This window comes from Lacerta agilis, chromosome 1, assembly GCF_009819535.1.
Source record: "Lacerta agilis isolate rLacAgi1 chromosome 1, rLacAgi1.pri, whole genome shotgun sequence".
In the NCBI taxonomy this organism is placed as follows: domain Eukaryota; kingdom Metazoa; phylum Chordata; class Lepidosauria; order Squamata; family Lacertidae; genus Lacerta; species Lacerta agilis.
This window is the reverse complement of record NC_046312.1, coordinates 77,860,755-77,932,843: the sequence shown is the minus strand read 5'-3', so window position 1 is coordinate 77,932,843 and position 72,089 is coordinate 77,860,755. Positions and strand designations below refer to the sequence as shown.

General features: G+C 43.5%; 1 protein-coding gene across 1 annotated transcript; it reads right to left on the bottom strand.

Annotated features, from left to right (window-relative positions):
- Window positions 1–36,352: 36,352 nt before the first annotated feature.
- Window positions 36,353–59,301, bottom strand: LOC117050953 (acyl-CoA (8-3)-desaturase-like). The gene is made up of 12 exons (XM_033156927.1): window positions 59,007–59,301; window positions 51,569–51,679; window positions 50,499–50,696; window positions 49,300–49,401; window positions 47,137–47,265; window positions 46,396–46,453; window positions 45,696–45,772; window positions 44,409–44,506; window positions 43,655–43,751; window positions 39,162–39,241; window positions 38,365–38,490; window positions 36,353–37,783 (listed from the first exon to the last, which is right to left on the bottom strand). Exons 1-12 carry the CDS (start codon window positions 59,226–59,228, stop codon window positions 37,732–37,734), a joined length of 1,350 nt encoding a protein of 449 aa, XP_033012818.1. The 5' UTR covers window positions 59,229–59,301; the 3' UTR covers window positions 36,353–37,731.
- Between the last annotated feature and the right edge of the window lie 12,788 nt (window positions 59,302–72,089).

Genomic DNA, 72,089 nt, shown 5'->3' with positions numbered 1-72,089 from the left:
AAACATACTTAAAGAAAGCAAACATGGATAGAAAGGATTATGGAGTCCATGGGCGGCATCCAACTCGGCAGTCCTGCCAGTGCAAGGATGCTGCACAACTTTCCTGCCCTCTCCTCTCCCACTGTGATCCCCGGACCAGATCTCTTCTGGGTTTTCTCCCAAGCTGCTGGGGAGATTAGCGAGGTGTGCCCTGGGTGTGCATTGGGTGTGCAGGGAGAGGAAAGGATGGGAAAGTTTTATTGTGCTGCTAAATATCCTTGCAGGAGTGGGAATGTTTAGTTGGACACCACACCTTATTTTTAGAGCTACAGACAATGCAGGATATTCTACGCTACATCAATTGGTAAATGAAATAAAATTTGACCAAACAAGGATGTGGAGCCCTCAGATCTTCCATAGAACCTCCACACAATGTATTCCTGTCCTGGTAATATGTGTAGTTTTCAACGTGAAGTTCCAGGTTCAATGCAGCAATTCAAAAGAAATATTTTATTAACAAGCAAACCTTCTCTAACTGAACAAGCTGTCAGGCCTCAGAGGCGGAGCTAGCTGTGCACCCGGGAGCTAGCCACCCGTGGGGGCGGGGCTAGCCACCTGTGGAGGTGCCCCTCCAGTGAGCGGCCCAAGGGGGCAGGGCAGCGATGTCAAACCCCCCCCCCCCCAGGGATGACATCTGGGGCAGACTGCCCCCACCACTGGGCAGGAGCTGGGACTGAGCAACGGGAGCTCACACCGTCGCAGGGATTTGAACCACCGACCTTCTGATCAGCAAGCCCTAGGCTCTGTGGTTTAACCCACAGCATACCTACACTGGTTTTCAAACCCGGATAGATGTTCATAAGATTATTCGTGAAATTAAATTCAAAGAATTTTTTGCAGGTAAAATTTACCAGCCTACTTCATTGAGAATTAAGTCCCGATTTAATCCTGCAACCCATAATCATTACATTCTAACATATCAGTATTTGGTGTTAAGAGATATAGAGGAAATTGAACGGAAGAAACAATACAAATCCTTCAATTTGTCTAGGAAAGAAAAGAATATTCTTAGTGAGAATATTCTTAGTGAGAGAAAAAATTGTTATTAAACAAGTGGACAAGGGAGGTGCTGATATAGTTTTAGATATACTTGTGTGTCAACAGGAGGCCCTACAACAGTTGAGCAATCATAATTATTATTGACTTGTGAATTATGATCCATCTCATGAGGTCAGACGTAAGCTTTCATTGATAATCCAAGAACACTGTCATGTTCTAATTTTTTATACTCTTCCCAAAATTCATAAAGGGATTCCCCCCCTCGCCCTATCATTTCTGGGTCTGGGTCTCTTCTTGAGCCTGCAGCGAAATTTTTGGACTTTATATTGAATCCTTTGGCAAAAAATACTCCATCTTATATTAAGGATACTCAACATTTCATCTCTGTTATAGAGGGTCTTACTGTTCCCCAAGGTGCTATATTAGCTACCTGGGATGTTGAAGCATTGTATACTAATATTCCATTAGATAGGCTACGCGTTCTGGTTGAACAGATGCTATATGATAATAATCAAAGAGACCCACCAGTACATATATTACAGTGGATGCTCGGGTTGCAGACGTGATCCATGTGGGAGGTGCGTTCACAACCCGCAGCGCTGTGTCTGCACATGCGCGGGCTGCGATTTGGTGCTCCTGCGCAAAGTGCGATTTAGCGCTTCTGCGTATGTGCAAGCGCTGAAACCCAGAAGTAGCCCGTTCTAGTACTTCTGGGTTTGGTGCGTCTGTAACCCGAAAACGTGCAACTTGCAGCAACCGCAACCCGAGGTATGACTGGACTTGATCTGCTGGACCTGATCCTTGAAAATAACTTTTTTCCGATTTAAAGAACAGTTTTATTTTCAGTGCAGAGACATCGCCATGAGCGCCCGCTGTGCACCTTCCCTTGCCTGCATTTATATGCATCACTTTGATTTGGAATACATCTTGAGTGACTCGAATCCATTTAGGAAGCATATAATGGCTTATTATCAATTCATTGATGATTTAATTTTTGTTTTGAACCAATATATATTTTTAGATTTTGATATCTGGTGTGATACAGATTTAAGATTTACTAGTAAAAGGAGCGAGACAAGTATTCCCTTTCTAGATGTTGAATTATTTTTTGGTATTCAACACAATGAACATGTCATACATTTACGTCCATTTCGTAAACCCACTGATAGAAATTCTGCAGAACGATTTGCTTGTTTCTACTGTGCTATGGCACTATCATTATATTTATTTACTTTCTGCAAAATGGCGACAACTTTGCTTTTGGGGGGGAACCTTTGGCCTTTATTCCTATTTCTCTTCTTTACTGCTTTATTTTGCAACTGATTTTTTAAATTATCTTTACTGCTCCCGGAACCTACCATAGCTTCAATGCGGGCATTTCATATGTCTTTGTTTTGTTGTTGCGTAATTGCTTTTATTATATGATTTCTTGTATTGTATCTCTCCTCTACCCTGCTGTCACTTGCCAAGTTGCCAGTCATCTTGAATTGCCAGGAAAGGGCCATGCATTTATCTGTCAGTTATTCTTGGGAAAGGCAGTTGGCCACATATGACTATTGTTATCACCCTAAGATTGGTGGGAATTGAGAAGAGAAACAAAAGTTGTATGCAGAGGAAAACATTGTCTTACTTTGACTTGAACCCAGTGAGGTTGTTTAATTACCAAAGAGCACCAAAGAAATTTCTCAAAACACTTTATCACACACACACACACACACACACACACACAAACTATGTTGTAAATCCTCCTTTTCATGCTGAATTTGGTAATGCTTAATCTGCTGGTTCTTGTTTCCACAGCCTCCTGTCTTAAACAGGGATGCTTCTTTATGCTGTGCTTTGTCCAATATATATTTTAGCATAGGAAAATAGGAAGCTGCCTTAGTCCATCCAGCTCAGTATGGTCCATTAATCTAAACTGGCCCATTGGTCCATCTAACTCAGTATTGCCTACACTGACTGACAGCGTCTCTCCAGGTTGCCAAGCAGGGGACATTCCTACCCTTACTCTGAATCTGAACTCAAGTCATTATTCATGCAAAGTGTGTGCTTCACCCCTGAGCTATAGTTCTTCCTTCTGATTTTGTATCCCTTTTGTCCTATCCCTTTTAAACCAGGCATAGGCAAACTCGGCCCTCCAGATGTTTTGGGACTACAACTCCCATCATCCCTAGCTAACAGGACCAGTGGTCAGGGATGATGGGAATTGTAGTCTCAAATAATCTGGAGGGACGAATTTGCCTATGCCTGTTTTAAACCAATCAAGTGAAACTCTTGAATCATTGTTCTTACGAGAAGCATTCCATTCCTTCCTTGGATCATTTACTTACTCCCTTCTGTATCTGCTTCAGCTTGTTTGAGACCTTGCCTAATGTACCTAATTGAATTTTCTCTCTTCCCAGTGATGCTACCTACCCTATCATGTAGGGTAAACTGTTTTTAATGTTGTATTTTAATATGTTGTGACCTGCCCTGGGAGCTTAGGGTGAAGGATGTGTAATTAATCAAATTAATAGTAATAATAATTTCCAGCTGGTAACAAACATACTTATTTCGTATTGGTTTAAGAAGTACTTGCTAAGTTCCTATCAGATTCAGTAGCTAAACAAATGAATGACAAATCTCAAGATTACTATTTGAACTCAGAGACCTGTTTCTACACCAGTATGAATGCTCAGGAGATGGACTTGGAGGCACTGTTTTCCATTCTTGACCTGCAGATCCAAGGATATTGATAGTGGATGAGTATGCTGATAACACACTTGCTACCTTCAAAGAAAATGATCTCAGAGAAAGGGAATTGCAGACTGGAAAAGGCAATTTGAGGAGAAGGAATAGGAAGGAACAGGAAGTTCTCAAGACTCCTGCCTTTGTAACCAGTCCTAATAATATCCCAATATGCTCCAATAGACAAGAAGGGTAGATTCACTATATTGGCCCAAATGAAGGGATTGGAAGAAATATCCCCAGGTTAGAGGCCCCAAACTTCTACCCTGCTAGCAATCTATTTACTGATTCTGGACCAGAGGAGCAAGTACAGCGGGGCATCTGGGTATTGATAAGGTTCTGGATAAAGCCCCCCATGATATTCTTGCAGAGAAACTGATAAAATGTGGGCTGGATGAGGTAACTGTTAGGTGTATTTGCAGCTGGTTGACTGACCCAACCCAAAGAGTGTTCATTAATGGTTACTTGTCACCCTGGGAAAAAGTGACAAGTGGGGTGCCACATGGTTCATTTGTGGGCTCGTTGTTCAATGTATTTATAAATGACTTGGGTGAAGGTATTCAGGGGATGGTCATCAATTTTTCAGATGACACCCAACTGGGAGGGGTAGCTAATACCACAAAAGACAGAACCAGGATTCAAGATGACCTTAACAAATTGGAGAACTGAGCCCAAACTAACAAAATGGATTTCAGTAGGTACAAATGTAAGGTTCTACACTTAAGCAGGAATAACCAGCTGCACCAGTATAAGATGGGGGGTGCATGATTTGCCAGTAATACACATGAAAAGGATTTAGGGGTCTTAGTAGACCACAAGCTCAACATGAGACAACAATGTGATGCAGCAGCAAAAAGAGCTAATGCTATTCTAGGCTGCATAGGGTCCAGGACAAGGGAAGTAAAGTCCCTCTCTATTGTGCCTTGGTCAGACCACACCTGGAATACTTTGTCCAGTTCTGGGCACCACAATTTAAGAAGGATATTGATAAACTGGAAAGGGTGCAGAGGAGGGCAACCAAGATGATCAAGGGTCTAGAAACCAAGACTTATGAGAAAGGTTGAAGGAGCTGGGTATGTTTACCATGGAAAAGAGGAGACTGAGGGGAGATATGATAGCCACCTTCAAATATCTGAAGGGAAAAAGGAGCAAGCTTGTTCTCTCCTGCTCCGGAGGGTAGGACCCAGCCAATGGCTTCAACTTACAAGAACATCAGGAATAACTTTTTGGTAGTAAGAGCTGTTCAACAGTGGAACTAACTCCCATGGGAGGTTGTGGACTCTCATTCCTTGGAGGTTTTTAAGCAGAGGTTGGATGGCCATTTGTCACAGATGCTTTAGTTGAGACTCGTGCATTGCAGGGGGTTGGACTAGATGACCCTCATGGTCCCTTCCAACTCTACAATTCTATGATTCTATTATTCATTCCTAAATGTGTGCATCTGGTGTGTGTCTGAAATATAGATTTCCAGGGGTTAAACTGCTATGCTTTCTCTGTAGGAAATCTTGGGAACTGTATTTCAGTGACAAGGGCTAAGAATTCCAAAGACAGAATTCTCCGCACCCACAATTAACTAATTCCCAGCATTTGAGGTGAGGAAGTAATTAAGACTGGTTATGTCTGTAGTACCCTTTGCTATCATGTAATTTAATTGTTGCTGTTTCTGTCCTTCAGCTCCTCACCAGGGCCAGCTCTACCATTAAGCAGAGTAAGGCACTTCCAGGCACTTAAAAGGATCTAAGCCAGGCATGTACAAAGTCCGGCCCGGGGGCCATTTGTGGCCCGAGGCCCAGTTTAAAATGGCCCCACAGGCAATTTTGAAAAATCAATCTGTTGTGGCCACTGAGAGCCTGCCTGCTGCTCTGCTTGCTGTCCCCTGGAGCCAATGCTCCGCCAAGGAAGGTTAGAGGAGGGCGGGCCAGGCTGCGATTGGTGCGTCTCCGGCGGCGGCACTGCGTGATTGGTCGCCAGAACCGCTGGCTGCAGCTGCCGGCTGAGGGGAGAGGCTCGGCCAAAAGACGCAGGAGATGCCAGAGGAGAGGCGGGCCGAGAGAGAGTTACGCGGGAATCCGCAGGAAGAGAGCTGGAGCAGCCTCTGCCCAGAAGCACCTCTCTCGCTCTCTCCATCTTGGCCTGGCCAGCGGTCTTGGCCTATTTCGGAGCGCGCGCAATGGCGCCTTGGAGCAAGAACTGCACGGGGCCTCACAAGGCGGCCTTGGCCCACTTGAACCCTGTTCCTCCCACTCTCCTTCTCTCTGTATCTGCCATTCTCTCCCAGCTGTCTCCACCCTGCGCTCCCCGTCCCATCGCAGCTGTCATTGTCACTGCCAAAAAGTTGCAAATCTAAAGGAGATTGGGGAAAAGGTTTTTTGTTTCGTTTTTTGTCACTGTAATCTTGTGGAGTGCAATGTTTTCTTGTCTCTCTTCCACCACCACCCCTTCTCATTTAATCTCATCACTTACTCTTCTCCACCCCGCGTCTACTCTCCTCCCCTATCTGTTTTCACACTGTGGGTGTGGGTGTCTTTGTCCATGGAGTTTTCTTGGCACGGATACTGGAGTGGCTTGCCAGTTCCTTCTCCAGGTGGATCGCATTTAGTCTAAACTCTCCGCTATGATCTGTCCATCTTGGGTGGCCCTGCATGGCATAGCTCATAGCTTCCCAGAGTTATTCAAGCCCCTTCGCCACGACAAGGCAGTGATCCATGAAGGACTGCAAAAAGATCAAACTTATCCATCCTTAAAGAAATCAGCCCTGGGTGCTCACTGGAAGGACAGATCCTGAAGTTGAGGCTCCAGTACTTTGGCCACCTCATGAGAAGAGAAGAATCCCTAGAAAAGACCCTGATGTTGGGAAAGATGGAGGGCACAAGGAGAAGGGGACGACAGAGGATGAGATGGTTGGACAGTGTTCTCGAAGCTACTAACATGAGTTTGGCCAAACTGTGAGAGGCAGTGAAGGATAGGCGTGCCTGGCGTGCTGTGGTCCATGGGGTCACGAAGAGTCGGACACGACTGAACGACTGAACAAGAAGTGTGTGTGTGTGTGTGTGTGTGTGTGTGTGACGCACATACAGACACATACATACTGTCTTTTCCCTAGCAATGGAGAGGAGAGTGGTTTTAAGGAGAGAGGGAAGAAAAATGGGGGAGACAAAGACACACACACAAACACTTCCTTTAACATTTTTTGCTGGTTTGTTTACTACTCTCATCAAGAGGTTTGTGCCAACTTGGTGTTATGTTCCTGTTCATATTTTTTGAACTTAAAAGTTGACAGACAACCTTTATTACCAAAAATATGTAATGTACTTTACAATGTTCTTGACATATATTTCAGCTTCCTGGATTCTTTTTCATCTGGCCTTCAGATATGAAAGGCAGAGTGATTTAAAACCTATTTAGATTTGTCATCCATGTGATGAAATGAAAATTATGCCGTTTGCAATAAACTTTGCATAGTTAATTTGCATTTCATTTAATTTTCATTTAATTTTAATGGTTCTGTTGTAAGAATATTAAGGTCTTATATATATAATAATTGTTCATAAGTCTTCATTGACTATGCAAAAGCATTTGACTGTATCGACCATAGCAAACTATGGCAAGTGCTTAAAGAAATGGGAGTGCCTGATCACCTCATCCGTCTCCTGAGAAATCTCTATGTGGGACAAGAAGCTACAGTTAGAACTGGATATGGAATAACTGATTGGTTCAAAATTGGGAAAGGAGTACGACAAGGCTGTATATTGTCTCCCTGCTTATTTAACTTATATGCAGAATTCATCATGTGAAAGGCTGGGCTGGATGAATCCCAAACCGGAATTAAGATTGCCGGAAAAAATATCAACAACCTCAGATACGCTGATGATACAACCTTGATGGCAGAAAGTGAGGAGGAATTAAAGAACCTTTTAATGAGGGTGAAAGAGGAGAGTGCAAAATATGGTCTGAAGCTCAACATTAAAAAAAAACTAAGATCATGGCCACTGGTCCCATCACCTCCTGGCAAATAGAAGGGGAAGAAATGGAGGCAGTGAGAGATTTCACTTTCTTGGGTTCCATGATCACTACAGATGGTGACAGCAGTCACGAAATTAGAAGACACCTGCTTCTTGGGAGAAAAGCAATGACAAACCTAGACAGAATCTTAAAAAGCAAAGACATCACCCTGCCGACAAAGGTCCGTATAGTTAAAGCTATGGTTTTCCCAGTAGTAATGTACGGAAGTGAGAGCTGGACCATGAAGAAGGCTGATCGCCGAAGAATTGATGCTTTTGAATTATGGTGCTGGAGGAGACTCTTGAGAGTCCCATGGACTGCAAGAAGATCAAACCTATCCATTCTTAAAGAAATCAGCCCTGAGTGCTCACTAGAAGGACAGATCCTGAAGTTGAGGCTCCAGTACTTTGGCCACCTCATGAGAAGAGAAGACTCCCTGGAAAAGACCCTGATGTTGGGAAAGATGGAGGGCACAAGGAGAAGGGGATGACAGAGGATGAGATGGTTGGACAGTGTTCTCGAAGCTACTAACATGAGTTTGGCCAAACTGCGAGAGGCAGTGAAGGATAGGCGTGCCTGGCGTGCTCTGGTCCATGGGGTCACGAAGAGTCGGACACGACTGAACGACTGAACAACAACAACAACGTACCAAGCAAACATGTACATGAATGTATGGGCCACATTTCTGAAGCAGTAACATTTTGACTCCCAGCTGATGAAGTATTTCTCTGCAAGGAGATAAGACAATAAGAAAAGCTTCCCAATTCTCTTTGGGACTTACACCTCCCTGTAAATACAGTCTGGCAAGTATCTGTTAAGGTGAGCACACTATCAATATGCATAAGAGATTCAAGGACTAAGTATTTACAATCTCAAAGGAATGGGGCTGCACAGAAAAGGCAATCAGATAAGGCATTATATAAACTGGCAGGCAGGAGAAAAACAACCTGTTGGAGACCACTTTTTTTCTGTGATGTAGGTATGATGTATCTGGGGTGGTGGTCTTCTGTGATGTTTCTGGGGGTGGTCTTGAACGGCAGCATGGGCAATTTCAAATTTCTATATAAGGGGAGTTGCTCCTTTGTTCTAGGTCTTTCCCCTACTCTCCTGTGTGTGGGGGCAAACACCCTGTTGCAACAGCCTTAATAAAGATCAAGCCTACTAGCTGCTTTGCTTCTAAATATTGTCTGGTTGGCCTCTGTTATTTACTCCTACCGATGGAGAACCTGCAAAGGACTCTATGAGGGCTCTTGTGTACCCCATAAGGGAATAAGGGCAGATTTCTGTTTATTACAGTTCAAATAAAAAAATGGCAAAATGGCTGGTCCTCACACATGTTCACTTCATCAAATCTGGCCCTCTTTGAAAAACGTTTGGACACCCCAGAGGCCCCTGGGGCTAATTCACATACAACTTGCATAGACTTTGTTGTTGTTATTTGTATACTGCCCTTCTCTACCCACAGGTCTCAGGATGGTTCACAGCATAAAAGCACAATATAAAAGCACAATATAAATAACAAAAAGAAAAACAAGAAACACACAATAATCGCCCCTCCCCATGTACAGATGCCTCTGGGGCGGGGGGTGGGAATATTGTGGATATGTGGGTAAGCAGGGCCTCACCAGCACTGTGGTGCTCTCAGTCACCATGTAAGTAAAGATAAAACATTTTCCAAAGTTTTTAAAAAGAGGAGGGAATAAGGCAGGAGATCTGGGGCCTAGTGCAAAAGATCCAGCGCTTGGTCCCTGTGGGTAAACTGTAACCATGTCCATGGTGTCTTGACTGCCTCAGATGGCCAATGCTAGAGACCAATAGTGGTAGCCTCTCCACCCCAGCTGTTCCTCCTGGGTCCTCTGGCCATGGCCTCCTTTTGACCCCCATATCTAGCCCGTTTCCCTCAGGTGTGGAGGAGGACACAGTACTATTGCCAGTATTGAAATACTGGAGCCGTCAGTCCAGTAGGCTTCCAAAATTGGGTATGTGTGGGCTGAGGATCTTGTCCTTTTTGCCTTAGGCAGCAAAACATCTTCAGCCATCTCTGCTTTCTGATTGAATAGTGAAGAAATGATGCTGAATTTCCTAAGTTGTGTGCCCCAAAGCAAGGTCAGTTTTATTGCTGGATTTATTCTAGGGCTGTGTACACAGCACATAGTTAAAGCACATCTAAAGCACAAGAGAGCCCCCCCCCCCCCAATAATCCTCGGAATTGTCATTTGCCAAGTCAGCTGGGAATTGTAGCTCTGCGAGGAGGAAACTACAATTCCCAGGATTCTTTGGGGGAAGTCATGTTCTTTAAATGTACCGGTATGATGTGTACAGAGCCTATGTTTAAAATCAAGGTTGCCTTCAGTGAATCTTGCTCCGGAATCCCTTAACTGTATGAAAGAACCTAGGGCTTATCCTCCAACCTTGCTGTGGTTTGATCAAGTGGGCGAAAGGAACAATATTGACCCTTTGTGCACCTTGGGTCTTGTCAAAGATAATCTCAGACATTTTAATGAGCTCTATTTAAGGAAGAACAAGTAAGGCAACCCAAGCAAAGGATGTGTGAACAGTGTATTATAGAGGTGCAGTCTGAGCACCCAAAAGGATCCTTCCCCTCTATCATTATATTTAATAGCAGGCAGGAACTCTTGAGGAGAAGCACCAATTATACAAAGTGACTTGGGGCTTGCTGCTACAAGCCTGGATCAAATGTTTCCGAGGCAGTTTTATTGTAACTCGGTGCACTGATGAGTTTGCTTTTGGCAAATTCATAATTTGTTTAATGACTGGGAACTGTTTAATCCACCTTCTATTGAGAAAGGGCTACAAGTTTAATATTCAAAGTCCCTGCCTTAACTGATGCAGGTCTTGGTATATGATAGACATGAAGAACCACGTTGTTGTTGTTGTTGTTTATTTGATTTATATGCTACCCTTTATCCTAAGATCCCAGAGTGATGTACAACCTTTTTTTTAATAAATAATTTTTATTAGTTTTCAATTAAAAAATCCAATATATGCCACATTGTATCAATACCAGATTACCCCACACATTTATCATTAACATTAAAAAATAATCAAAAAGAACACATTTTTACCCCCAATCCCCAGACTTCCTTCCACCCCCTATTCTGGTTCTTTAAATAAACCAAATCATCTTACATTCCAGATCCCTTTACCCAATTTCCCAACTACTAAACAATTAAACTTGTGGTATACAGCACAGTTATTTTAAACATTCAGACCACTTTATACATTACACATCTATGTTTTAATAAATAATTTTAATTTAATAGATAATTTTAAAATTATCCTAACTGTTGCTTTTTGCAAGTATTTAATCCATGTCTGCTGATGTCCCAATATATTTACAACCGCTGGCCCCTAAATAAAAACCATTTCCCAGACTATTACCCATTCTTTTTTTCTTACTTTAGCATATTTAAATCTCCTCTGAAAGAGGGGCTTCCCATTAGGACAACCCCCCATTTCAGCCCTCCTTCCTTCCAAATTTCTCTGTCTCCACAGTTGTGATTTCACCCAAATTTCTCTATTTCCTGTCTGTACACATATTTAAAGCTCCTCAAGAAGCTGCCACCAATTAATGCCATTTCCAGTTTCAGCTTCTCTTGTCTTAATATTGGTGATTTTACCAATACTTCCTCAAATATTTTTTTTTGTGTGTGTATGCTGCCCTTCAGATTCCCCTGCTCTTTGCTTTTGGATTTTCTTCATAACAGTTAGCCTTTACCCCCTTGCAAACTGTCCCTCCTGTCTTTGCCCGAGAGTCTCCCTTGCGTCTGTTCTTCTTGTTTTCGGTTCTTCCGCCATGTCGTTATATTGATCCAATCTGGTACTGATGGTCTCTGATATCTTAGCCATACTTTCCATAAATTCTCTTTTCTATTGGTACAAAAATTCCATCATTTCCGCATCTGAGCTCATCTCTGGCTGCCCTGCCCCCTGTCCTTTCATTGTTTTCAGCGCAGCCAGTTTTCTTTATCAGTCCTGATTAAGTCCAAGGCCATTCAATACAGTTTCCCAGTAAACAACAGGGGGTTCCAGTACTTTTCCAGGGGGAATGTATTCAAACCGCTTGTCCGCTTTTCTGAAATGTCTCTGAATGGGGTACAAAGTCACTTGCAAACTGTTCCTTAAAGTCTCAGTTGTGTTTATTGAGCCAAGCTTCTTCCTTCTTTTATTCTTCCCAACAGGAAATCTTATAATCCTCAACAAAGCTCTTCATATATCTTAATCCAAGTCTCTTCTGCTGAGTATCTCAACACTAGATAAATTGGAGTTCTTGTTATTAATATACCAAAACACACACACACCAAGAACTCTGGCCAGAAATTTCAATACTAGGAATAAATCCTACTCATGAGTTGCAGTCAAATAAAGGTACATATTCTGGTAAGAGTTACAGGCTTGTAAATTCTAACAGAAAAACAGCTTTTTAAAGTCACACACGTATAATTCGTTACAATGTAGAACATAAGAGGTTTGACTCAACAACAAATGATGTATAAGTCCGTATCCAAAAGTATTCAAAAGGTCGTTTTGTATGTGGAGCCGGAGTCGAGAGTCGATTCAAAGAAAGAACCCAGGACAGAGACCTGTTTTGGTATGAACGCCTTCGTCAGCTAATGTGTGAGTTCGTGTTAGTTAGTAAAGTACCAAGTGGTTCTATGTTTCTCAAGTGTAGCATCTGCGTATGAAGCGATCAACGTGTCTTTATGCGTTAGAGACATGTTGATCGCTTCATACGTAGATGAATAATAATAATAATAATAATAATAATAATAATAGAAGTTGTCCTGCTTGCATCTTTTCTCCATGTAACGTAATTTATCCAGAAATCGAAGGGTGGACCTCCTGTTTTAACCCTCCATGTATTGCCGAATTCAGTCTAATTAAATTCAATCTGATTCTTCAATCAAAATTGTAGAAGATGCAAAATTCTTTTTGCCCTTCTTTTTAGCTTGAATATTTTTAGTTGAGAATCTCCTGCTGACAGTAGGCAGCTCAAAGCTTTGTCCCACAGAGTTGCGTTGTAGCCGAGAGCGCTCTCAACCACTCTCCTCCCCCCTGCTTGCCCGTCAGCAGCGGGTTTTTCGGGGATGGTGGGAGATTTGGCGCTTTTCCAGACCTCTCGACACTCCGCTTGGGCGGGGGGCTGCCTTGCCTTGGCACACTCTCCTTTAATCTCTGTGGGCTCGGGTCTGCCCGGAGCTCAAACCCACACTCCCTGTTCTATCGGCAGGAAACCTGAAGTCTCTTGAGTGATGTACAACCTTAATAATATAATTAACGCAGCATAATTTTAAAAAAGCCATAATACACAGCATAATGATACACAGCACAATAAAAAAATAATCATAATAAAAGTCCATAGATTATTTAATGGCCAAAGGCCTAGGTAAAAAGGAATGTTTTCATGTGGAGCCTAAATATGTAATGATGGTGCCAGGTGAGCCTCCCTGGGGAGAGTATCCCATAGATGGGGAGCCACCACAGAAAAGGTCTATTCTTGTGTTGTCACCCTCTGAACCTCCCGGGGATGGGGGACATAGAAAAGGGCCTTGGATGACAAGCTCAAGGTCCAGGCTGGTTCTTATGGGGAAAGGCGGTCTTTAAGGTATTGAGGTCCTGAGCTGTTCAAGGCTTTATAGGTCAAAACCAGCACTTTGAATTGGGCCTGGAAACTAATTGGCAGACGGTGTAGTCTGGCCAGGATCAGAGTTATAAGCTCAAATCGTCTTCTTCTAGTGAGCAACCTGGTAGCTGAATTTTGCACCAGCTGAAGTTTCTGAATGGTAGGCAGCCCAACATATAACTCATTGCAGTAATCCAGCCTAGAGGTTACCATAGTGCCAGCCACAGATGTTAGGCTATCCCTGTCGAGAAAGGGGCGTAGCTGAGCCACCAGACGAAGCTGAGAGAAGATAGTCAGCACCACCAAGGCCACCAGGACCTCGAGCAACAGTAATGGATCCAGGAGCACCCTCAAGCTACGGAATGTAACCCCCTCAAGAGCAGGCAGTCGCCCATTCATCTAGTCTGGGGAGCCACCCACTAACAGTGGACACAGTTACATATGGTGTTTTTTTTTAATGTGTTATAACACTGTGACACCAGATGGTGTTGTAGAGTACAATCCTTCAACAACGTGATTTCCCATTATGAGCTTTACAGCACGTTTTCCTGAAACTTTGTTGTTGTTTTTAATGTGTATGGATCCAGCCTGTGCCTCAGTCTTATCTGGACTGAGCATCTGCTTATTGGCCCTCATCCAGCACATCCACCACCACACCTGTAGATGTAAAGGAGAAACAAAGCTGTGTGTCATCAGCATATTGCTGACAACACATTCTGGAACTCCGGATCTTTGTCAATGACAGATTCCCCACTTCCTCACCCTCACGCTTTGCATCCCTGAACTGAATTTATATGGCTCGTGGTTAGGAAGGAAAGTGGTTGAGGTGGGTCTTCTGTATTTGGAAGCTATTGAGGGTCACTCTTTGGTCTGATTAGAACTTGTTGTAGATTAGTTTTTGTTAAACATTTGCTGCTGCCGACAAACACTGAAAACTCAGATTTCCTTAAGTATGCCTCACCTCGGTCTGTCCTCAGTGCAGTCGGGTCCCTTTATCCAAAATGCATAGTGATGAAGCTAAGGCGGCCTCCAGGCTAACTGCATGTCACTGGGAACCAGAGCCTCTTTGTAACTTGTTCATCATACCTCCAATTAGTCTGAGTGTTCCTTGTGAAAAATGAGCTTGCACAAGGGATCCTGTGCAGTCTATGTAATTACATACTTGCAAACAAGAAGGGACAGATTTCTAAGAAGCGACAAGACAATGCCTTTTTATGGCAAATTTTTCTTGTGGGTTTAGCTCCTTGTAACTTTTAGGGAAAGATATTTACAGTGGTACCTGGGGTTACGAATTTAATTTTTTCCGGAGGTCCATTCTTAACCCGAAACCGTTCTTAACCTGAAGCGCGCTTTCCCTAATGGGGCCTCTTACTGCTGCCGTGCCGCTGCCGCACTATTTCCATTCTCATCCTGGGGCAAAGTTCTCAACTCAAGGTGCTACTTCTGGGTTAGCGGAGTTTGTAACCCTAAGTGTTTGTAACCCGAAGCATTTGTAACCCGAGGTACCACTGTATACATACAGAGAGGTATGCAGAGATGTGCTAGAAAACTCTCTGCTTGGCTTTTAGTAAAATTTAAACAAACAAATAAAACAAGCCTTGATGATCCTGCAAGATCATGGCTTCTTACTGCTCTATCTACATAGCACGGGGGGGGGGGGGGGTATAAGTCACAGTTAACCCAAAGTTCAGCACTTCACAGAGCAACCCTATGCATATCTACTCAGAAGTAAGCCCTGCTGAGTTTAGTGGGACTTACAGATGCTAAGGATCGCAGTCCTAAATTCTTGTTCACGTATGCACGTTTAACTCTCGCACCTTTAAAGCAGGGGTCAGCAAACTAAGGTTCGGGGGCTGGATGCGGCCCACAGGGCTCGTTAATCCAGCCTGTGAACCTTGTGGACCCTGCCGCCCACTCGGTCAGTCCCTGCGCTAAACTGGCGCGGTGCAGAGGCCTTCCACGCAGGGACTGACTTCCGTGATGCCGGCACGGCTTCAGATTGGTCGCAGGAAGCTCCTGCAGCCAATCCAAAACCACGGATGCCTCTGGGCAGGTGATGACGCTGGCGTGGCTTCAGATTGGCCGCAGGAATCTCCTGCAGCCAATCCAAAGCCACGGACACCTCTGGGCAACACCCCTACCTTCCCACTGAGAGAGAGCCAAGCGGGAAGAAGCAGCGGTGGTGGGGAGGCTGCCTCGGCCGCCCAGGCCAGTGGCATGGGCTCAGTGCCCTGTGGACCCCTGGCCGAGGCAGAGGACAACGATGACACTGCCAAAGACGAGGTGGTGTTGGCTGCTGCAGCGTGAGTTGTGGCAGGGGGGTGCTTTCAGGAGAGAGTGGGTCTGGCCCCCCACAAGGTCTGAGGGACAGTGGACTTTTTCCCCCTCCTGAAAAAGTTCGCTGACCCCTGCTATAAGTAAACAAACAAACAAACCCATGTGTTGCAAATGTGAGTCAGCAATATCAAAAGCAACACGATGACCAGAAACAAATACAATATGGAAAACTTTATGGACTGATTCAAAACGTCAAAACTAACAAACTGAAGTCTCTGAAAGTCCTTAAATGAATCCCGATGCCTTTGTATAATCTGCAAATGTCCAATTCTGATGTCCAACTCTGAACAGTGTTTCCGGATAACAACTACTGTTTCGTTGAATTCTTCATCAGCGAATTAATTCAACACTTGTTAGTAGAAAGATATGCAATTTCTTCTTAACTGAAAATAAAATTTTCAAACGATGACCTGCACATGCATAACAACAATTTCAAATAGTGTAGAAATTATCAACTGTAATATAAAGAAGTTACATACCCAATCTTTTTTTCAAATAGATATATATGAAAATGAAAAATACTCTGGAACAGTGCTCATGCAATTATGTAGTCACTGCTACTAACAACGTTTTTTTGAAAAATATATATCGCCAACCCCAGCTGATACTAATAACAAGGAGATCGAGTTTAAAGACACAGTATGAAGTAACAGCCAAGATACAGATAATAAAATAAAACAATTGAGGTCTAATTCAGAGTTAAGTCTCCCTCAATGAATAGTTTTAAACATGAAAATAAACCGGGTTTCTTGCTGCCGTAACTGTCACTCATAATCTTTTCTGATACTAATTGTCTTCTGATTCACCCATAAAACTGTAAATAATAAATCCGTGTCTGAATGATTGTGAGAAACAAAATGTTCTACCAGAGGTGCATCCATATTGGCATTACGTATGCCTGAGTGATATTCCCCAATCCTAACCCCAACTGCTCAAGTGGTAGAGCCTATATACAATAGATTACAAGGGCATTGAATAAGGTAGACTATGTCTCTGCTCTGGCAAGTGCTAAATTGACAAATAATAAATCTGAAATTGGGTTTCTCATATAAATTTCTTTAGTCTGTAAAGAAAATGGGCAAGATGAGCATCTGCCACATTTATGGTGACCAATGGGCCCGGAAGTGCTAATGGTACGAGTTACAATTCTTTCGGAATTCATATCCGTGTGTACTAACATATCTTTAATTGATTTGGTCCGTCTCAGGCCAATCAAAGGAAATTCATTACAACCTGGTATATTCCAGAGTACATGCCAATGTTTGTGTATTATTCTAATAATTCTATCTGCATGAGAGATGTATTCTAATGAGCCCGTAATGCGATTTTGAGACCGTGAGGTGGTTGTGGGACCGAGAAGCAACGTCCTGTCCTTCGTAAGAGATTTATATTTGGACCTGTTGACAATGGTGGGAGGATATCCCCTGGAACGAAGAGAGTGAGCTAGAATATCTGCACTGTTATGAAAATCATGGTCAAAAGAGGAATTTCTTTTAAGAATTTTTAAGGCGTAAAAATTGTCCATAAGGTAAGTTGTCCCTCAGTTGTTTGGGGTGAAAAGAAGAATAGTGATAATAGAGAATTACAATCAGTGGGTTTTTCATGAGGTTTAATGGCAAGGAAGCCATTATGTTTTATAACCTCCGAGCAACAGGAGCTCACCCTGTTGCGGGGATTCGAACCGCTGACCTTAGTCATGCTGGCCACATGACCTGGAAGCTGTACACCGGCTCCCTCGGCCAGTAACGCGAGATGAGCGCCGCAACCCCAGAGTCGGACATGACTGGACCTAATGGTCAGGGGTCCTTTACCTTTTTATATGATCTGTACTAATTAAGACCCCTGGTGGGCTGTACAAAATATTGCTGAAACATAGAAAATCAAATGTGGTGAAGAAGAGTTCCAGTCTATCCTTCCTGGCATGCCTGTTCTCTGTGCGCATGCTGTGTACGTGCAGTAGAATAATAGAGCTGGAAGGGACCGCATGGCTCATCTAGTCCAACCCTCTGCAGTGCAGGAACATGTACCCATAGGAGGATGAAACGTATGACCTTGATATTATCAGCACCACGCTCAAACAAAAAGAACTAAAGCATTTGTTCCAAGAACCCAACCCACTCCATCAGTTGCATTATGAAATCCACAAAAGCTTGGGGCGTAATAAATGGGCTAATCTTAAAAGTGATACAAGAGAGGCTCGCCTTGCTGCAAGATAGCTACCCCTTTGTAAATTGTTACAATTCGGGACATACCGTAAGTTTCTGTTTACAATTTATTCAAAGCAGTTTCATTGGCTTTAAGAGGTACGCGGATAATTGTTTACCATTTAAATTCTATACGGGAATTACAAACATTCCTGGAAATGCAATCTAATTTTTTTCCCATGAAGAAAAACAACAAGAAGTAAAAAAACAGGAACTTCTGGCTTTAAGCAAGCAAGTAGGGCATGGAGAGGCTTGTCTAGAGCTCAGGTTCTGAAATAATGTGTAGCTTGCTCCCCTTAAGCAACACTGACTGTTCAACGCAGCATTAAATAATGAAGAGCTGTGGTTATCAGTGACAACTTGATATGCAGAATGCACAGTGCACCAAAGCATTGCTTTAAAAGATGTGGGTGGGTTGAGCCTTACCTGATAGAATCATAGAATCATAGAATCCTAGAGTTGGAAGAGACCACAAGGGCCATCCAGTCCAACCCCCTGCCAAGCAGGATACACCATCAAAGCATTCCTGACAGATGGCTGTCAAGCCTCCCCTTAAAGACCTCCAAAGAAGGAGACTCCACCACACTCCTTGGCAGCAAATTCCACTGTCAGACAGCTCTTACTGTCAGGAAGTCCTTCCTAATGTTTAGGTGGAATCTTCTTTCTTGTAGTTTGAATCCATTGCCCCGTGTCCGCTTCTCTGGAACAGCAGAAAACAACCTTTCTCCTTCCTCTATATGACATCCTTTTATATATTTGAACATGGCTATCATATCACCCCTTAACCTTCTCTTCTCCAGGCTAAACATACCCAGCTCCCTAAGCCGTTCCTCATAATGCATCGTCTCCAGGCCTTTGACCATTTTGGTTGCCCTCTTCTGGACACGTTCCAGCTTGTCAGTATCCTTCTTGAACTGTGGTACCCAGAACTGGACACAGTATTCCAGGTGAGGTCTGACCAGAGCGGAATACAGTGGTACTATTACTTCCCTTGATCTAGATGCTATAGTCCTATTGATGCAGCCCAGAATTGCATTGGCTTTTTTAGCTGCTGAATCACACTGTTGACTCATGAGCTGTAAATTGGACCATGGTATTGGTGCTTGTGGAGTTATTTGATGGAGGAGCAGGAATGAAGGCAGGCCAGGCTGACTGACACGTTGCAAAGCTGACAAGTGGGTAGCAGCTTCTTGTTTGCAGTGTTCCATTTCTTTGTTCCCTGAAGGTTCTTCCAAACAGGTGTTTATTGTGAGATTGTGATTCTCCCCCCCCCCCGCACACATGATTTTGACAGTCTTCACACATGACACCATTGCCATCAAAATGGCTGTCCATATTTTTTCCTCATTTAATCTGGATTTACTCTTCCTGGGGAAACTGTGGTCACTATAATGATAGCAAAAGCACACACCCTGTTGCCAGCAATTCATTTGCACGATCTCAACCACCCCTTTATAATAATTGGGCCCAGAATCTTGCCTGTTTAACTCCTGCCTCTAGAGGCAGAAGATGAAAGGATAGGGCAGGGGACAGCAAACTTTTTCAGCAGGGGGCCGGTCCACTGTCCCTCAAACCTTGTGGGGGGCTGGACTATATTTTGAAAAAAATATATGAACAAATTCCTATGCCCCACAAATAACCCAGAGATGCATTTTAAATAAAAGGACACATTCTACTCATGTAAAAACACGCTGATTCCTGGACCGTCCGCGGGCTGGATTTAGAAGGTGATTGGGCTGCATCCGGCCCCCGGGCCTTAGTTTAGGGACCCCTGGGATAGGGCTTTGCTGAAGATGACAGAAGTGATCTAAGAGAGAGAAATGGGGGTTTTCCTTTCTTTTGGGAAAAAGGAAAAGATGCTTTAATTACCAGCGTTGATGATGATGATGATGATGATGATGACATATTACTCACTTTATCTTGCCCAGGGTAACCAATAGAGACTTAAGAACCATACGAAGAACAAGAGGATAAAGAAATAAATCAAAAACATCCCTTCCACTTCTAAAAGGTCACAAATGGCTGAAGGTTGAAGGAAGGACCCTTGGGCATCTGGGCTGAGAAAGACATCTTGTCTGGGAACGGAGGGAGCTGGAGAGCCGCTGTCTGTCATACACCCAAAGTGCCAGAATGGAGAAGGTTCAAGGGCTACTTTCCATCATTGGCAGCCTTCTGGGGAAAGGACATGTGCAGCCGTTAGGTGGGAACAGGGCAAAAGTGGGTGGGACAACAGCAGTGTCTACTGGTGCGTACCAATTGTGGCTACACTCCTCACTGGGGTCCTCTTCCCCTTCCTCGGTGTCCTGCCAGTTCATAACACCACCTCACACTCCAATACCTTGCCTAGAAAAGGGATATTGTAAACTGGCCGGTGATTATTCAGTATGGTGTGATTCAGCGAGGGGCTTTTTCAATAAACATATTATAACTGCCTCCTTAAGGGATGCTGGAACCCTGCTGTTTGTACTCAGCTTGGACCCTAGAACAGGTGGGTGGGACAACAGCAGTGTCTACTGGTGCGTACCAATAGAAGCAGGTAGGATCCTAGAATGCAACAACCTGATTAGCCCACAGGAGCAGCCCAATCAGACCCCAGGAGGAAGTTAATCGACCTATTAGGCTGGTAGGATCCTAGAATGCAACAATGGATTGGACTGCAGGAGCAGCCCAATCAGGCTCCAGGAGAGAAGCAGAATCAGCCAATCAGACGGAATTCATTGTGTAAATAATGTATATAAAGCCTGATGTTTGGGGGGAGACACCAGGCTACTCCCCCACTGGCCTTTTTAATGAGCCAGGAGGGGCAAGGATCCAGCACACATGGGGTACATTTCCAAGGATCCTGTCCACATCCCCAGGCTGTAGAAATTTTAAAGTGTCCATTATCACTGGTCAAGCAGGGTCCGAAGATGATAATGTTGATGGTGATGAACAACAACAACATTTATAATTTAAATAATTTTATTATTTATACCCTGCAAATCTGGCTGGATTTCCCCAGCTACTCTGGGAAGCTTCCAGCTCATCTGAAAACATAATAAAATGTCAAACATTAAAATGTCAAACATTATGTTCCATCATCCCTGACCATTGATTGTTTTGGCTGGAGTCGATGGGAATTGCTGTGTGATAACATATGGAGGAGACCAGGTTGGTGAAGGCTGCCTTAGTCAATCCAAGCCCATGACTTGGATTTGATATTCAGGATTGTGGAGAAATAGTGCAATCCAACACTTTCATCGAGTAGGGCTTTGCAACCCTTTCTTAATACAATTGTGCCCTCTCGTGACTGTTCGTGGAATCAAACCTTTGCACTGTATTCACTTCCATCCTCTTGGGACTGCGGATGGAACTGAGTCATTTCATGGCCCTCAGCTGTACCTTGGCCAGCCTGATTAGGGGTGCTGCTGGGAAACAGGGCGTTTGATAGACTGGCAGCATCTCCAGTCTGTCTTTCTGGCTCAACACCATGGGCGTAGCCAGGGGAGTGCAGGGGGGGGCAACTGCCCCCCTCACTCAAACAAACAAATAAATAAATATACTTAACTAACCGACTGTTTACATTGCAGAAAAATTGGTTCTGCCCTCCCTCAACATAACGCCTGCCTGCCCCTTAAAATAAATCCTGGCTATGCCCATGGTGCAGACCCTCTAAGCCTCTCCCAAGATCAAGAGGATTTCTGGTGAAGGAGATGCTGCTTTTATGGGCAATAGCAATATCCCCTCGTTTAAGACCACCCCCAAGTTTCACCTAGTTCTGTACTAACTACCAGTTGGGTATGGTTAGCCCCACCCCACCCCAGCTCACTCACTAATGCGAGCCAGACCAGTCGCTTCATCCATGATCAAGTCATGGATGAGCATGTTCTTATCATGGAATAATTTGGCATTCCAGGGGGACCGCCACCTGGAACCACCGAACCAGGAGGTTCAGCAGATAAGCTACCAGCACTTTCCAGAGGTGTGAGAGGGCTGGAACAAGGAACAGTGCTCAGACTTCTAGGCCTCCGCCCTAGATTTGTCAGTCCCTCCACTCTGGCCATACCTTCCCCTGTCCACCACCGCTGAAAGTGTGACAGCGTCTTTGCAACCTTCTACTACCGTACCTGCTGCCATGATCACTGCAGATGGTGACAGCAGTCACGGAATTAAAAGACGCCTGCTTCTTGGGAGAAAAGCGATGACAAACCTAGACAGCATCTTAAAAATCAGAGACATCACCTTGCCGACAAAGGTCCATATAGTTAAAGCTATGGTTTTCCCAGTAGTGATGTATGAAAGTGAGAGCTGGACCATAAAGAAGGCTGATCGCCGAAGAATTGATGCTTTTGAATTATGGTGCTGGAGGGGACTCTTGAGAGTCCCATGGACTGCAAGAAGATCAAACCTATCCATTCTTAAGGAAATCAGCCCTGAGTGCTCACTGGAAGGGCAGATCCTGAAGTTGAGGCTCCAATACTTTGGCCACCTCATGAGAAGAGAAGACTCCCTAGAAAAGACCCTGATATTGGGAAAGATGGAGGGCACAAGGAGAAGGAGATGACAGAGGACGAGATGGTTGGACAGTGTTCTCGAAGCTACCAACACAAGTTTGACCAAACTGCGGGACACAGTGGAAGACAGGAGTGCCTGGCGTGCTCTGGTCCATGGGGTCACGAAGAGTCGGACATGACTAAACAACAACTAACTGCCCACCCATCATCCAAAGTCACCCTATACAACTGGGTGATGAGGGGCACAGATAACAAATTAAGGCTCAGTGGGAGATAAATGTTAGACCAGGCACCCCCAAACTTGCCCTCCGTATGTTTTGAGACTACAACTCCCATCATCCCTAGCTAACAGAACCAGTGGTCAGGGATGATGGGAAATGTAGTCCCAAAACAGCTGGAGGGCCGAGTTTGGGGATGCCTGATTTAGACCAACTACATTTCCTGTGCCAGGCTCTGAGAGTTCACCACCTAGTGCAGTGGTTCCTCCGGTTACGAACTTAATTCTTTCCATAGGTGTGTTCTTAAGCCGAAACCGCTTGTAACATGAGGCGCGCTTTCGCTAATGGTGCCTCCCACTGCTGCCGCGCCACCGGTGCACAACTTCCGCTCACATCCTGGGGCAAAGTTTGTAACAAGAAGCATCTACTTCCAGGTTAGTGGAGCTCGTAACCCGAAGCATTCGTAAGGAGGGCGGTACGTAACACGAGGTTCTACTGTATGTCCCTTCCATTAGGAACTTGCATGTCCACAAGACTAACGTTCCTGGGGCTCCCTCTAGTGGAAAAAAGAAAAATTGACATTGACAATCTCTTATTTTAATAATACTGTAAAGCTAATCCAACAAACTGGAAGAAAAGAACAGATGCTGTGCTGTCTCTTTTTCAGATCCTAGCTGAGAAGGGATTGGAGATCATATTAGTGTGAGGTGAAAGGATGGGTGGATCTGCCAGTTTCTGTTTCTCTCCATTTAGCTGTTTGTTTGGTCGTTCGTTCAGCAGTTTTGGCAAATTGCTTTTCAAGGAAATAATTCTTTACAAAGTGGCCAACAAAGTAGGCACCCAACATTAAGAAAATATTATTTTTTTAAAAAAAGGCAAACCTCAGTTTCAAAATCTCACAATACTACTGCAACGCTGGCACAGAAGAACCAGCAACACCCCAGGGTAATCTCAGATCACTGCATCTCTGTGGGAAGCTATTTCCCACCATGTCTGAGGGTTTACCTCTGTGTCACAGGTGGCAGTACAGACTTTGGGGTGGGGCAACTCACCACACTGGCTGGATTAACACAGAGCACCCACCTGAATGTCATGACACAACACAAGATTGCTCCACAGGGGGGGGGGGGAGCTGGTTCCGTGTTCCCCTGTGGAGCAATCTTATGCTGGGCCCCCACTTCCTTGGAAAGCTCTTCCAGATTCATCATCATCCCACATTCAGCCTTGCGTCATACTTCAGGGACCATTGTCTTCTTTATTGCCTTCTTAACTCCTTTAACCCTAGATTTCCTCTCTACTCGTTGCTTTAAGGCTACTTTGCATTATCTCATTTCCACCTTAGACCTTAGATGACTTAACTCTTTTCTTTTTTTAAACTGCTTGGAAACCGGAGAACTTTACATCTAGGTTGTGTGTGTGCATTTTGTAGAATTTTGAACTGCCTCTTCTCCTTGGGCTGGCCCACTTCACTGCTTATAACTCCTGCCCTCAAAAAACGCAACTGAGGATAACTTTTACTGCATCTATTGTCCATGAAACTGATGACATAATTAAAGTGTTCGTCCCTAAGGTGCCATTAGACACTTTGCTGATTTTGCTGAAACTGATTAACATGGCTATGCCTCTGGAAATAAGAATCTAAGCCAGACAGGTATCCAATTAAGTCATAAGGGTAAGTGGAAGTCGACATTTAGTGTTCACTATCAAAGAAAAAACAACTACCACAGTTTACTAGCTCAACCTGTATTCTATAGTAGTAGTAGTAGTAGTAGTAGTAGTAGTAGTATGTTAGGGCGCCAACAAGTTGGCGTGCTGAAGTGCAGCAGTCAGTCAGATAAGCCAAGGTCAAACAGTCCTGGTCAGAAGCCAGCTGAAGTCAGGTATCAGTACGGGGTCAGGAGAAGCCGAAGTCGGAAACAGTCCAAGTCAGGAACAAGCCAGGAGCCAGGAACAAGCCAAGGGTCAGGAACAAGCCAAGGGTCAGGAACAGAACGAGCAAGAGCAACCACGCACTCAGCATAGCAGTTACAGGTGCTAGCGAAGGGAGCAGCCAGCCTTTCTTAAGTAGCTGGCCTGTAACCACGTCTCTTACGAGTTGCAGCTGCCTCTAATTGTTCCCTGCGTCTCTCAGCTCTATGCTCTACAGCTGAGAAGGGAGGAGGGGAAGGGCCCTGCCTGTTTCTCTCCTAACAAGGGCCTGATTCTGGCTCGACTTCCTCCTCCTCCTGTTCTGGTCTTTCCCCCTCTCCATCTGACTCTTCCTCTTCTGAGGAGTGCCGCCACCAGTCTTCTCCAGGTACGAACTCCTCCATTTCCCCAGGTTCTTCTGTGGGTGCAGCCTCGCCAGGGGGGGCTTGCCACCACTCCGCCTCATCTGGCTCAACCCTGACATAGTAGTAGTTTTATTATTTATACCCTTCCCATCTGGCTGGGTTTCCCCAACCACTCTGGGCGTCTAACATATCTGCATACAGATCATAGAACTGTAGGGTTGGAAGGGGACCCATGGGTCATCTAGTCAACCCCCCTGCAATGCGGGAATGTCAACACACAGTCTCCCATCTAGTTTTGCAAATGTGCTAGCAGTTTATTTTCTTCAGACACACCAAAGTTTGTAAAGACTTTTTGGATGCAGAATTGTGGGGGGTGGGGGACAAAGCTTAGGTGAGAATATGTCATTTTTAACTTTGTGGCTGCAGAGTAGAGGATTGTGCTTGGTCCAACAGAAAAAGCTGCTGATATCGGAGCCCCTTAGCACGTAGGCAGAAGGGTAGTTGTCATGGACTGACGGGATGCAGAGGAACGGTGGGAGGCACCAGCTGGGGAACCCCCAGGGGAAGAAGGCTCAGAGACAGGAGTTCGGTGGTGGCATGATGATGAGTGGTCAGAGGGAACAGACTGGGAGGAGGAGGTGTCGGAAGCTGAAGAGGTAACAGGGTTCAGTGAGCAGGAAGATCTATGGCAGAGAGCAGTCCAGAAACACACAGAAGCAGAGGCTGAAGAGGAGGGAGGCCAAGAGGCCGAGATGAGACATGCTGCTGAAGAATCCAGGGAGTCTCCCCCTCCTGCTGTGATCAGCTCCCTTCCCCACTGGTCTCCTAGAACACGCAAAGCAGTGAAAAGGGCGGAGCAGAGATTTGTTGTGCACAGATACAGTTTGTCACTGCTTGGCACTGCTTGGAAAAAACCCTGGATAGGAGGGGAGGGACCTTCAGTCCTTGCATCTGCCTCATTGAGGCAAGACCTACTGGAAAGGGTTGCCTGCACTGTTTTAGTTTCTTTGAATAGTGCTTTGAAAAAGCACTCACACTGTGGTTTTTTATTGCTGACCTACGCTTAACTCTGGCTCCTGATAGTAGTCTTCTCACTTTTGGGGGAATCATGAGACTGGGCTTGGAAAGTGCTAATTAAAAAGGAAATTATTCAGCCAACTCTGGTAGACTTAACATAGGCAAAAAAGGTAAAAGACCCCTGGACGGTTAAGTCCAGTCAAAGGTGACTATGGGGTTGCGGTGTGTTCATCTCGCTTTCAGGCCAAGGGAGTCGGCGTTTGTCCTCAGACAGCTTTCTGGGTCACGTGGCTAGCATGACTAAACTGCTTCTGGTGCAACAGAACACCGCGACGGAAACCAGAGCACATGGAAACACTGTTTACCTTCCTGCCACAGTGGTACCTATTTGCACTTGCACTGGCGTGCTTTTGAACTGCTATGTTGGCAGGAGTTGGGACATCCCCGCCACGGGGATTCAAACCACTGTCCTTCTGATCGGCAAGCCCAAGAGGCTCAGTGGTTTAGACCACAGCGCCACTTAACATACCACAAGGGATCACTGAATGAGTATCAGAAAGTGTTGAGGAGGTGTGATCTGGGAGTTGTCATGTTGTGGTTCATTATGTGGCTTCTACTATTCTCGTTTACCACAGCCAACTATATGGGATTCTTAATGCAACAGACTTCTTATGTACCAGTTCATGTGACAGTGACTTTTATTAAAACTCTTCTCTTTCATACATAGACTATTTGTCACTGAGCAGAGGCTGTTGGGGTCTGAGTGTTTGGGCCTTGTTGAGTGTGTGTGAGGTAGTGGGTGATTTCACAAGTAAGACCCATATGATCAGCACCACCTACTGTTGCTGCTTCCAGAGGGAAAGCTGTGTTGTCTGTTATAGCAAAAACAGAATTGTGTGGCATCGTAAAGACTAACAAATTTTATTATGGCGTCAGCTTTCATGATCCAGAACTGTCCCACTGCATCCCACCCAAGGCCACACTCCACCAGAACAGAGGAGGAAACTCACTGATGACAGCAGTGATAAGGATGAGTTCCCTGCTCTCAGGTCCAGCCTTTTTCTGACTGCCCCTGCCCCTGCCACACACCCTCACTGTAGGGCCTACAGAAGTCAACATATAGCTGAGGAGGTGCTGGGTGTCATCCATCTCTTTGTGGTCAAAGGCCACACTGGCTGGGAGCAGCAGTGGTGGACCTACATTTCAGGGGCCCTTTAGCTTGAACTCTCATGGGGGCCCCTTCGTAACCAGCAACAAGGTCTGGGTAACCCCTGTTATCTTCTTCAATGGGGTTGTTCCACAACAGATCACCACACCTTTGCAACATCTGTGCTACCGACTCTCAAATTTTAGGATTGTTGAAATACATACATACAACAAAAATCAATCCATTTGAGCCATGCAATTCAAATTTGGTCTTGTAGACCCCAAAATTTGAAGCAATCTGGACTAAAGTCACTTCTGGGGCCCCTGCAGGATTGGGGCCCTGAAGCTTAAGCTTTGTTAGTTTCATAATAGAACCGCCCTTGCCTGCTACACCTAGTGAGTTGGCAACCAACTGCTGGAGGGGACGTGGGGAGTAGGGGTGGAATGGGAGTTGAAAGGGAGGCAGAATAAATGAAGGATTTGTTATAACATCTTCTGAGTGATTCATATACGTTGCAATTTGTAGGCATGTGTATGGGCATGTAGGATTATTTTTTTTAAGGGAAGATAAAGTTTTGTGATGTGGTGTGGATTGACACTCCTGTTCCACTTCTGCAACAAATACCTGCTTGTGCAACGGAACCTCTCCTTCCCTTGCAGCCTCCCTCACACCTCTTAACTCTGCTCCACAGGGTTTGGGGACCCTTTAGAGTAGATTTCAGGGGTGCATTGGGATAGGAGAGGAGGAAAATTCCTGTTGTGCAAGTGGATCTGGTTTGAATGGTGTTGGATGCAACTCTGGGTGCATGTGTTGTGGGTGAGTTACAACTTCCAGGAGCTGCAAATAATGAAATGAACTCAAATGACATTTTATGGGGTCAACCACCATCCCCTTTGATCTAAATGATCCCCACCCCCCACCCCAACTACCTTTTATAACATAGCGTTTAAAATGAAGCAACCCTCAAAACCTCAAAGGAAAATTGGATGCACAAAAATTCTGCTTAAATTCAACTGACTAAAATGATTTACAGAACTAAACATTGGCTCCTAGCTGAGATTGGCCAAGTGAGAAAAGCAAAACGAAACATTGCGCGCTCGCTCCATCTCCATCATGAGGATATGGCCTTTTACAAAGGCAAACTGCAAGTCTGGGTATTTGGAAAACAAAACCCTTGTGGGTTCCACCATTTGGAGGAAAAACCAGGACCGCAGACCCGCTGTGGTTCAAGGTACGTATGGTGGTTCACAGTGTCATGAGAAAGACAGCAGAATGCATAGCTGTCAAGTTTCGGATTTGAAAATAAGGGATCAGCAGCCTCACCTATCCCGGGGACAGTCACATGGCAGTGGTGGGCGGAGCCAAAAGCAAAAGTGGGCGGCACTGGTGTAAACACGCAAAGTAGGCTTAATGTATTTTGGAAACGCTGCCTGTGGGCTACGATGCCTCAGCTGCTCAGCGAGCTCCGGATAAAAAGTTACAAAGCACGCGCCGCTCTGTCGTATTGTAACGTTTCAAAGCAACAGCCGCCCGTTTTCAAAGGCAGCCAGGCTCCCCCCCCCAGCTAACCCTATTGTCTAGCTGAGGGGCTTGGTGGCAGCTGATTTGGGCTGATGCAGGGGGCCAAATACACCCCCCTGTAAGTGTGGGAAATGGCTCCTGCTTGCTTTGAGGTTGCAAGGAGGCGAGGTATTCCCAGTCCCTGGCCAGCAGGGGGAGGGAGAGGAGCTGCTTCCTTTGAAAAAACGGGAAATTAAAGGGATATAAAAAAATAAGGGATGGCAGCGGGAAACTGCTTGAAATAAGGGAGATTCCCGGGGAAAACGGGATACTTGACAGCACTGGCAGAATGTCCCACAGCTGCCTAGGCAATCTGCTCCCTTCCCTGCCCCAAATCTACAATTCCCAAGTAGCAATGCAAGAATTCTAAAAAGGTGCCATTGAGAATTTAATATATATTCATTTATTTAAGTGAGGAAGGGATGTTTTTAAGTCTCTTGGATTACAATTGCAACTGAAAAGCCGGTTGCAGTTTGAAATGAGGGAAACTCACAAGCATTTTGTTTTCCATTACTGGGTCAGTCCATGATGAGAAACGGCGCAGTGAGGCAATGAAGCAATTCTTATGGGAACGCTGCCTTTTGCAATACACCTCCAACTATGTTGATAAAACCAGAGAAAGCTGAGGGAGGCACAGGTTGATGCATTATAGAATGCAGTGGTGTAATTACCTAACTCTATGATAAATACAATTTGCCTGGCATGGGTGGGTAGTTAACACATTGTTGCAAGTTAAAGCCTGCTTTAAAAAACCCGGGATTTTGCAACAATGCCAGTTTCTGGGGGAGGCAGTTACCATGAGATAGCTATGACCTGTGACGATTGAAAGGAACATTAAGTATTTAGGTGAATGGTTAACAGCAACTAATATAAAACTGTATAAAGATAATTATTTATAAACCTGGGAAGATATTAAAGGAAATTTCAAATTTGGAACAGAATGAATCTTTCACTGTTAGGTAGAGTGTCGACTACAAAAATTAATGTATTACCTAGAATGTTATTTTTGTTTCAATCAATTCTGGTGATCAGCAAGACAGATTCTTTCAATGCATGGCAAAAAGATATTTCTAAATATATTTGGCAAGGGGGGAAATGAGAATAAAATATTAAATATTGATAGATGTAAAAGAGAGAGAAGGTTTCTCCCTGCTGGATATGAGATTACTGGTATATTATGAAGCACTTTGTCTTTGTTGGTTGAAGGAATGGATGACATTGGAGAATTCACATATTTTTTATTTAGAAGGTCATTATAATATTTTCGGTTGGCACACTTATTTATGGCATGAAAAGGCGAAAATACATAAAGAATTTACAAATCATATAATTTGGATAACTCTGTGTAGAGTATGGGATAAATACAAAAATCTATTAGAGGCCAAAAAAACACTTTGACTCTCACCATTGGAAGCCATAGTGGTAAAGAAGAAGAATATGATAGAAAGTTGGGCAACTTATAGAAATTTATTAAAACAAGAGTGGGAGTGTATCAATTAAAAGAAATTAAGGATTTATCAGGAAAATTAACAACATGGATACAATATCATCATTTGAATGAAATATTTAAGAAAGACAGGATATGAGAGTTTGGGAAACAAACATCACAATTGGAGAGAAATCTGTTGGAATGTAATGTAATTAGTGCTATCTAAAATGTATAAGATGCTATTAGAATGGGAGACAAAGAATGAGCAAGTAAAATCTTCAGTGATACATTGGGCAATAGATATTTGCTATACTATAGATATGGAAGCATGGGAATGATTGTGGAATATGGATATAAAATTCACAGCATGCTATTGTATGAAAATGTTATATCGGTGGTACCTAACACTGAATAAATTGGCAAAAATGTATAAATCCAAATCAAATAACTGTTGGAAATGTAAAGAGAAAGAAGGTTCTTTTTATCATATGTGGTGATCTTGTAGTAAGGTTAAAGCTTATTGGGAAATTATATATAATGTATTGAAAAAGATATTTTAAATAACATTGTTAAAAACCCAGAAACTTTCCTTTTGGGAATTATATTGGCAGAACTACCCAAACTGTATAAAAATTTATTCATGTATGTGACTACAGTGGCAAGAACGTTACTTGTCCAAAAATGGAAAGAAGACATACCAACAAAAGAAGATTGGATACAAAAACTTATGGACTACACATAAATTGTGAAACCTACCAGGGTGAGGGGGGAAGAAATCAGGATGACAAACTTTTTATAAAAAGAATGGGAATGGTTTATTGAATATTTACAAACTAAACAGATAAGAACATTGGCAGGATTTGTTGGGATTTTTATCTATCCTATGCTGCTACAGCAGGATTGTTGTGATGTTATGTTTGGTGTAAATCACATGAGTCTGAGTTAGACTGTGAGCTAATATTAGGTCACAGTTAAGCAATTAGTTAATTTAAGATAGGATATAAGAAGTAGATAGTAGTATATTATGATTATTTTTGTAAGGATTAAGATTAGAAGAGTATGATGATTATATAATGATTATAAGGATTAAGATTAAATGATAAGGAGGATTTTATAATGTTATAAAATTACTAAAGAAGATTAGAAATGAACTCAGAAAGAGAGGATGCAAGGAATATTATAAGGATAGTGAAATAATTGTTTGTTAGGATTTTTGTATTTTGTATTGTGTTTATTCTTGTTATTTTTTGTAGTTTTTGTGGTGCTATGTAACGTTTTGTTGTATTTTGTGTTTGTTGTTTTATCAAAAATTTAATAAATTCTTATAAAAAAATAGACTGTGAGAAAGGAAGTTGGTCTTATCTCTTCCATCTGAGTATGTTTGCGTGGACAGACGGAGTCCCCCAAACCCCAGGTGACCCCTGAGCGGAATAATGACACAAGACAACGTGCTATGGGATTAAAATTGGCCACAACTTTATTAACATTCAGATGTAGGGAGACCTTGGCTCAGGCATTGGGCGTTTATCCTTCCCAGCCCCCAGCCGGGGATCTGGGAAAATTCAGGGTTATCCAGAATGTGCGGGGATTGGGCTAGCTCTGGAGAACATATGTTCAAGCAGAGAGCCCGCCCCCATTTGCCGCCACTGGTGGGGGAGAGCAATGACAACCTCTCGGCGTATGGACAATGCCTCCCCCCAAGACCCCTTTAACGGGGAACCCTGGTATCGCCGCCACACTGGGGGCGTGTGGGGTCACCGCCCTACGCACCCCCCCATATTCCACCCAAGGCCTGAAACCGCCAAAGTTGTGGCGTTTTGCTACAGGAAAGGCAAAACCTGCCAATGCAGGGAAATTCCTTTCCAGCTCTTCAACAGTGGCCTTGACATAGCAGCCCCTGCGTACCTGTGAAGAAGAGGTTAACCTGCAAAAATAAGCGTTGAGGGCGTGGAGGGTGGGAGAAGCTCTGGAGCCCGACTGCCGCTTCCCAAGTAGGCTACACTTTCTATTGTGTGGTCTGGGTGGTCCCTCCCCTTTACCTGGCCAATCCCCTGGCAACGCCTCCCCAGGTGGGATTGGGTGGTTAACTGAGGTAGGCGGAGACCCCAGGTATCCTGCCTGGGGGAAGGCGACGCCAGCCTGAACTACCAGGAGTCGCACTGGAATTTGATGTGGGGAACGGTCATTATTGTGTTTTAGTTTCACTTTTTGCAGTGTTGCAGTTTGGTGCTGGTGTTCATAGAACACATATGTGCTAATGGAGTTTCTGTATATAAGACTAAATAAAGTAGCTTAGACCTACAAATGAGTCTTTCTTCTTGCTGGATATGCCAGAAGATACTGTGTGCTCTTTTCATGAGAGAAGAGTCACAAACTGCCGGCGCTCTGGACTGAGGGAGGATGCCAGCCAGAAAGGGCCAGGGAGATGCTCCAGAGTCTTGGGGGCTTGCTGTCCGGACCCAGTAAGCATTTTTCCCGATGGGATTACGGTAATAATCTGCAGTTTTATTAGAGTATACATTTAGAGTAGATGAATAAATGATTAAATTAAGTTAATTTGGAATATGCAAAAATGATATAAAATAAATAAATTTAAGGAACTGCAGAAAGAGGGGGAAGGAAGTTGAGTTTCAAAATGTTAAAATGATTGTAAAATTACTGAAATGTATAAAATTGAAAATCATAAATAAACACTAAAAAAGAGAGTTCTGGGCACCTCAATTTAAGAAGGATATTGATAAGCAGCCTCACCTATCCCGGGGACAGTCACATGGCAGTGGTGGGCGGAGCCAGAAGCAAGAGTGGGCGGCACTGGTGTGAATGCGCGCAGTAGGCTTACTGTATTTTGGAAACACTGCCCGTGGGCTACGACGCCTGTAGGCACGGGAAATGGCTCCCGCTTGCTTTGAGGCTGCAAGGAGGCAAGGTCTTCCCAGTCCCTGGCCAGCAGGGGGAGGGAGAGGAGCTGCTTCCTTTGAAGAAACAGGAAATTAAAGGGATATAAAAAATAAGGGATAGCAGTGGGAAACTGCTTGAAATAAGGGAGATTCCCGGGGATAACGGGATACTTGACAGCATTGACCCAAGGTGTGCTTTCGCCAATGGGGCCTCACAAAAGGGGGGTGGGGAAGGGTTGTAATCCAAAAATAATGGGTTGTAATCCAAAAAAAAGGGACATGCACTTCTGGGTTTGACATGGTTGTAATCCAAAATGGTTGCAAACCAAGGTACCACTGTACACTGTAAGGGGGACCTCTCAGGAAAAGGAATCTACTCTCGACTGCATAGGAGATGGTGCTTGCAAGGTAGAAGGTGGAGGAGAGCTGTGCCTACAGGCCAAGCAAACAACTGTTCATCCCTCCTCCCTTCTCTTAAAGCACCACTTTAAGCCACTATTTCTATTAACTGGAGCTCACTCACACCCCTGACCCCATCATTCGGAAGAACTAAGATGGGGAAGGACGAGAGTGAGAAAAGAGCAAGATGCACACACACCAACGTTTCTCTGATGAAAATAGAGACGTCCCAATTAAAAGCGAGGCATTCTGCGATCACATAAGAAATTGGGACAGCTTCTGTAAATCCGGGAATACCCCTGGAAAATAGGGACACTTGGAGGGTCTGCAAGATGGTGCAGCTGAAAAAGAAAACGCCACCCTCCTTTTATATGTCTGCGTGTGTACACACACACACACACACACACACAGCCGGATTAAACTCTGGGCCTGGGGAGGCCCCTGGGCAGTTGAAATCTTGGGGCCCTCCACTCTAGTGGGATAACATTGAACTAATAAAGCTTGGTGGTAATTTTCTTTCAAGATCAGGTGTTGCAGGGCACTTAAAAAGTGTGGGGCCCATAGGCCAGTGCCTTCTCTGGCTATTTGGTAACCCAGCACTGCACACATTTAACGCAGTGGCAGAATGTGCACAGGATCTGACTGTAAATGCAGCTGTGACTTCTGTTGGTTCCAGCTGCCTTTCTCTCCCCCTGTAGTGAGTCGCTGGACCAAGGGTCATCCAAGCCAAAGTAGCCATAAGGGCAAAACAGGCAGATCACGTACGCAGAGAAAAAATACATTTTGTACAACTCGGCACTCCTCAGCACCCCTCCTCAGCACCTGTTTCTGCTTGCAAAGAGCAAACTGTCAGAGGAAGTTGTTAGCTAACCACAAGGATGTTATGTCCTGCTCAGAGCTAATGGTTACCGAGATATGGCCCGCCGCAAGGTACAACCACACCGGCTAAGGAAGTGGTAGCCATAGCAACTGCACCTGCATCACAGCCAGCTATTTAGGTCACAAAGACTGCCATATAGAACCATAGCTATGCAGCACCACCTAGCGGAAGCAAATAAAGCTTGAAACAAATAAGGCAACCGGACGGGCCTTGCCCATCCTGATAGGCTAAGAGAAGATGCAAGAGGCTGGGCTTTGCGGTTTGTAAAAGGTATAAAACACCCCAGACTGCACTCTGAGGGTGTGCAGATAGGGAAGCTTTATTCTGCTCCGCACCTGTTGCTTTGTCTGACAAACCAATATTAAAAGAAACCTTTTTATTTTGAAAAATTGCCTGGAGTTTCCTTCTGGTCTTTTCTGGGAGCCTGTTCATCTGTGCTACAGTAGCTGCTGACATGAGTTCCTAGCCAGAGTCATCTAGATCAGTGGTCCTCAACCCCCGGGCCGGGGCCACGGACCGGTACCAGTCCGTGGATCAAATGGTACCGGGCCGCCCAAGGAACATTAAATTATTCCCATTTTATTTACTGTGGTGTATTTCTCTCAGGTTTGTGTGACTTTCCACGGACGAGAGGTTAACCGGAAGCTGAGAGACGTCACCTAAAGCCACACCAATACCGCGCATGCGCAAAATCTCGTGACATCGGGGCGGTTTTAGGTGACATCTGGAGCTGGGCAGCTGCAAGCGGCAGTGGCGTTGTAGCTTTGGTAAAGAGAAGGTGTGTATCGCTCTTCTCTCTGTTCACCGGTACTTTCTCATGTTTAAGAGTGCTTGGTGTACGTGTATATTGTGTTTGCTCAAATTTAACCCACAAATTAGCAAAAATGAGTATGAAACAGACGTCGTTAGAAAGTTTCCTTGGGAAAAAGAAAAGGCCCAGTGAAGAGACAGAAGAAGAGCCTTCAACATCAAAGAAACATGTAACTTTTAACAGACAATACCACGAGTCCTACTTGAAATATGGATTTATTGGGACAGGTGATTCCCACACACCAAAACCGCTCTGCATAGTTTGCGGCGACCAGCTCTCTAATGAGGCAATCGCTAATCAGAGTATTTGAATTACGAGAGCCATTGCAAAGATTTCTCTCAGAAAACAAGTCACCGCTGGCAGTACATTTCAGTGACAAGGTATGTATGGGTCGCAAAACTGGCTTACCTGTGTGACATATTCAGCCTGCTCAAAGAACTCAATCTGTGCCTTCAGGGGGAAATGACAACTGTTTTCAAGTTGGCAGACAAAGTAGCTGCATTTAAAGCCAAACTGGAGTTGTGGGGATGGTGTGTGAACAAAGGTATTTTGGACATGTTTCAGACATTAGTGGGGATTTTAGGCGACTGAGCCTGAACATTCATTCTCCCAGTTGGTGCACGATCACCTGTCTTTGCTTTTCAAAGAGTTCGGGTGCTACTGCCCAACCACAAAAGACCCACGAACTGGTAAGGAATGGATCCGCGACCCATTTGTCAACAAATGGTTTGTTAGGTGAATGGATGCACAGCGATTCAATGATCTCCATTAGTTTTGGATATCTGAATCTGTGGTGTGCAAATTTTTTATAGCAAATGTTTGATAGTGGGACTTGCATGTATATGGAATTGCATATGGAAATTATTTTATTTCATTTCTTTTTCATTTTCAAAGAAACGGCTTGGATTATGGGAGTGTATCTTCTTTTTTAACCCTGCGATACCATTGTTTTTCCTAACTGCTGCCTGTTTTGGCTTCTTTTCCATCTTTCCTGGCTTATCTGATGTATGATTCAGCCAGGCAGGGATCAGAACTTGACTGGAATGATGTCACATAGCAGAGTCAATCAAATTTGGGCTACATGATGTTGCAAAGGAGGGCAATGTGACTGAGAACATTTTTGGCAGGAGTTCCCAATAAAATTACCGGGAAGAGATGCATTGTTTAACACTATTGATTCAACATGAATGGTGCTTCATAATTTAATAGGAATATTAACTTGATGAAGCATAACTCCATCACGCATGCCCTCAAATCAGTTTTAAATAGTGTGAAGAACAAAAACCACATGCAACTGCTCATGAATATTCTGTTTCATTGAAATAGGAAAATTTTTCATGATTACAAATTATCAAAGCACTCTTATGCATTTAAATAACAGCCACAGGTCCTGATTTATTACTGGATGTGATGAATATGGAATCCACTTTTACACGTGGTTGTGGCAGTCATATTTACATCATGTGACTTCATTTACTGATAACCATGGAAATCTTACATACAACAATCAAGAGCAGAGGTTCTTGGTGGCTTTGGGCAAGGCCCAAACACATGGCCTTAGTTTGTGCCCTCATTGTCCAGGTTGATGCCCTGGAGAAGCAGCATGCGGCCTCCGGGGGACCAAGATCCATCACCAGGACATCTCACATGCCAGTATAGCAGGTCTCCAAAACTAATGTTGTCCACGAGCTTCTCCACAGGCCTTTCTTCATGCTTAAGAAGTGATGCACCTCTTATCAAGAAAACGGCAAAGGCTGTCGTTTTTAATAATCCCTGGCATCCCCAGATAGATAGGGATTTATTTTTTTAAAGCAGAGTTCCCAGATTTCCCAACTGTGCAAATTCTTCATCAGATACCCCACACTTAAAAAAGGCAAATGAACACAAAGTGTCCTCTGCTCCTGGCTTACACTGCATATCAGGGGCAGCTTCTCTATAAGCGTCAGTAGGTCTTATCTACTATACAGCAACAAGTCAGTTATGAATCTGCCTTAGTTCAGTAATGTTACCTGCCTGGAGAGGAGGTTGTACCCCAAAAGAAGAATGTGTTTTAATTTGGTTTGGGCAGTATGTTTCAGGTATGGAAACTGGGTGCATTCTACATGGTATCCTTGACATTACCTGTCATTTAAGTGCTAGTCTACACAAGCCAAAATGTCCTTGGGCAAACTGATTTGCAAGGCACTGTGGTGCCCCTGAGGTCACTGCAAATTGGTGGATCAGTGCTGGGAGAGTGCATCTGGCTAGAACATGTCATTCTGAAATGATTATCCATGCAAAGTCTTCCCAAGGATTGGCTGCAGAAGGAAAACTTCAGGATGGATGCACCCAGAGTGGCTTGAGGCTGATCAGCTGCTGTGTCAGTGGTGTATCTGTTGCCATGCAGGCTGACTAAAACGCTAAAAGCAAAGTACCCTCTGCATTGATTTGCCTTTCCCAATCTCTTTGGAGTTTCTCAAAGTTTCTAGAGCTAAATGTCCCAGGTTCAGCTCATCCCTGCCTGTGCAAAAGAAAGAGAAAAACACCCATTCACAGTTTCGTTAGGATCTAGCTAATCCCCACTCAGTTATGCTTTCCAAAGGCTGTTTCTTTCCATTTTCCCAGCAGCGTCAGATGGTGGCAAGAGAAAATTCGCTCCTGAGGACCTTACTCTTCTTATGCATGGAGATAGGCGTCTTGCCAGTGCTCCCCTGACTCCTTCAGAGAGCTGCAGAGGGAAAGGGGGAAATGGCCTCATGAATCATAGACAGCAGCATTTCACAAGAGTTATCTCTTCCATACCCTACGAGTTCTGCTGTCTGTCATGTCCTCTAAATCTGGGTCACAGCACTGCCCTGACTGAGGGGGATTCAGACTTGGACAAATCACCGGTTGCCTGACTTGGGGAGGGGAAACTTCAGAAACCCCTTCTGTACCCTCCTGGCCTAAGGATGTGGCTCTCCCATCATCCTCAGACCCCAAGGATAACTTTCCTGGAGATTCTGCTGCTTCACAGCCATGTAGGAACATGTGATCACAGAGCCAACTTTGCGACCTTTAAGGATTACTTAAAGTTCCAGGGGGGTTCCCTGACAGTCATTTTTAACCTTGCTGAGACAACATCTTTCACAGCATTGCCAGTGGGACCCACCAAAAGCTGTTCAGCCACTTGCCCTGACTGAAATAAGCTCTTTATTGCTTCCACTTTACCTGTGGGCTCCAAGCCCAGTAGGATTTCCCCCACTCTTGATATTCTCATCCCCAATTGATCCTACTTCACTGATCCTCCTTCAGTTAATTGACACTTACTGCAATATATCTGCAAAAGCCGTGAGCAAGGGCTTGCATTGGTACTCAATGCCATGCTTGGCACAGAGGGATTTCACCAGAGGAGCGACCTTCCAATAATTGTGGCGAGGCATCGTTGGGAAAAGGCTGTGATGAAAAGAGGGAGAAATGGGGTCAAGCAGCTAGCAGATAACCTTAAGTGAGCCAAAAGCATCCCAGTCCTGCCCAGTTCAGCCTTCCATGAACTGGTGCTCTAGGATTACGCCTTCCATCAGCCCCAGATAATGTGGCTGTGTACCATGCAAGTGTCCCAGAAAAACAGGGACATCTCATTTTTTATCACGAGAGAATGGTGGCCATTTTGGCTGCTGTGCTCTTGCATAATTTTGCGGCATGATGAAAAAAAAGCACTTTTCCCAGGGCCGTGATCTTACACTGTGCTCCAGAATACACATTTTTGGGTATTGTGCCCGGGGAAAGTGGGGTGTTTTTTTTTGGGGGGGGGGGTAACCGTGAAGCAAAATCACATAAGATCCTGGCAACTGAAATGGACCACTGTGCTCTTGTGATAAAAGACAGGAAGATGGCCTCCTGGAAGATGGCACCCTGGATTTTGGCTTCGAAATGTTGGAGGGTATTTGGCTGCACAAGGCTGGTTTAGCCTATTAAATTTTTAGTTTATTAAGCAGTGCAAAAGGCACTCCTAGCCACCACCTGTCTTTCCAGGTGTGAAGTAACATTCAGGATTTGGGGGTGCTCCATCAGTTTCATTAGGGGCTCTCCCAAATACATTCATAAAAGGGTATGTTTTTACTCACTGATGCTCAATCTGGAAGTTTAGGTGCCCTGTGTACCAGTCATTGAACAGGGATTGATCCACATTACACGTTGCTGCAAGCTAAGTGAGAAAGAGGAATGTGCTGAATCCCACTTCTTTCATTTTCAACACACCACATTCCTTCATTTAACTTTTGTTGTTCTGCAGACTACTGTTTTTCATTGTTATTTGTGGGTTTCCTTTCCTTGTTCCTGGTGCAACTGGACTTCTCCGTGACCCTTCCCCTCTGCAGGGAGGTGGGACCAATTTGGATGGTCCACCCCCACCACTTAATGGATCCAAATGGTTTCCAGAGAGTGGTAGGGGATGCTTTATCCCGTGTTGATGGCCTTTCAGTTGATTCCCTGGTGGCCCGCTGGAATGCGGAGTTAACCAGGGCTATTGACTGTTTGGCTCTGAAGTGCCCTCTCCGATTGCATGGAGCCCGGACAGCCCCGTGGTTCTCCCCAGAGCTGAGGGCGATGAAACAATCGTTGAGACGTCTAGAGTGCTGGTGGCAGAAAACTCATCCTGAATCGGACTGGACACAGGTTAGAGCTCAACATCGAGCCTACTGAGTGGCGATAGCGACGGCGAAGAAGACTTTCTTCACCGCCTCTATTGCATCTGCAGAAAATAGCAGCAGAAGACTCTTTCAGGTGGTTCGCAATTTATCGGAACCATCTTCGTCACCAAGGCCTGGTAGGGACCCCAAGATCTCTTGCAATGCTTTTGCAATTTTTTTTGCAGATAAAGTCGCTCAGATTCGGAAGGAGGTAAACACCACAGTGGGAGCTTTTGCAATTTTTTTTGCAGATAAAGTCGCTCAGATTCGGAAGGAGGTAAACACCACAGTGGGAGCAGGGCTGGGGCGAGAGAGTGCTAGAGCCCTGTCTGGTCAAGTTGAATGGAATCAATTTCGAGCCGTTACCCCTGAGGATGTGGGAAGGCTGCTTGGACGCATGAAACCAACCACCTGTCTCCTTGATCCTTGCCCATCCTGGCTAATAAAAGCAAACCAGGAAGGGCTGGGTGATGGGCTCTGCGGAGTGGTGAATGCTTCCCTCTGTGAGGGAGCATTCCCAGACCCGCTGAAAGAGGCGGTCATTAAACCACTTCTTTAAAAAAAATCTTTAGACCCGGCCAGTATGGCCAACTATCGTCAAGTCTCAAATCTTCCATTCTTGGGCAAGGTGATTGAGCAGGTGGTTGCTGAACAACTCCAGGCACGCCTGGAGGATGCGGACAATTTGGATCCCTTCCAATCAGGATTTAGGCCTCATTATGGGACTGAAACTGCCTTGGTCGCACTAGTCGATGATCTCCAGCGGGCTAGGGACAAAGGTGAGAGCTGTTTCCTAGTTCTGCTGGATCTCTCAGCGGCCTTTGATACAATCGACCATAACATCCTTCTGGACCGTCTAGAGGAGCTGGGAGCTGGGGGCACTGTTATACAGTGGTTCCGCTCCTTCCTCCTGGGCTGTGTCCAGAAAGTGGTGGTGGGGGATGAGTGTTCAGACCCCTGGGCCCTCACTTGTGGGGTGCCTCAGGGTTCCATCCTCCTTTTTAACATCTACATGAAGCCACTGGGAGAGATCATCATTGGGTTTGGGCTGGGTGTCCATCAATATGCAGATGATACCCAGCTCTACCTCTCTTTTAAATCTGAACCTGTGAAGGCAGTGAAGGTTCTGTGTGAGTGCCTGGAGACGGTTGGAGGATGGATGGCGGCTAACGGATTGAGGTTGAATCCTGATAAGAGGGAGGTGCTGTTCTTGGGAGACAGGGGGCAGGCTGGTGTAGAGGACTCCCTGGTCCTGAATGGGGTAACTGTGCCCCTGAAGGACCAGGTGCGCAGCCTGGGAGTCATTTTGGACTCACAGCTGTCCATGGAGGCACAGATCAATTCTGTATCCAGGGCAGCTGTCTACCACCTCCATCTGGTATGCAGGCTGTGACCCTACCTGCGCGCAGACTGTCTTGCCAGAGTGGTGCATAATCTAGTTATCTCCCGCTTGGACTACTGCAATGCGCTCTATGTGGGGCTACCTTTGAAGGTGACCCGGAAACTACAACTAATCCAAAATGTGGCAGCTAGACTGGTGACTGGGGGCGGCCGCTGAGACTATATAACACCGGTCCTGAAAGACCTACACTGGCTCCCAGTACGTTTCCAAGCACAATTCAAAGTGTTGGTGTTGACCTTTAAAGCCCTAAAAGGCCTTGGCCCAGTATACCTGAAGGAACATCTCTACCCCCATCGTTCTGCCCGGACACTGAGGTCCAGCGCCGAGGGCTTTCTGGTGGTTCCCTCAATGCGAGAAGCAAAGCTACAGGGAACCAGGCAGAGGGCCTTCTCGGTAGTGGCGCTTGCCCTGTGGAACGCCCTCCCATCAGATGTCAAAGAGATAAACAACTACCTGACATTTAGAAAACACCTGAAGGCAGCCCTGTTTAGGGAAGTTTTTAATCTGTGATATGTTAATGTATTTTAATGTTTGTTGGAAGCTGCCCAGAGTGGCTGGGGAAACCCAGCCAGATGGGCGGGGTACAAGTAATAAATTGTTGTTGTTGCTGTTGTTGTTGGTACCACATGTCAGGCCACTAAAAAGACTTCTGAATCAGAACTCAACAACTGCATCTGTGTTGTGTGACCATGATGAAAATAGGCTATAATCATGAGTGGAGAACTATGTACACTCTGGAATTTTGGTGCTTGCACTGCTGAAGAGGCAAGTTGTTTTTCAACTGGAAAGTGTGTTTTCTCTGTAGCAGGTTGAAGAAACTTCAGAGAAACTTTGGACTCTTTCCCATGTTCCTCTGTTATTTCCACTATATTATTGGTGACCTGAGAGTGCACCAAATAGGTCTATTTAAGCACTATAAAAGCAGCATTAAGAGCCACTGATCAACACATTTGCAATTTGTTACACACACACACACACACACACACACCCCTTATCCTTCCCTCCTGTCCATACTTTCTCCTTCTCTGCTTGTGTCAAGTCAGAAAACAAAGTTAATCTGGCATTAGTGTCTCTGTGATTTTATAATCCCTGTCTTTATAGGCTAAATTATGGGCCTTAGTAGACAATGGAAAGGAAGGATTTGCAATGCAGCCTGTAGGGCTTGGTGTTGTCAGCTTTTCAACATCGTGATGTATCACCAGCCAAACATCACAATACAGTGGTATCTCGGTTGTCAAACGTAATCCGTTATGGAAGACCGTTCGGCTTCCGAAACGTTTGACAACCAAGGGGCAATGGGCGGTCAGCAAAACCCATTGAAAAAATGGAGAAACGTGCCTCAGAAGCCATTCAACGGAAACATTCACTTCCAGATTGTCGGCGTTCAAAAGCCGAAATGTTCAACTTTCGAAGCGATTGACAACCGAGGTACCACTGTATAGTGATACATCACAATGTTGAAAAGCAGAGAAACAAGCTGCATTGGCCCCAGCCCCACAAGGCACCAGGGTGAAACTGCCTCAGTGGGAGTGGCGGCAATTTCACCCGGGTGCCTCACAGGGCCGAGACCAATGCAGGTTGTTTCTTCCACCAGGTGCTGCTAGAAGACAGAGTCAGGTGCAGGCAAGCCCCACCCATGATATACTGCCAGGTGAAGGCGCCATTGCATTCTGGCTCCCAAACCAGTCCTAGGTGATGTATCGATACATTGCCCAGGCCCAGCAGCCTGTCCCATAATATAGTAGTGGTGGCGGTGGTGGTGGTGGTGGTAGTAATTTATCATTTATACCCCGCCCATCTGACTGGGTTTCCCATTCCATTCTGGGCAGCTGCAGAATGATGGGGGTGGAGACGCTCCTTTAGTTATACTGGGCCAAGGCCATTTAGGTAACTTGCAACTTACAGGTAATTTGTAACTTACATGCATTTAACTTGTGCACATTCAGCTTTATGTTCTTCCATATATATATATATATATATATATATATATATATATATATATACACACACACACACCTGTATCTCAAAAGGGGGTAGAAAGAAGGTGGACATCCGGAGGGGGGGGGGACTTTGGCTATTTCACCAGTCATTGCACCCAATGTATTTTGACTATACATGATTTTGGCTTTATGCACAATCCCTGGACGAAACATTGAGAGTTGCCCGTATTATTATTATTATTATTAACAACCCACCCTTCACCCTAAGGTTCCAGGGCAGGTTGCAACAATATACGATACTAAGAGTGGACTTCAGCATGATGCTCTTCCAAACATTCTGTTTGCACAAGCATTGCAGCTTGCCAAATGGAATAATCTCCCCTCTTCTCCCAGCCCCCTTGAGCCAATTTCAGGTGATGTGGGGTGGGGTGGGGGGAATGGGAAGCCCCCTTGCACAAGCCAAAATCCTTGTGCAGGGCATTAGCTGATGTGGTTCGTTAGGTGTCTCCTTCCCTGTGCCCAAATATATTCAGGAATGAGCTTGTTATATGAAAGAAAGATGAAGATAAAAGCATTAGTTATCTTACCTGGGCAGACACCCAGTCTAAATTCTGGTCATAGTTAATGTTCATTGGAATGTGGTTCATCTGCGAGATCCAGAGAAACCAAGAGCTTTCTAGGAACCTAGGCAGAAAAGCAACAACACTAACAATCACCATCCAGATAAGCTAAATGTAAACACATAGAGGCCACAAGCCTTTTTATTTTGCTTTGAAATCACTAGATGGGAAATCACTAGGGATGGGAAACCTGTAGCCCACCACATGCTGTTGGACTCCAACTCCCATGAGCCTCAACCAGCATGGAATTATGGGACTTGGAGTCCAGTAACATCCAGAGGCCCACTGGTTTCTCAACCCTACATCAGACCAAAAGCCATTTAGAGCTGGGGTTTTCAAACAGTGGTCCATAAGCTTCAATCAGGTGGTTTGTACTGATTGACTGTAAAAATGAAATTAAAAACCATTTGGCATCTCACACAATGTATTACAATTATTACAACAGGCAGAATATTCATTAAGTGGTACTCAACAATATTCAAGTGGTCCATGGGTGGCTGCGGGGGCATCTAGAAACCACCGGTTTAGAGTAACCATTAGAGGAGGCACAGTCTCTCCTGCAAGGCACCTTCCTAGGCTGCTTTTGTGTCATTGTGGTATGAAGTTTTGACATATGTAGGAGCCAGTTTCTGCATGAAGAGAGTATGTATTCTGAGCACACAGCTCATAAATTAAGGAAAGCCTGTAGAGCAGAAAAAGCAGAAGCCAGAAGAACTATTACCTGGCCAACCAGTAGTATGCCATGAAGCTCTTAAATCCCATTAAAGGAACATACATGAGACAGACACGGACATAGTAAAGCATCATGAAAGCAAACTCCTGCCAAAGAAAACAGTGTTAAGGCAAAAAAAAGGGTTAGGAAACAGTTGCCAGGTCCTTCATTTCAGATCTACTAACTGTATGCAACAACTATGGAGAACACAAAGGCCATAATGAAATACGGATGAAGAGCACTGTTTGCATGCATGAGAACATCCAGGGATGCTGTCATGATAAAAGGAAAGGGCATGAAGGGGGTCAGTAATAGTCAAGATGGGACAAGACAGAGTCTGATGGGCCAGGTAGATTTTCTGCAGGAAGCTACATTTCTCTTCAAAGTGAAAAGAATTCCCAGAATAATTCATTGAAGGGATTTTATCCCTCTCATCTGCTGATGTCACCCAAGCTTTTTGTTAGGAGGGTGTTCAAATCAGAGATCCCAGTGAAGCTCACTAATCTCAGGCTCAGATACAAGATTCAGAGCTTTGTCAAAGGATCTTCAGGCACCACAAGTTCTTCTCAAGCTCAGATAAAACTCAAAGCCAGAGAAGAATCCCCATATTCTCACCCTCCCTCCCCACCAGCCTCCAAATCTTCCCACTTCCCCCTAAAGCAGGCACGTCCAACTCCCAAGAGACTGGGCTCTACTCCCAGTATAAAAAAAACTGGCATTGATCTACCCATTGTCAATGGAGAGAGGAGGGGCATGCGTGGGGTGGGTGGATTGCCCAGAGTTGTTGAGCTTTTTTTGGGGTAGGATTGCCCAGAGTTCTTCAGCTTTCATTTGTTAACTTTTGGTAAACTTTATTTAATCCCACAATTGATAAGGGTCCCGTGATCTACCAGGATCAGCTGGGGATCTACCAGTGGATCATGATCTACTGGTTGGACATGCCTGCCCTAAAGCATTACCAGCCCATGACAGCAGGAGCAACATGGAATGCAGGGGAGTGAGATCTGCCTCTTCCCCTGTTTCTCTGGTGTCCTGATGCATTACATGGTCAACAGGCCCAAAGCTGGCTCATAGGAAATGTAGATCTTCCAAGGTATACAGAGAACGACGTCTTCCCAGTTGCCTTAGCTCACTGCATGGCAGCATACAATAGCACCAGAGAGCAGAAGGAAGTGTCAGGACCCTACCTTTCTCCCCGCTCCCTGCATACCGCCACTGTTCCTGCTCTGTCTTAATACTCGTCCCCAAATAGACTTATCCAGAGGAGAAACCACTGTAAATCTGCAGATGACTTACCAGCCATTTTTTCCTTTGAAATGCGAAACGCAATACAGCAAACTGGACGTACATAACGAAGGTCAACGGGGCTAAGACTAGTGAAATCAGAAAACAAGAACATTACAAAGATGTAAATCACCCAAACTCAATAGAGTCTATCTATCCATCTCTGGTCATACTGGCCAAATAGTAGTAGTAGTGTATAATAATAATAATAATAATAATAATAATAATAATAATAATACAATAATAACTTAATATAGAATTCCACATTTTCATCAAATCATCCATCTAAAACTCTTGTAAAAAAAATTATGCCACCCAATAATAATAACATTGTTCTCATCCACCACAAGGCATGGGTTTACTAAGGGTTGCAATTTCCAGATCCATACTCGTGAGGTCCAGCTCCAGGGCCTTCTGGCAGTTCCCTCACTATGATTACAGGGAACCAGGCAGAGGGCCTTCTCGGTAGTGGCACCCTCCCTGTGGAACGTCCTCCCATCAGATACCAAGGAAATAAACACCTGACTTTTAGAAGACATCTGAAGGCAACCCTGTTTAAGGAAGTTTTTAATGTTTGATGTTTTATCGTGTTTTTAATGTTCTGTTGGGAGCTGCCCAGAGTGGCTGGAGAAACCCAGCCAGATGTGGGGGTATAAATAATAATAATTGATGATGATGATGATGATGGTGATAAAATGGCAGGGACACTCACGGGCGAAGTATATGTGCTGATGCTGGTAAGGCATGTATTTCTTTTTCTTCTTGCCAAGCTGCAGATGGAGAGGAGAAGCAACATGGTTAAGCTGACAACCATATATAAACTTTCTGAGTGCCAACTTCCATTCTTTACAATAGGGATCCTTGTGTTAGCTCTAATGAGTACAATTGGGGAGGAGACATTATACATAGTAGGGTCTTCTCAGTGGTGGCACCCTATTTTGGGAGCCCACAGGCCAGAGGTTCTCCACCATTGAGCCCACCAGGCCTCAGAGTTTGGCCTGTTAAGCAGTTCTGGGCAAACCACAAAGCATGTGACGTGTCATCCTTACGACTTCGCAGCTGTGGCTTGAATCCAGGGAAACAAAGGAAGAATCTTTCTTCCTTCAGCCACAGCTGAAACTTTACATTACCTGCTGTCACCTGCCATCAGGTGACCAACAGTTTGGCCTGTCAAAGGGACATGTGGAGGGATGACCAGAAGGCCATATCCATTTCTGCACTCCCGCTCCAGCCTGTCATGAGCAGAACAGATGCCATCTAGGAATAAGAAAAGAAACTAATCTAATGATATAACCAGCCCATCAAAAACATGAGCTGCAGGAAGGAACACTACAGCTGTGTCCTGGAGATGGCATGCTTCCTTTCTTCCCAGGTTGCTCACTAAGAGTATGAATTCTGTTAACTTGGTGTTCCCTTTTCTATGATTCGAGTCACTCCCAGGTCTTCTGCTCACCTCCACAGAGAGTGCCTTTCCCAGGCTGAACAAAAACGGGTGCATATTGAGATCTGGGTCCTTGCGGAAGCAGTTGGGTTTGGCATGATGCTGGTTATGCATATGGTTCCATTGGCTTGGTGGTCCACCCTTCATACATAATGAAAATAAACACACTTATTCATGGGTAGAGCTACATACTGTACTCATTCCTGCTGTATAAATATTGCAGAATATAAGAGATTAATAAATCTAGGTGTATATATTTGCTCAACTACAGCTGATTTTTTTTTTTTAAGATGGGGGGACATGATACAACTTTACCATCCTGTACCCTCCCCTTTCCTACCATCACATGTGAGTTTATCTCCTGCCATGTTGAGTTACTATTAAGTACCGAGATTTAAATCTAAAGGCAAGCGTTCAACAATTCACTCTCTGATCCTAAATAATAATGTGTGTGAGGGAGGAAAAAACCCTCCCCCGTTGTTGTTGTTGTTGTTGTTGTTGTTGTTGTTGTTGTTGTTGTTGTTTATTCGATTATATATATACCTCCCTTTATCAGAAGATCCCAGAGTGGCGTAGAACATTAAAAACACATTGCATTACATTGTTTCACTTTGGAAGTAAGGAGGATGTGTCATCTATCTCACTCAGCTGAATGTATGTCCTTACAGAAGACTCCAGATCTGTAATGACCCTCTCCACGTCAGAAGAGCATCTCCCTGGCCTGGCCAACTAACTCACTGCTGGGCCTAGATGGCTGTGTGCTCCCTGGATCTGGCAAATTTTTAAATATAAGCCAGACCAGCTTCCTGTGTTGAGGTGATTGCCTGGCTGACGGGCCTTTAAGGGAAACAAAGGAAAGGGCCTCTGTGTGTGACAGCAAACTCATGGTTAGTTAGAAGGACAAGGCCTGAGTTTAGAGTGGAGTTTGCAGTGATAGGACCTAGAAGCAAAGCAGCAAGCAGAGAGAGAGAGCCATGCTGAATCCAAGACTGTGGCTATGGGAGAAACAAGACCCTCTTGTGATGCTAATGCTGTGAACCCCTCCATCGTAGACTCAGGTTATATATATATATATATATGTGTGTGTGTGTGTGTGTGTGTGTGTGTGTGTGTAAATAAACCATATATCCTAAAGACAACACAATCTTTGTTGTGCCTCATTTCCAAAAGGAAACATGAAACCTTAGTAAGTGCCTGAAATCACTGGAATCTTGTACAGCTCAGAGATTAGGGTAGCATGAAACAGTGTATTCTATTGGCCAAAGACTCTTGTAAAGTTTTAAGACCATATTTATGTTACAGAGATAGGTAAAGGGACCCCTGACCATTAGGTCCAGTCACGGATGACTCTAGGGTTGCGGCGCTCATCTCACTTTACTGGCCGAGGGGGCTGGTGTACAGCTTCCGGATCATGTGGCCAGCATGACTAAGCCGCTTTTGGCAAACCAGAGCAGTGCACGGAAACGCCGTTTACCTTCCCGCAGGAGCGGTACCTATTTATCTACTTGCACTTTGACGTGCTTTCGAACTGCTAGGTTGGCAGGAGCTGGGACCGAACAACGGGAGCTCACCCCATTGCGGGGATTCGAACCGCCAACCTTCTGATCAGCAAGCCCTAGGCTCTGTGGTTTAACCCACAGCGCCACCCGCTGTGTGTGTAAGTGATACGTAGTACTTATTTAGTACCTTGGCTTTATTTGTCTTTACTTCCTAGTGAACCAGGATCCACTGCTAGGTAGTACCCAAATTATTCTTTAGCCATGATGAACTGAGGTATTCAAAACAGCCCCCTTACTGCCAAAGTGAGAGGAAAGAGTTGCCATAGTCCTTCACCTGAGACTTTTAGCCCCAGCAGTTGGTGTTGTGCAGCAAGCTGTTCAAATCTTACCAAAGCCATGAAACCACTAAGATAGCCTTAAACCATGCTTTTCATCACTTTGCCCCCCACAGTATGGACTGAGGCAATACTAATAGAGTGGTTGTAGGAATGAGTGAGTTCCCGTATCTGAAGCACACTGAATGCTTGAAACATCATATCACCAATGCTATTTTCATTATCCTTGTTATCACCACACCAGACAAGCCCAAGAAATGGCCCTTCTTCCCCCCAGTGAAGTGCAAAGAGGGCACTGCTATTGGGACATTGTCAGTGTATCCATTTGCATATCATTTTACCTTACATATTCCCATCACAAGGAAGTGAATCGGTCTGTTCCACTTGGCCTTCTGAAAGACTGAAAGATGCCCAAGATCATGCTGTAAAAATCCATACTGGATCTGGAAGGCAAAAAGCAACACTAAGACGATGTGATGTGATGTGATATTTTGCACACGTAACTGGACCCTTCATAAGGTCACCTTTCTTACTCATTGCTATCTATATGCATAGTGTTAAAGTGGAGACTAGGGATGGGTGAATCTGTCAATTTCGGCTTATCTCAGTTTTTCATTTCTCTAATGTTCAGTTCTCCACATTTCCATATCACTTAGGGTAAAAAGTTTTTGTTTTGTTTTTAGTGTGAATTGCTCCTAATATACACATTGTTGTATCCCATGCTGTTTTTTCTTTAAAAAATGTTTAGGAGTACTCTCATTTTGACTCAAGAAAATCACCATTTTATAGTTCAAATTGGGAAAAATAAATACAGTAAATGGACAAAAGTACAAAGATTCACAAAATGTTTAGGGGTATGCCTCCCCCTGTATCCCCCTAGAAAAAAAAGCACTGGCTGTATGTAATGTATGTGCCTCCAGCACTGCAGCCAGTAAATGGGGGCTCCTGCACTGACCCGTTCCGCATAGTTCCCTTTGTGGAGCAGGTGGTGCACGCAGCCTGCAAGGAACCAGAGGCCAGCGCGGGAGTGTGAATTTCGAATGAAGGTTGTGTTTCAGTTTGTGTATCCTTTAGAAAAGTGCAGATTTGGTTGGTTCACTTTTAAATGTGAACTGAACTGAATTCCACCCCTATCCCTAGTAGGGGGGTGATGCATACTGACTAGGCAGTGCACAAAATTCCCCACGGAAGCAATCAAATTGTGCCCATCCTCCATGGTTCCATGACAATGTGCACAATCACTAGTGTTCTTTCGCATTCTCCATCCAACTCACATCACCCACACGTTTGAGCCGTTTCTGCAGTATGGCACCATATATTTGAGAAATGGTGAAGAATTCTGCTACTGCTTTACACGATAAACTCAGGAGCATCAATGCTAAGTTATTGACCAGAATGCCAACAAAGAGGCTGAAATTCCACTGACATAATAAAATTCCAGCATTGTGGCTAGGGAGAATGCTATGAATCATAAAGCAGTTCACTGATCCTGGAGGTGCTGAGAAACACCCCAGAGATCTTCACGACACAAATACATTACCTGTGCAACGGTGAACAGTGCCATACCAACGAGGAAGGGCACCCAAGATACTCCAAAATACCAGATAGTCAGCCAGGATGCAGTATCTAGCAGCAAAGCATGTAGAAACATGAAGCCGAAGAAGAGAAATCTGGGTTGTAGGAGTCCCATCCTCTTCACTGTGTTGCACAGCTCATGGAAATCATTTACCAGCATTGCCTGTGAGAGGTGCCTGAAGTTAATATCTCTCATCTGTGGTTGTATGTGATGCAGACTCCATGTGAAACAGACTTACTCATAGAAACATACTCTGGAAGGCACCCAGCCAGCAGGGGGACTGTGAGACCAGGGGATTTCCTTTAGCTCAGTATCTAACCAGGGACATGTTCAAAAAAGCAAACAATCACATCTCCACTATCTCCCCATCTTCATTTCAATGAGGGATGAAGAGGAAGCTCTAGCAAGTGGATTCTACATAGGGGTGGGTGGGCCTCTTTGTAGCTTGGATTGTCTGCAAAAGAACAGACAATTCTACATTCTAACAATTTGAAATACTGAACTTCTGCAGCATCACGAAAAATCACATGCCCAGCGTGTGTTTTCTATTCTTCAGTGGTCTCTAGGACACAATTACTTAAAATGTTGAGAGCAAGGTTACACAAAAGAGTTCTACACCCAGTGTTAGGTGCCACAACTAGAACATGTGCTAAGCATGTTACAGGATTGTAGTTGCAAGCTATTGTCTATTTCCTGCATTTGTTATTTACAGCGTTATTCCTACCATTAGGCAGAGTTGGTGAGGGAGGGCAGTACCAGACCCCTGTATTTCCTCCTAAGTCCCCCAGCAATTCCCCTTTATCAGAAGTCAAAACTGTGTATGTCATGCAGCCTACTCTTTTGCCCCTTAAGAGGTGTGAAAATGGACACTGTCCTGACACCAGCATCACCAGCACTGAAGTTACGGGTCAGATTCCAGACCAGCAATCTTCAGTATGTGTAATGGAGAGGGTGCCATCTTATCCTTCCTCCCAGGCAGCAAAATGTATTGAGGCTGGCCACACCACATATCCTTAAAAGAAAGGGAAACTCACATTTTTGGTTGGTTCACAGGTGGGTTGATCAGGTGCCAGCTCCCCAATTAGTAGGGAGCTCAGGTATTTCTTGACTAAGTCCTCATCCTTGTGGAAAGCGGTGAAAGCATCCTAAAACCACAGAGAGAACAAAATAGGGTGTAAAACGGAGGAGGTTACTATGCTGAAGTGATGGAGCTGATATTCTGGGAAGTTCGTTTTGAGCTCAGCAACAAATGATACAAGGTGCTGGCTGGTTCTCTTCCTTGAGGGCTAAGATCAGTGGTGGAAAAATAGCCTCCATGATGCAGGTTGATGGGTGATTTTGGAATTGCAGTTCATTGGGCAGCTGGGAGTGGGAGTCAAGAGAGGGGAGGGAGGTGCAATGAGGGTTTTTTATTTTTTTAAAAAACAGTTAAGTGGTGTATATTTTTTATTAAATAAATAAATACAAATTCTGAACAAGGAAGGAGATACAACTTGACCTTTGGAAGGGGAAGTAACAGGACCTCTGTGGGCCAGTGAGGGGTGGGGGTGGGGGGAGAAGCAGCAGTAAAATGAGGGGGAGGAGCTATTGTGAAAGACTCAGAGAAATGAGAATAGAGGTAAAGTAGGTGAACCTCTTTGGCCACCTCATGAGAAGAGAAGACTCCCTAGAAAAGACCCTGGTGTTGGGAAAGATGGAGGGCACAAGGAGAAGGGGACGACAGAGGATGAGATGGTTGGACAGTGTTCTCGAAGCTACCAGCATGAGTTTGGCCAAACTGCGAGAGGCAGTGAAGGATAGGCGTGCCTGGCGTGCTCTGGTCCATGGGGTCACGAAGAGTCGGACACGACTGAACGACTGAACAACAAAGGTGAAAAAATAAAGAGAAGCTTAAGAAAGGACAACATACTGTGAATTTTGCCTGGGGCATGTGTAACTTTGGGCAATTCCCTCTTGCAGATGTATGATGAAAGAAAATCCCAGTGACACATTTGGGAGTGACATACATTTCACCCGTTCACTGTTAAGTCAAATAAGGCACATATGAAGGCCACTCCAAACAGAATTTCTCCTCTGGTGCTGATTCTCATTAGTGGTCCCCCACACAATTCTCTGCCCCCCTGACCTTGAGTTTCCTCTGAGTTTGCTGATACCTCCCTCTCTCAAGTGTGGGTGTGCTGCTGTTATCATTCCGTAAGTCCAAGCACTCCAAGACTGGTGTAAAGATAACAGGTGGGGACTGCTTTTTTTCTGCATTCCCTTGGGAACAATTGTTTCTGGGCCTGCATATCAGCAATAGTTAGGGCCAGAGCCACACCATTCTGTCTCTGACTCTCTCTTAAAAGTGAAACAGGGAGATAACCAGGGGAGTAGTGAGGGGTACTGACTATCTTAAGATTATTACACACACCCTACCCTATGCTCTTTTGATCTAAACCCTCTCCCCACCACTCAAAGTAAGACCAATAACTCCAGCTTCTAAAATTACCCAGCTGCATTTCTGCATTCTCACTCTCACAGCTGAACATCCACCAGAGGCGGATTTACGGGAGTAAAACTTTTCCTCCAAAGAAAGCAGCACAAGGAGAGCTTCCTCACCTTCTTTGTACCAGGCTGTTCTGCCAACTCTGTGAATGTGAGTATTTGCGTTCTCTGGACAGTCAAACTGAATGACCCAAGTCACAGCAGGGAAATCAAGCCCCCGAGCCGCAAGATCTGTAGCAAAGAGAACTGCTGATTTCTTGCCACAAAATCAGTGTAGACTTCCATTCTATTCATGTGCTGCTGCTTGCCATGAAGAGCCAGTATAGGGTAAGGTTACTAGATGTCCCCATTTCCCAGGGACAGTCCCTGGATTTATAAATCAGTCCCCTGACAAAATCCATCTATTTAATAGGAAGTTGAAACACCGACAACTGGGAAACACTGGCCTGTGAGCGCTCCAATTGGAGAACAGCCTTTATCAAAGGTGTCATGGGCTTTGAAGACACTCAAACTCCGGATGCAAGGGAGAAACGTGCTAAAAGGAAGGCGCGCTTGGCAAATCCACACTGTGATCAACTCCCGCCCGGAAACATATGTCCCCACTGTGGAAGGACGTGTGGATCCAGAATTGGCCTCCACAGTCACTTACAGACTCACTGTTAAGACCATGTTCATCATAGACAATCTTACTCAGCTACAAGTGATCGCCAGAGAAGAAGAAGAACCCAACTCTGATCCAGCTAGACCAGCAGATAGGCCAGAACAAGTCTTGTGGCACACCTTCATCTCTATAAAAATTTAAAGAGCTTGCTTGCTTGCTAGTCTGAACAAGGGCACAATTGCATAGTTCCTATTTAATTTAATGGATCGTCAAGCATAGTGAGGCAATCCAAGTGTGGGCATGGTCCAGAATGGATGATTCTCTTCTGAGGAATGAGGGGATTATTAAAAAGTCCCAAAAGACCCTAAAGGACTATTTTGAATTAAATCTAAGCATGGAAGTGGAAAAAAGGGTAGTTTGGGATGCAAGTAAAGCAGTCATGAGAGGATTCCTAATACGAGAGAAAGCAATGAGGAAAAGACAACAAGATCCGAAAAAAGAAGAATTGCTGAAGCACTTAAAGGAGAAGGAAATTAAGTTGAGAGGGAATCCAAAAAATCAGCAGATCCAAAAAGAAATTAAGGCCCTTCAAGTTCAATATTCCAAATTGATTAATCAAGAAATAGAATGGAAAATTAAGATGATGAGGCAAGAAATAGAATGGAAAATTAAGATGATGAGTCATGGAAAGAAGCTTATATTACTCTAATACCAAAGCCTGAAATGGACAAAGCTCAAATGAAGAATTACCGTCCAATCTTCTTACTAAATGTGGATTACAATTTTTTTGCAAATATATTGGTCACAAGATTGAAAAGTGTGTTAAAGGAATATATCCACAAGGACCAAGCAGGTTTTTTACCTGGCCGACATTTGAATGGAAATATTAGAAACCTAGTGGATATATTGGAAAGGCTAGACAAGAAAATTAATACAAAAGCTATTTTGATGTTTATAGATGCTGAGAAGGCCTTTGACAATATCTCTTGGAGTTTTATGAAGAATTTTTTTGCTAAAATGGAGGTTGGTCAAAACTTTTTGAATGGCTTGAATGCCATTTATAGTGAGCAAAGATTATAGTCAACAATGTAGTAACAGGAGAGATTAGAATTGAGAAAGGAACCAGACAAGGATGCCCGATCTCCCCATTATTGTTTATAACGGTCTTGGAGGTCTTGCTAAACATGATAAGAAAGGAGGACAGTGTAAAAGGGATCAGGGTGGGGGTAAAAGAATATAAATTAAGAGCCTTTGCAGATGATTTGGTTTTGACCCTACAGGACCCAGAACACAGTGCAATTGCAGCACTGGAGATCATAGAAGAATTTGGGCAGGTTGCACGTTTTAAATTGAATAAAGCCAAAACTAAAGTGATAGTAAAAAATCTGACAACAATGGAAAAAGAAGAATTACAGAAGGCAACAGAATTGAATTTTGTTAAGAAAGTGAAATACCTGGGTGTGAATATGACTGCAAAAAACTTGAACCTATATAAAGATAACTATGATAAGTTGTGGAACAAGATAAAAAGAAATTTAGAAATATGGTCAAGATTGAAACTATTGTTGACAGGCCGAATTTCTGTGATAAAGATGAATGTATTGCCTAAGATTTTGTTTTTATTCCAAGCCTTGCCAATTATTGATAAGTTAGAATGTTTTAAAAGGTGTCAAAAGGATCTATCAAAATTTATCTGGCAGAGGGAAAAGCCCAGAATTAAATATAAGATTTTAACAGATTCTAAAGAGAGAGGAGGATTCTCCCTGCCAGACTTAAAGATTTACTATGAAGCAGCTGCCTTTTGCTGGTTGAAAGAATGGTTTACATTGGAAGATACAGATGTGTTAGATTTGGAAGGCTATGATAATGTATTTGGGTGGCATGCATATTTGTGGTATGACAAGGTTAAGGCCCATAAAGGTTTCAAATCCCATATTATTAGAAATGCTTTGTTCCAGGTTTGGTTGAGAAATAAAGATTTGTTAGAAAGGAAAACACCCAGGTGGATTTCACCTTTAGAAGCTAAAGCTCAAAAAAGAACAAACATGGAAGAAAATTGGCCAAGATATAGTGACATTTTGGTTCAAGAAGGAGAAAATTATAAATTGAAATCATATGATCAGTTGAAAGGGAAAGTATCTGACTGGCTGCAATATTATCAGATTAATGAATTGTATAAGATGGATAAGAAGTATGGCTTTCAGTCAGAGAAATCCAAGTTAGAAATGGAATTGATAGAACCAAAGATAAAAAATCTATCCAGAATGTACAATCTATTGCTTGAGTGGCATACAAAAGATGAAATGGTAAAAACTGTAATGGTTGATTGGGCAAAGGATGTAGGGCACAATATTATGTTAGAGGATTGGGAAAAACTATGGAAAACAGGTATAAAATTTTCAGCATGTAACAGCCTGAGAGAAAATGTTATGAAAATGATGTATAGGTGGTATTTAACACCAGTTAAGCTGGCAAAAATGTACCATGGACAATGTAACAAATGCAGGAAGTGTAAGCAAGTAGAAGGGACATTTTTTCATATGTGGTGGATGTGCCCAAAAGTAAAATACTTCTGGGAAAAGATATATAATGAACTGGAAAAGGTGTTGAAAAACACATTTAGTAACAGAAGCCTTTTTACTGGGTATCTTAAACCATGAAATCCCAAGACAAGACAGAATAGTCTTTATGTATGCCACAACAGCAGCAAGAATCTTATTGGCAAAAAACTGGAAGACAGAAGAAATACCAACGATAGAAGAATGGCAGATGAAAATGATGGGCTATATGGAGCTTGCTGAACTGACCGGGAAACTCCGGGACCAGAGGGACGACGCGGTGGAGAAAGATTGGAGTAAATTTAAATTATATCTAAAATATTATGCTAAAATTTCCATTTAGAACAACCAGGAAGAAATTGAGAGGCAGCAGATATTGAAGTTAGATAAGAAGTAGTAATAGATGAAGTAGTATTAAGGAGATAAAAATAAAGTGAAAGTTGATTTTTTATATTAACGATAGATTATAAAAAGGTAAAGAAATTACTAAAGATGATTTATAATGAAAGCAGACGGAGAGGATGTGAGGAAGTCAATTTACAATGTTATAAAAGAGGATTAGATAGATTTAATTAATTGTATTAATTTTTCTTTTGTAGTGTAGTTTGTCGCAATATAATTTTTGTTGTATGTGTTGTTTGTTTGTTTTATAAAATCAATAAATTTTTGATTAAAAAAAAACAACAAGTGTGGGCATGGTCCAATAACCAGAGTCATGAGACAAAGTCGGGTCAAACACAGCAGAGCAGTCCAAAGATAGGCATGATTCCAAGAGCAAGACATTATTGGCAGGCACAGGCAGTTTAGCGTAGGCTACAGAACAAGTTTCTAGGTTGCACATAATAATTGTATAATGATTTCCGCTGTAATTGTGATGCTTAGCTTATTTTTTGTTGCTGCTTTTTGAATAGTGTTTTATAGCGTGTAATTGTTTTATTGATGATTTGTTAATTTTGTGTTTTATGCTGTATTTGTGACGTTCTATTATGTTATTGGTTTTTTATTGTTTGTAATCCACTTTGAGATTCATTTGAATGAAAAGCAGCATAGAAATAAAAGCAATCAATCAAAGGAAATTAAGAAACATCTATGTCATGTCCAGGTGTTATGCCATTTCCAACATGAATGCTATTTTTAGTTGTTATAACGCTCATCATTTTAGCAACAGAAATAAAATATTAGTTATTTCTTTTGAGATTAATTTCACAGGTGTGCTGCATACCATGATCCAAGTAAAATGTTATCAGTGTGCTAACTTTGATTCATCAAGGTATCCCCATTAATTTTCCTGCTTTATTGGATTTAAAAAAAGCTGCAGATGAAAAGACATAAATTATGCCCCTTACCAAGAATGCTCAACGAAAACAAGTTTTCTTTCAAACTCACCAAGCAGACCCACTGAAATGAATTTACCTAAATAGTCATGTTCATTAATTTCATTGGGTCTACCCTGAGTAAAGCTTAGCTGAATGCCACTCGAATAGCCTTTTCTTAGGCTACCCTTGATCATAGGCAGTGCTTTATGAATTTCAACTTCACTGAAAACACCACTGAATGAATTTGGTTGGAAAGCAATTGTGAGAGTATAATATAACACCGTGAAAGATCCCTGTAACGAGATGAGCATTTGTATAAATGTAGTAATCCTTAAATAACAAAGTAGAATAGCTTAAAATCACTTAAAAAGTTGTGAACTAATCCAAAGGAAAATAATAATTTAACAAACTTAACAAATGACTCCGAATACCAAAAATAACTACCAAAACAACCTTGACGAGTTGCCGGCTAAAAATCTCATTTCACTGTTATGATCTATCAGTTTCCTCAAAAAGGAAATTCCACTGCCGAACAGCTCTTACTGTCAGGAAGTTCTTCCTAATGTTTAGGTGGAATCTTCTTTCTTGTAGTTTGAATCCATTGCCCCGTGTCCGCTTCTCTGGAGCAGCAGAAAACAACCTTTCTTCCTCCTCTACATGACATCCTTTTATATATTTGAACATGGCTATCATATCACCCCTTAACCTTCTCTTCTCCAGGCTAAACATATCCAGCTCCCTAAGCCGTTCCTCATAAGGCATCGTTTCCAGGCCTTTGACCATTTTGGTTGCCTTCTTCTGGACATGTTCCAGCTTGTCAGTATCCTTCTTGAACTGTGGTGCCCAGAACTGGACACAGTATTCCAAGTGAGGTCTGACCAGAGCAGAATATAGTGGTACTATTACCTCCCTTGATCTAGACGCTATACTCTATCAATACTATATTGATGCAGCCCAGAATTGCATTGGCTTTTTTAGCTGCTGCATCACACTGTTGACTCATGTCACGTTTGTGGTCTACCAAGACTCCTAGATCCTTTTCACATGTACTGCTCTCAAGCCAGGTGTCACCCATCACCCAAGAGTTGCAGACTCTTGCTTCATTCATCCATTCCCAGATATAACCCAAATTCTTTTCTGAATAGCCTGCAACTTCTGGAATTTCCCTTTCTGTCCCTTCAGATCCTTCTTCCCTTAGTCTAAATCTTTTTAGCACCCTCATATATTATACAACGTTGACAAGTAAGCACCATATCATATGATCATCTGAGGCTGCCTTACATTAAGTGTGACCACTGTCCATCTCACCAAGTCCTGTCCATTTTGCCTTGCAGTGGTTCTCCAGGGAACCAGGCAGATACCTTTTCTATGTCTCCTACTTGAAATCCACTGAGATAATAGGCAGTACCAAGATTGAACCTGGGACATCATGCATACAAAGCAGATGTTTGGCCATTAAGCTATGGTTCTTCCCAAATGCTCTGGGTCCCCAGGCCCCACTACAAGCTCTCACCGTGGCATCTTGTCCCGCATAATGGCTGATGACACGGGTTCCTCCAGGGTGTCGCAAATGGAATTGGCTGATATCATAGATCTTCCTTCTGATTACCAGCCATCTCTCCTCCTTGAATTCTCCCTTGCCTGTGCGGAGTCCTATCTCCTCCCAGGTGAAAAACCGTGGGGCACCTGAGGCAAGTTCTGGCTTTCCAACACTAGTGCCTGACTCTGGAGGCATCCTGACCGTCAGTTGAGCACGTACAGCTCAGTTTTCCAGCTAACTACTCTGCTTCCACTCTGTCTAGTGGAAAGGTTGGTGCAACTGTGCCTCTGTGATCTGCTCTATGAGCTGCTTTTATAGAGACCTATTGTCATCAACCAACACCACCCTTTCCATTGTTGCTCAAGGCATTTTCTCTCAAAGCTGTCCTGTTTTGCTCTTCAGCAATGCTTTATAGGAGTCACCATTCACCAGTCATGTCAGCTCATGATTCTTCTTATAATATTCAATGAACACATCAGCGTAAATAATGTTTTATCCTTTGGGGCTATGCATTGTGCAAGAGCTAGAAGCCCATTTCAACAAAGCTTTTATTTACAAGTGCTGTAATCCTCACCACCACTTTGAATTTTTGAGTGCTTCATCTATACCACACAATGCACAGGATTGTATGTTGTGTAATGCCAACCATACTAATCGCTAGTGATCTCTGCTCTGACACAGCCTTGAGTATTGGTCTAGAATCCCTATGCTTTGTGATGAGGGCGCAAAACTGAACGATCTGCTGTAGCTCTATATTGTGGTAACCCCTACTTCACAGCATTAGGCCCTCACTCTATTCATTCAAAAGTATTGCTTCCCTCACTTGAGTGTTAGCCCCAAAGGCAGAGATTTGGAGGAACCATAGGGACAAGTATGGTAGAGGAACAGTATATGGCTGACGGTTTTACCAGAAACCTCATCCTTAACTAAGTAGTAATGAGAATATTTTCATTTGTCCCCATTCACAATGAAGACATGGCAATATCAAGAAACCACTTGACAATTTTGATTTAACAGTCTTGTCAATAACATTACTATTTTAATCCTGTACTGCAGAATCTTAGTTCTTAGGCAGGAAGAACCAGATGCACAAATATAGGATGGGGGACCTCTGGCTTACAACTAGTACATGTGAAAAGCATCTAGGGGTCTTGGTGGACCACAAGCTTAACATGAGTCAACAGTGTGATGTGGCAGCAGCAAAAAAAGTGACTGCTGCAACAGAAATATAGTGCCCAGATCAAGGGAAGTAATAGTTCTACTCTATTCTGCCTTGGTCAGACCAAACCTGGAATACTGTGTCCAGTTCTGGGTGCCACAATTTAAGAAGGATGTTAACAAGCTGGAACATGTGCAGAGGAGGGCAACTAGGACGATCAAGGGTCTAGAAGCCAAGTCAGAACGGTTTAAGGATCTGGGAATGTTTAGCCTGGAAAAGAGGAGATATGATAACCATCTTCAAATATCTGAAGGACTGTCACAGCAAAGTTGGAGCAAAGTTGTTTTCTCTTGCTCTGCAAGGTAGGACTCGAACCAATGGCTTCAAGTTGCAGGAAAGGAGATTCCGACTAGACCTATGAAAAAACTTCCTGACAGTAAGAGCTGTTTGACAGTAGAACAGTCTCCCTCGGGAGGTTGTGGACTCTCCTTCCTTGGAAGTTTTTAAGTACAGGTTGGATGGCCATCTGTCATGGATGTTTTAGGTGAGATTTCTGCATTGCAGGGGGTTAGACTAGATTACCCTTGTGTTCCTTCCAGCTCTAATATTCTATGATTCTATGAATCTTCAGAGCTGAGGGCATTCCAGCCCACCTGTTTCAACTAAAGAAAGCAACAACTTAGAATAGGTCTAGATTGATCAACCCCATGTCCTGGAATGAAGACATATGAATGCTGTAAAGGCCTCAAAGGACTTACAGCAAAATATTATAAAGCTTTAACAGAACAACTGACAACCCCTTTAAAGGAAGTAATGAATAATATACTGATAAATGGTAAAGTTCCTGAATCATGGAAGGAGGCATATATCACACTGATTCCAAAACAAGATACAGATCATTGTCAAGTCAAAATTACAGACCTATATCATTATTAAACAATGATTACAAACTTTTTACTAGTATCCTTGCAAATGGATTAAAATATATTTTGATGGATGTGATGCATAAAGACCAGGGTGGTTTTCTTCCTGGCTGGCAGATGAAGGACAATGTAAGAAATATAATAGATATTCTGGAATATCTTGAGGCCAGGAATTATAAACAAGCTGGGTTAGTATTTATTGATACTGTAAAAGCATTTGATAATGTTTCTTGGATATTTATGATTTAAAAAACTGGAATCAATGGATATGGGTGACTCCTTCCTTAAAGGCATACAAGCTATTTACACTGAGCAAAGAGCAAGACTAATAGTGAATAATGTCTTGACAGATAATATTTACATAACCAAAGGAACTAGAAAGGGGTGTCCGTTGTCACCTTTATTGTTTATTACAGTCCTAGAGGTTCTAACGAAGAGGATAAAAATGTGTGGGAAAATTAAATGTATAAGAGTTGGAACTAAGGAATACAAACTTAAACCCTTTGCAGGTGACTTGGTACTGACGGTAGAGGAACCACTAGAGAGTGTTCCAGAAGTTTTAGAAATGATTGATGAATTTGGACAGTTTGTTGTTGTTCAGTCGTTCAGTCATGTCCGACTCTTCATGACCCCATGGACCAGAGCACATCAGGCATGCCTATCTTTCACTGCCTCCCGCAGTTTTGCCAAACTCAGGCTAGTTGCTTCAAGAACACTGTCCAACCATCTCATCCTCTGTCGTCCCCTTCTCCTTGTGCCCTCCATCTTTCCCAACATCAGGGTCTTTTCTAGGGAGCCTTCTCTTCTCATGAGGTGGCCAAAGTACTGGAGCCTCAACTTCAGAATCTGTCCTTCCAGTGAGCACACAGGGCTGATTTCTTTAAGGATGGATAAGTTTGATATCTTTGTAGTCCATGGGACTCTCAAGAGTCTCCACCAGCACCATAATTCAAAAGCATCAATTCTTTGGCAATCAGCCTTCTTTATGGTCCCGCTCTCACTTCCATACATTACTACTGGGAAAACCATAACTTTAACTATACGGACCTTTGTCGGCAAGGTGATGTCTCTGCTTTTTAAGATGCTGTCTAGGTTTGTCATTGCTTTCTTCCCAAGATGCAGACACCTGTCACCATCTGCAGTGATCATGGAGCCCAAGAAAGTAAAATCTCTCACTGCCTCCATTTCTTCCCCTTCTATTTGCCAGGAGGTGATGGGACCAGTGGCCATGATCTTAGTTTTTTTGATGTTGAGCTTCAGACCATATTTTGCGCTCTCCTCATTAAAAGGTTCTTTAATTCCTGCTCACTTTCTGCCATCAAGGTTGTGTCATCAGCATATCTGAAGTTGTTGATATTTCTTCTGGCAATCTTAATTCCAGCTTGGGATTCATCCAGTCCTGCCTTTCGCATGATGAATTCTGCATATAAGTTAAATAAGCAGGGAGACAATATACAGCCTTGTCGTACTCCTTTTCCAATTTTGAACCAATCAGTTGTTCCATATCTAGTTCTAACTGTAGCTTCTTGTCCCACATAGAGATTTCAGAGGAGACAAATGAGGTGATCCGGCACTCCCATTTCTTTAAGTACTTGCCATAGTTTGCTGTGGTCAACAGTCAAATGCTTTTGCGTAGTCAATGAAGCAGAAGTAGATGTTTTTCTGGAACTCTCTAGCTTTCTCCATAATCCAGCGCATGTTTGCAATTTGGTCTCTGGTTCCTCTGCCCCTTCGAAATCCAGCTTGCACTTCTGGGAGTTCTCGGTCCACATACTGCTTCAGCCTGCCTTGTAGAATTTTAAGCATAACCTTGCTAGCGTGTGAAATGACCGCAATTGTGCAGTAGTTGGAGCATTCTTTGGCACTGCCCTTCTTTGGGATTGGGATGTAGACTGATCTTCTCCAGTCCTCTGGCCACTGCTGCATTTTCCAAACTTGCTGGCATATTGAGTGTAGTACCTTAACAGCGCCATCCTTTAAAATTTTAAATAATTCAGCTGTAATATCATCACTTCCACTGGCCTTGTTATTAGCAGTGCTTTCTAAGGCCCATTTGACTTCACTATCCAGGATGTCTGGCTCAAGGTCAGCAACCACACTACCTAGGGCAGGCATAGGCAACCTTCGGCTCTCCAGATGTTTTGGACTACAATTCCCATCATCCCTGACCACTGGTCCTGTTAGCTAGGGATCATGGGAGTTGTAGGCCAAAACATCTGGAGAGCCGAAGGTTCCCTATGCCTGACCTAGGGTGTATGAGACCTCCATATCTTTCTGGTATAATTCCTCTGTGTATTCTTGCCACCTCTTCTTGATGTCTTCTGCTTCTGTTAGGTCCTTCCCACTTTTGTACCTTATTATGGTAATCTTTGGACAATATGTTCCTTTCATATCTCCAGTTTTCTTGAACAGATCTCTGGTTTTTCCCTTTCTGTTGTTTTCCTCTATTTCTTTGCATTGCTCGTTTAAGAAGGCCCTCTTGTCTCTCCTTGCTATTTTTTGGAAATCTGCATTCAGTTTCCTGTATCTTTCACGACCTCCCTCGCATTTTGCTGCCTTCTCTCCCCCGCTATTTGTAAAGCCTCATTGGACAGCCACTTTGCTTTCTTGCATTTCCTTTTCATTGGGATGGTTTTTGTTGCTGCCTCCTGAATAATGTTACGAGCCTCCATCCATAGTTCTTCAGGGACTCTATCCACCAAATCTAAATCCTTAAACCTGTTCCTCACTTCCACTGTGTATTCATAAGGTGTTTGATTTAGATTGTATCTTAATGGCCCAGTGGTTTTTCCTACTTTCTTCAGTTTAAGCTGGAATTTTGCTATAAGAAGCTGATGATCTGAGCCACAGTCAGCTCCAGGTCTTGTTTTTGCTGACTGTATAGAGCTTCTCCATCTTTGGCTGCAGAGAATATAATCAATCTGGTTTCGATGCTGCCTGTCTGGTGATGTCCATGTGTAGAGTCGTCTCTTGTGTTGTTGGGAAAGAGTGTTTGTGATGACCAGCTTGTTCTCTTGACAGAACTCTATTAGCCTATGCCCTGCTTCATTTTGAACTCCAAGGCCAAACTTGCCAGTTGTTCCTTTTATCTCTTGACTCCCTAATTTAGCATTCCAATCCCCTATAATGAGAAGAACATCCTTCTTTGGTGTCATTTCTATAAGGTGCTGTAAGTCTTCATAGAATTGGTCAATTTCAGTTTCTTCAGCATTGGTAATTGGTGCATAAACTTGGATTACTGTGATGTTAAAAGGTCTGCCTTGGATTCGTATCGAGATCATTCTATCATTTTTGAGATTGCATCCCAGTACAGCTTTCGCCACTCTTTTGTTGACTATGAGGGCAACTCCATTTCTTTTACAGGATTCTTGCCCACAGTAGTAGATATGATAGTAATCCAAATGGAATTCGCTCGTTCCTGTCCATTTTAGTTCACTGATGCCCAGGATGTCAATGTTTATTCTTGCCATCTCATTTTTGACCACATCCAGCTTACCAAGGTTCATGGTTCTTACATTCCAGGTTCCTATGCAATATTTTTCTTTACAGCATTGGACTTTCCTTTCGCTTCCAGGCATATCCGCAACTGAGTGACCTTTCGGCTTTGGCCCAGCTCTTCATCAGCTCTGAATCTACTTGTACTTGTCCTCCGCTCTTCCTCAGTAGCATGTTGGATGCCTTCTGACCTGAGGGGCTCATCTTCCAGCGTCATAACTTTTATATGCCTGTTGTCTTTGTCCATGGAGTTTTCTTGGCAGGGATACTGGAGTGGCTTGCCAGTTCCTTCTCCAGGTGGATCACATTTAGTCTAAACTCTCTGCTATGACCTGTCCATCTTGGGTGGCCCTGCATGGCATAGCTCATAGCTTCCCTGAGTTATTCAAGCCCCTTCGCCATGACAAGGCAGTGATCCATGAATGAGTTTGGACAGTTAGCAGGCTTCAAATTGAATAAAGCCAAAATGAAAATGATAGTTAAGAATTTGGATAAAGAAAAGAGTGTAGAACTGCAAAGTAAGACAGGAATAACAATTGTAAAAAGGTGAAGTATTTAGGAATTTGGATGTCAGCAAAAACTATTAATTTATATAAGGATAATTACATGGTCTGAATATGGTCTGAAGCTCAACATCAAAAAAACTAAAATCATGGCCACTGGTTCCATCACCTCCTGGCAAATAGAAGGGGAAGAAATGGAGGTAGTGAGAGATTTCACTTTCTTGGGTTCCATGATCACTGCAGATGGTGACAGCAGTCACGAAATTAGAAGACGCCTGCTTCTTGGGAGAAAAGCAATGACAAACCTAGACAGCATCCTAAAAAGCAAAGACATCACCTTGCCGACAAAGGTCCGTATAGTTAAAGCTATGGTTTCCCCAGTAGTAATGTACGGAAGTGAGAGCTGGACCATCAAGAAGGCTGATCGCCGAAGAATTGATGCTTTTGAATTATGGTGCTGGAGGAGACTCTTGAGAGTCCCATGGACTGCAAGAAGATCAAACCTATCCATTCTCAAAGAAATCAGCCCTGTGTGCTCACTAGAAGGACAGATCCTGAAGTTGAGGCTCCAGTACTTTGGCCACCTCATGAGAAGAGAAGACTCCCTAGAAAAGACCCTGATGTTGGGAAAGATGGAGGGCACAAGGAGAAGGGGACGACAGAGGATGAGATGGTTGGACAGTGTTCTCGAAGCTACCAGCATGAGTTTGGCCAAACTGCGAGAGGCAGTGAAGGATAGGCGTGCCTGGCGTGCTCTGGTCCATGGGGTCACGAAGAGTCGGACACGACTGAACGACTGAACAACAAATTACATACCGACATGGAATGAGATTATAAGAGACTTAAAGGTGTGGGCAAGTATGAAATCATCCCTTTGGGGCAGAGTATCAGCGGTCAAGATGAATGTGCTACCCAAGATGCTATTTTTGTTTCAAACAATCCCAGTGATCAGCGGTCTGAGACAATTTAAAGATTGCCAGAAAGTGCTTTCAAAGTGTATCTGGCAAGGGGGAAAGCCTAGAATTAAATATAAATTACTTACAGATCTTAAGGAGAGAAGTGGATTTTCACTACCAGGTTTAAAAATATATTATGAAGCAGCATGCACTTGCTGGTTACGGGATTGGATTTTGCTTCAGGTTAACTAAGCTTAAAGAGGCACTTGCAAAGCTTTAAGAGGTAGACTGAAAAAACTGTAAACGTGGTGATAAGGGGGATGAGGTTTAAAGGAGCAGATCCATCAGAAAGACTGGAAAAACCTTTGGACATTAAGAGAGTAACAAACATATATAAGGCTTCCTATATGACCACTAATCCTTTGTTGCCATTTCCTCTCTTAACAGTTGCAGCAGCAACCACTCAGAGCTGTGTATTTCTGTCACTGGAGTTTGTGTTTTCTTTCCAAGAAACAACAGCCAGACTACCTAATCCCTGATTCTCTGGGACTTCAGCAATGCTTTGTTTAGAGTTGTTTAGAGACAAGATTTTATCTTTCCTTAACTTCTTGACAAGTGACCTACCTTCTGTTCTTCTATTCTTCTTATTATACATGACTAGTATTGCTGCAATCTGATCTGATAAACAGGAGGTACAGTATTATATTTGAGGGGAAACTCCACCATCTCCTTTGGGGCTTTTACTAAATCCCATCAAATAATAATAATAATAATAATAATAATAATAATAATATTTATTATTTGTACCCCGCCCATCTGGCTGGATTTCCCCAGCCACTCTGGGTGGCTTCCAACAAAAATCAGATACAAAAATATCACACATTAAAAACTTCCCTAAAAAGGGCTGCCTTCATGTATTTTCTGAATGTCAGGTAGTTGTTTATCTCCTTGACCTGTGATGGGAGGGCGTTCCACAGGGCGGGCACCACTACCGAGAAGGCACTCTGCCTGGTTCCCTGTAGCTTTGCTTCAGGAGAGGATTAGGACATTCTGAAATGGCATCTCTGTAGCTTTCGGTTTCCTAAATTGTTGTCATTATGAAGGATTTAAAATTTAGCAACAGGTCTGTGACCAGATTAATCCACAGCAACGAACTAGCAAATTCTTCAAGTCTGAACCTGTACTCTTAAAAATGAAGAACAATATCATCAGAAAAACCATAAGGAAAAGCTGCAAATTTCAGAGGCACAGAAAATGCTTTCTTAGAAATCCTTAGACGTTGTTAAGAGATTTATTTAAAAATTACAGTGGATTATTTCAGAGTAGTCCAAAAAAAGGTGTCAAGTCAAATGGTGTGTGTGTCCTACTGAGATGTATTGTGGGGGGGGGGGGGGGGTTGGTGGGACTAGACCTGACTTAGCACTGCATGCTTGGGTACTTGGTGCAGCACCAAGCCAAACTGCAGCAACAGAGTGGGGGAATTGCTGCAGTCCACCAGGGTTTGCTGTCCATCACCAGGAAACCCCTCCTTGGAGTGGGACTAGTGGGCCTCCACCCAGCGCTGGACCAATGAGACAGGCTAAAGAAGTGATTGTGGTGTGCTGCTCTCCCTGCCGCCTAGTGGCCTCCCTGTCCAAGCTGATCATGGTATCCCTGGTGTGGTGCTGGAGCAGTCAGGAATGATGAGTGACTTCAGCTTAATCTATGCTAAGGACACCTTGGGTTCGGCTTGGGATTTCATGGCTTCCAGAGCAACCATAGGGCCTCTCTCATATGGTTATCTGCACAATACACGGAGCAGGACACATACTTGATCTGGTCTTTGGGGGAAGCTGATAGTCTGGAAGTTGTGGGTTTTGAGACTGCATCATAGTCATATTTAGGCCACCTCTTGGTGGTCTTGATGCAGCTATTCCCACCTGCAATTGATAAATACAATGGTATGTGATAACTCCGGCTAGTTACCAATGCCGGTGGTGGAGAGGGTAGTAGTGGAGCAGTAGAAGAATTCCTAGATGACACCGATACCTCGATCCACTTAAATCTGGGTTCAGGTCTGGTTTTGGGACTGAATTAGCCTTGGTCATTCTGGTGGATTACCTTTATCAAGAACAGGATTGGGGAAGTGTGACCCCATCACACTTATTAAGAGCAAAGGCTTGAGTGAATACAAACATTTACCTGGCACCTAAAAATTGATAGTGATGGTGCTAGGTGAATCTTTCTAGGGAAAGCATTCCACAGTCAGGGAGCCAGCACTGAGCAGGCCAGCACTCACATTGCCATCCTTAGCATCTGCCTCAGGTTTCATTGGAAAACTTGCTTGCACACTGGACTGGCCAGCCTGCCTGACTGCCTTTCTGCTCGCTTGCCCCCTCAGTAACTTACTGCCCACCATCTAGCCACAGTTCTTGTTTAGAAGGAAGAGCCATTCATTTAAATGGGAGTTATTCCAAATTAAGCGGGTTTAGGACAACAGCTGCCAGTATTAAGTTCTGAGAGTACTGAAACTTTCCCAGATTTATTTTATGTACAAGGCAAGTTGACACAAGAAGAGGGCAGATAGGTGATTGGGCGAGAGAAATAAAAACATTCACAGGAGGTGACAAAAATAAGAAGAAAATTGCAGGAAAGGGAGAGAAGGTTCAGTTCCCCAGGTAAGGAGAACCTTAACCTTAATTAAATTAATTAACACAGCCTATGCATGTCTACACAGGTCTAATTGTTTGAATGTAACTTACTCTCACATAATTGTGCACAGGGCTGCAACTACAGTGGTGATTTGGAGTAGAAATGGCTTGCAAAATGCAACTGTGCAAACTAAAAGGGGGGGGGGCCTTTTGTTATCACCATGCAACTACATGTTGCTTCAGTGTGGGGGGAATCTGGGGAGTTTCTTCAAACTTCATCAGTAGAGGGGTAACAAAGACCAACTGGCAGCTATATTAGGTCCTGAGGGTAATGAGGCTTCTGAGGCTCCTTTGAAGCCCCTGCTATTGACAGAAACATTGGGAACTACATTCTTTTTCTTTTAAGTTTCTTCTTCTTACCGGTAATTAGACAGGTGTCAGTACGTTTTGGAAAATAGGATTAAGGGAGACTGGCAGTGGGGATTGATGAAGCTGTCAAATTTGGGTGTATTTTCTGTTTCCCTTTTTCCCCTTTTCCCCCAGTCTTCAGTTCTCCATATTTCCATATCAGTCACAAAAATTCCCTGCCTCCTGGGGCCACCTCCCACTTCTTCCCCTGCTCCTGTTGATTTTCTTCACCAAATAGACCTTTCCTTTCAACTGACATTGCTTAATTCTACTTTCAAAAAGCTTCCTCGGCGAATTTTATATTACTGGTTGTTCCAGATTATCACACCAGCTGCAGCCAATTGGTGCTAGAGGTGTCACAACACCCCTTAGCACATGACAGTAAAGATATGTGATGTGACATCTGAACACTTCTCTGCAGAGCAGGCCCACCCATGAAGCAAGGTGAGGCAGTTGCCTTGAGTGGCAGGTTGGAAGAGGTGGCAAATCCACCTCCTTCGCTTGTGGGCTATAGCTACCTCCTCCTCTGCTGCATGCCAGCCTCCTCCTCTTCCACTGCTGTGCAGCCCTGTCTTTAGCATATGCGCTGCTGGGGTGCAAAGATCCACCCAGCGCCCTCAAATTTAGCCCCCAAATTAACTTTTATCATGCTTATGTCAGACACCACGCTTACACCTTATCTCTTGTTGTGAATGTCCAGTCCCTTTGGTAAATGAGCACACAAAGTCTAAAGTCATTTAGTGAAACAGTAGGCAAACATTTTGGTAATACCTAGGTGTATATGTATTTTGTTTTTCTAGCTTGATCAAAATTATTTATTATTTCATAACAGGTAGATAGTTAAGAGCTTAGGTGGCTCTTAACATATGTATGATCATGACCAGGCTTGGCTCTATAAATCTATGTACATAGGGAGAGAGTGGAGGAGAGAATAGAGTGGTTTTTACCTGTATAAGGATAACTATGAAAAATTGTGGATGGAGATAAAAAAAGATATGGAGATCTGGACAAGACTTAAACTGTCGTTAATGGGAAGAATAGCAGTGGTTAAAATGAATGTCCTACCAAGGATGCTGTTCTTATTCCAAGCCATACCAATTTTGGACAAACTAGACTGTTTTAAAAAATGGCAAAAGGACCTATCGAAATTTATATGGCAGGGCAAAAAGCCAAGAATAAAATTCAAGATTTTAACAGACTCTAAAGACAGAGGAGGCTTTGCCCTGCCGGACTTAAGGCTTTACTTTGAAGCTGCGGCCTTTTGCTGGTTAAAGGATTGGTTTAAACTAGAGAACGTTGATGTGTTGGACTTGGAGGGACATGATAATATGTTTGGTTGGCATGCATACCTTTGGTATGACAAGGTTAAAATCCACAGAACTTTTAAGACTCATATTGTGAGAAAATCCCTATATCAGGTTTGGACTAAATACAAAGACTTGTTAGAGAGAAAGACTCCTAGATGGATCTCTCCAGTGGAGGCCAAGGCATATAAGAGACCGAATATGTCTGCAAACTGGTTAAGATATATGGACATATTGCAGCAGGAAGGGGACTCTTTTAAGCTAAAAAGCTATGATCAAGTAAAAAGTCAGGTCCCCGACTGGCTGCACTACTATCAGGTTTATGAAACATTTAAAATGGATAGAAAAGTTGGTTTTCAAGTAGAAAAATCAAAACTGGAAACAGAACTGATAGAATCGAATTTTAAGAACCTTTCCAAAATGTATAACCTTCTGCTGGAGTGGCATACAAAAGATGAACTGGTTAAATCCTCAATGATAGATTGGGCAAAAGATGTAGGACATAATATTATGATGGAAGACTGGGAGAGATTGTGGCAAAAAGGTATCAAATTTACTGCTTGTCATGGTTTAAGAGAAAACATAATGAAAATGGTTTATAGATGGTACTTGACACCAGTTAAGATTGCTAAGATGAATACCAAAATGTCAGATGTATGTTGGAAATGTAAACATGCGAAAGGTACCTTTTTTCATATGTGGTGGTTGTGCCCAGTGGTAAGTGCTTTCTGGGATAAGATTTACAATGAGCTTAAGAAGGTAATGAAAGTTACCTTTTGTAAGAAACCAGAGGCATTTCTCCTGAGCATAACCAATGAAGAGATACCCAGTCAGGATAGAGTGTTTTTCATGTATGCCACAACAGCAGCTAGAATTTTATTGGCGAGAACATGGAAAGGAGAAGAGATACCAACGGTGGAGGAATGGCAGATGAAGATGATGGAATATATGGAACTCGCAGAACTGACCGTCAGAGTCCGAGACCAGAGGGAGGGGAAGGCGTCGCAGGAGTGGAAAAAATTCAAAGACTATTTAGTTAAATCAGTTAAATTAAATATTTGAGCAGAATTAAATAGAATATCGGCTTTGGTAGATATATGTTAGATATGAATGGTAAGAGGAATTGTTGTTATGTGAAAAATGTATGTGTCAAAATATGTTAAGATAGGTTGTTAAGATAAGATACATAGTCATTGAGATATTTGACTAAGTAAAAGCTAAGTATATTAAAATTTGGGTAAAAGTGAATCGAATAATATATAAAGCTACCTTGAAGAAGTATATGCTTTTTGAAGACAGTGGAGGGAACGGGGGAAGTCCCCAAACAGAGAAGTTAGAAACAAGAAATATTAAAAGAAAGATATTGGTTAAGGTTTGTATATGTTATTTTTATGTTCTTACTGTTGCTATTGTTTTGAATGTTGATTATGTTTTTGTTGATCATGTTTAATGTTTATTGTGGTTTTATTGATGTTCATGTTATGTGTTGATGTTGTATTTTGTTCTCTTTTTCTTTTATTGGAAAATAATAAAATCTTATAAAAAAAAAAAAAGAGAATAGAGTGGTTTTTAATTATGTTTTTTGGTTGGGGGGATGAAACCATGTGGTGAAAGAGGAAAGAAGGCCGACTGTTAACAAGCTGCTTATATAGCATAGCAATATAACCATTGTAGAAGAGTCTTCTATGAGAGGCTGGCTGGCGAGGTATGTGGGAAATAGACTTTGCAACACAGGCTG

Bases quoted from the DNA above. Each gene is read 5' to 3' on its own strand.
- LOC117050953 (XM_033156927.1), bottom strand. From the start codon at position 59,228: ATGCCTCCAGAGTCAGGCACTAGTGTTGGAAAGCCAGAACTTGCCTCA. The intron at 47,266-49,299 runs GTAAAATGATAT...TTATGTATGAAG, and splicing joins TTGTGATGGGAATATGTAAG to GGTGGACCACCAAGCCAATG. The intron at 44,507-45,695 runs GTAAGTCATCTG...TTTCTTTGGCAG, and splicing joins TTCAAAGGAAAAAATGGCTG to GAGTTTGCTTTCATGATGCT.